The sequence below is a fragment of the Mytilus galloprovincialis genome, chromosome 7 (genome assembly GCF_965363235.1).
Source record: "Mytilus galloprovincialis chromosome 7, xbMytGall1.hap1.1, whole genome shotgun sequence".
Classification (NCBI taxonomy): Eukaryota; Metazoa; Mollusca; class Bivalvia; order Mytilida; family Mytilidae; genus Mytilus; species Mytilus galloprovincialis.
The window spans coordinates 73,427,803-73,499,891 of NC_134844.1; the positions used below are offsets into that span (position 1 = coordinate 73,427,803).

The 72,089-nt window shown below is 32.9% G+C and overlaps 2 protein-coding genes and 1 long non-coding RNA gene across 3 annotated transcripts; 1 reads left to right on the plus strand and 2 right to left on the minus strand.

Moving 5' to 3' along the window:
* The first annotated feature begins 17,473 nt into the window (after window positions 1-17,473).
* On the plus strand, window positions 17,474-20,994 carry LOC143081939 (uncharacterized). The gene is made up of 2 exons (XM_076257576.1): window positions 17,474-17,507; window positions 19,190-20,994. Exon 2 carries the CDS (start codon window positions 19,194-19,196, stop codon window positions 20,826-20,828), a length of 1,635 nt encoding a protein of 544 aa, XP_076113691.1. The 5' UTR covers window positions 17,474-17,507; window positions 19,190-19,193; the 3' UTR covers window positions 20,829-20,994.
* A 23,329-nt stretch (window positions 20,995-44,323) lies between these two features.
* Window positions 44,324-49,074, minus strand: LOC143083631 (uncharacterized). Its single transcript, XM_076259909.1, has 2 exons — window positions 47,538-49,074; window positions 44,324-45,879 (listed from the first exon to the last, which is right to left on the minus strand). Exon 1 carries the CDS (start codon window positions 48,797-48,799, stop codon window positions 47,552-47,554), a length of 1,248 nt encoding a protein of 415 aa, XP_076116024.1. The 5' UTR covers window positions 48,800-49,074; the 3' UTR covers window positions 44,324-45,879; window positions 47,538-47,551.
* Window positions 49,075-51,915: 2,841 nt separating this feature from the next.
* LOC143083632 (uncharacterized) lies at window positions 51,916-56,390 on the minus strand. The gene is made up of 2 exons (XR_012980818.1): window positions 56,002-56,390; window positions 51,916-52,745 (listed from the first exon to the last, which is right to left on the minus strand). It is a non-coding gene; the product is annotated as an uncharacterized LOC143083632 (long non-coding RNA).
* Window positions 56,391-72,089: the final 15,699 nt, after the last annotated feature.

The window sequence follows — 72,089 nt, forward strand, 5'->3', positions numbered from 1 at the left end:
TAGGTGGATTTTTGAAAGGTCAAATTTCTGATCATATGGGCTATCCAATTTACCAGCCAGTGATCATGGTGATAGTCCAAATTTCCTCCTCATCAAGTCCTATTACAGGACCTACCTGTTGTCTATTTATTTGTTCTTGTCTTGAAAGTGCATGAATTAGTTGCCACTGAACATTAAACAACCAACAATCAATTAAACTTAAGGTTAACAGGGGTAATGCCATCTGCGGTGTTAAAATACATGTAACTACGCTAAAGTCTATTTTTCTTTGCAATATAATGTTTTTTCAAATGCTAAAATTTTATCTTTGTATACATGTTTGCTAAAATTTTATCAATTTTCTGCAAAGCTAAAATTTTATCTAAGTTGTGGATGCTAAAATTTTAGCTTTTGGTCTGAAAAAGAACCAGCTAAAATTTTAGCTCTCCTTTACATTACTTACTGATTTAAGCTAAAATTTTATTTTTTGCTTCAGGACTGATGAAGATTGTACAGCAGAATAAAAATGATTGCTCATTTGGGATTATCTCTTGTCCTTGATATATAGTTAAACAAGTGCAGAGATATTTTTGCCTGAGCTTTTGTTCTTTTTCATCAATGTTCAGAAAGAAGAAATATAGAAGAATAAAGAAAAAATTGGTAAGTTTTTGAATATTGATAAAGTTATAAAATTTTGAGGTAAAATTTTAGTTTTTTGCAATTTTCTTTAAAAAATCTACTCTTGAGAAAATGAGACAGTCTCAAAATATAAAATCCTCCCTTAACAGTGGTTTCCAAACATAAATTGAACAGAGAATGAAGTTTAGAAAGGGGTAATGAATTAAGTTTCGTGCGAATGTGATGAATACCTAACGGCTTTTGTATAAATGGTAGCAAATCATTAAAACAGACATCATGCAGGGAAGGTGATGTGTTATGACGATGTCAATGACTGCGTCTACGTCGAGGAGTAGAGTTTAAAATATTTATCACATTCACCGAGCAAGAAGAAGTACTAGATAAAGTACCTATACCATCAATTTTGTCATTGCAACCATATAGTTCCCAATTGTCTAATCCAGTAGTCTTCTTTTTGTCTACGGAAAGGTGTTGCAAGATAAGGATTGTTAGAGATATGGTATATTTTTTTAATAGTGCGAAATGTCATAGAAACGATCGGTCTGATTAAAATGCTGGTAACAAATGTCATTTGCATTGAGTTTAATGTCTGATCTATGATCGCACATACATGTACGTTTGTTTAGCCTTCCGTTCGTTTCACCGACGTATACCAATCCGCAAAGGTTGCTCTCTAACCCGTAGACGACATTTATCGATTTACAATTCAGATCATCGTAACTTCTGGTAAAATATGACTTCTTGTTTAAATTGCTAGTGAATTCAACATTTGTTATTAAAATTTCACAAGTTTTGCAGCCTTTGGTCTCACATTTCGAAATGCGAAAGTGTTGTTCTGAGTCATTAAAATCTAAAATGTCTTAAAGGAGAACTGAACATGGCTGTATATGTGTAATATTGCTGTCACTAATATGATGAAACTAATGAGTTATGTCTGGTGATGAGGGGACACCTGCCGTATCAGACGACACCGTACCAATGGTGATGTCTGGTTTGAACCTTTTTATACTTGGCCACGTCCAAATTTGTATCCTCTTTCATCTTTGTAAGTTCATTCAACTGTAATTTTGCTACTGGGCGGGTGATGTCCTCAGGGAAAACATGTCCACCAGCAGAGACATCGACCCAGTGGTTATTAAAGAGAGACAAAAGGTACATGAGGAACAGTCAAATTCACAAATTGAAAATAAACTGACAATACCATGGCTAAAAATGACAAGACAATCAAACAAAAGTACACATGACACAACATAGAAAACTAACAATTTAGCAACACAAACCCTATCAAAAAGTAGGGGTGATCTCAATGTGATAACAAATCAGGTAAATAGTCTACTTCGGTAGGTCACATTCATGAATGGGAAGGAGATTGTAGTTACGACGTCAGGAACATATCCGATATCATTTCACTAGTAACACGATTTCAGTCTGAAACGGTCATTTTGGTCTGATCACATCTTGATTGACTCGATTTACCGCTAGAGGATGTCTACTACATGCCTGAATCTTTATTTAGACTGAAATATGTGAACTTAAGCCAATCAAATATTTAATCGACCCCTACCCCCAATTTGGATCGCCAGACGCCAATATTGACCATACCTACCCCGGATCTTTTCACCCTACAGACAAAACTGAGCATGCCATTGATCCATACAAGGTGTCATTTTTACCGTAAAGGCCTTGGCTAACGTTAACATGTGTTTTCAACATGAATAGGTGCCTCATTAAGCGGAAATCACGACAAACCATCATAAAAGCCAAGAAAACCAAGATAAAGGTAAATATCAATTATAGTGAAAATCTTCCCCCAGCACCGCCAAGACATGCCATTGAGGTATTTTATAGCTCAAACTAATGCTTAGGGTGTCTACTACATGCCTGAATCTTTATTTATACAGAAATATGTGAACGTAAGCCAAGAAAATATTTAGTCGACCCCTACCCCAAATTTTGATCGCCAGACGCCAATATTGACCATATCTACCCCGGATCTTTTCACCATAGAGACAAAACTGAGCATGCCATTGGTCCATACAAGCTGTCATTTTTACCGTTAAGGTCTTGGCTAACTTTAACATGTGTTTTCCAACTTAAAAAGGTGTGCCTCATTAAGCGGGAAACACGAAAAAAACATCATAAAAGCCTAGAAAATCAACATTAAGGCAAATATCTATTAAAGTGAAAATGTTCCTCAGCTATAAAACGAGTGGGTTGTAACAACTGATCAATGTTTTTTGATTTTATGGTAGCATATTGATAACCCTCAGAGTAAAACATCATTTTTCCGATATATTCCACATGATTATAAAATTAAGAAGATTTTAGGTGCCCTTTTTTTAATAATTTCTCAATCCGTCCGGAATTTTCCGGAGTGTATTTTTTTTGTAAATGTTTGATAATACATTTTGGCAATTTGTATTCAATTATTGAGGAAAAACTAATTGTTTCCTAACAAACAATACATAATAAATCATAAACGCTTGAAGAAATACAGTTATAACAGCTAAATAGACAAAAAAAAATATTTGTGTATGGCCATATGTAAGCAAAATCAAAATCCCAAAATATCAAAATATGAAACTAATTTGTTTTACCTTATAAATCGAGTGGGTTATAACAACTGATTGATGGGTTTTTGATTTTATGGTAGTATATGGATTGCCCCTTATGACAAATATCGTTATTCCGATATATATCATGTTGTTAAAAAAAATTAGAAGCTTTTTATGTGTCCTTTTTTTCTAATTTCTCATTCAGTCCGGAATTTTCCGGAGTGTATTTTTTTGTAAATTTTTGATATTACATTTCTGCGATTTGTATTCATTTATTCAGGGAAAACTAATTGTTTGCTGACAAACAATACATAATATATCACAAACGCTTGAAGAAATACAGTTATAACAGCTAAATAGACAAAAAAATGTATTTGTGTATGGCCATATGTAAGCAAAATCAAAATCCCAAAATGTCAAAATATGACACTAACTTATGAACCTTAAAAATCGAGTGGGTTGGTGAAATAAATCAATGGGTTCTATTTCGGTCATTCATATATATCCAAATGTAAATGTTTGGCCTTGAATGGCCTGTTTATTTTGCGCAGTAAAAAAAATAAAGCATATTTTTAAATGAGGTGTATATCCGGCGAGCGGGAATCCAATTCTGAATAGGGTTCATAAAATATAATCTTCTTTTCCTCAAATACCAAAGAATGAGCAGTTATCGGCGAATGATCAATGGAAAGCAACATATTAAGAGTTTACAAAAAATGTAAGAATGGTTAGTCTAAGTGATAAATTATTGAAATAATGACGATTTTATTTTTTGGGTCCGGACCCGGTCGGAGGGAATCCGGATTCGCTCGGTCAGAGGGAGGATATGGGGGATTGATGTTTAAAGACCATGTAAATATAACATGTACATGCATTTTAAGAGGATAACATAAGAGTTTGATTAAAGATTGAAGTCTGATTGGCACTATATACTAGAACGACAAGCTATGTCGGGTGATAACGGGATCGAAAGACATTTACCTTACCCAGGGTAAATAATTACAAGTCATAGCCAACAAGTATTTGCTCTTGCCCTTAATAATGTGAGGTCTGAAGTGGAGCGTAAAATATCCAGTTACATTACTGTAGTTTGACCCAGCAGGGATTTAGGACCTAATTTACTTCGCTTTCATGAGAAAAAGGCATCGGAAAATAATTTACTTTCCATTCATTTAATTATTCAAAACTCATCAAAATGGCGTTTCTTGACGGCATTTACTACATTACCAAGACTTCTTCCTCTATTGAATCTTAAATCAATCATGCATATGTTTTATATAATAATTGTCAGTAAAAAAATCTTTGAAATAATATATCAAAACCAACATTACTTTTTTCGCGGTTGAAAAACGACTGATTTATGACAGAATTAAAAAGACATGAAAAATATATATTAAGAAATTAAATTCTACATTAATTTAGATATACAACTTTATTATGCTTTTAGGTCTGTTCTTCTTTTCATATAATGTATATGTTCACTCAATTAAAGTTATAACACTTTTCTGGTAAATAAAAGCATTACTTGCTCGGATGTAAAGTACATGCATTTAGGTATACAAAAAAATCAATTACCTGCATATGGGACGGTAAATACATAGCTTATGTAAAATGTTGTTTGCTTTGATGTATTGTACATGAATTTAGATACAAAAACGTTAATTACACAATGTACCTACCTCTTTTTTTTAAACGAATCATTTCCAAAGAACTGTTATACAAATATATATACTATGCATTTGTAAAGAAAATATTCTAAATGTTTTCGACAAAACCCGATAGTGATATGTATTTGAATCCTTTCGATAGGAGAGAAATATCCAAGAAACCGACATTGTTAATTAATATCTAAAAGTTCGACCAAATGTATCTCTAAAAATAACACACGGAGTTAAAATAAATTGCATATTCGTTAAAAATCACCGTAGAATAAAAAATGTATCGAATAACCTGAGTTTAAAAGGATGTAATGAAAAGACGATTTGATGGATCAATATACAGTGTAACCTGTGTAATCCGACACAATAGGAGACCGGGATGTTGGATTAAGCAGGGTGTCGGAATACTCAGGTTTTACTGCTAGGATAGGCATATTTTGGACCATGTACATGTGTCGGTTAAAGCAGGATGCTTATTTGACGGATAAGACAGGTTACACTGTATCGATATAGCTATTGAAAATGTTGTTACAGGTCCATTGCTTTTGCGTGTAAACCCTAACCACGAACAGTATGTAAGTTAATACTAAAAGTACAAGACTGAAGCAGAAAGAGCAATATGTGCAGTGTCATTATCTCCAAATTCATAAACATGTGGTACTGATCCATTGTACAACAGAATCACATGTCTTCTCGGTTCGTGTAAAAGACGTGTTGGGAGTCTGTAATTCCTTAACGAGGCATCCCTATGTTCAGCAAATTTTGTACATTTTGTTTCTCCCTGATTATTTTTCACTTCATGTGTTCAATAGAATTCATGCATCTTGACATAGCTGACATGATATGGTATCTTTCAGCCAAAGCATGATCATCAAAATGTTACGATACAGTCATATCATGTCAGCACCGTAAATTTTATAATTCAGGGTGCCGTCAAGAATATCAAAATTCAACTTTGAGTCATGCGAAAGCATTTGTCTATTGTCACAACACCCTTTCTTAAATAAAGGCAACAGTAGTATACCGCTGTTCGTAAATCATAAATCGATTTAGAAAAAAACAAATCCAGGTAACTAAACTAAACTTAGGGAAGCACAACAAAAAATGAAGTAACCAATATATTATTTTGTTGTCGTTATAAGCCGTGTGTGTCTCTCTCCAAACACAAATTCGACTGTCAACTAGTAAAAACAAGAATCAAATCACGACTGACCAATGTAATTCGCCCCAATGGTGGTTTTTAACCCACTGTATTTGTTTATGAAGATGCGTAAACTACGGTTTCGTAGGTTGTCTGATTTGTGGATGAACAAGATAGTTTTCATATTGTCATAAACCAGTAAAACTGCAATTCAATTGTTTCAAAAACCGTTATAAACAATCAAAATCGATTCATTAAAAACATTATCCCTTTCTGTCAGTTAACTGTTCTTGACAGTTTATCAAAATTCCTTCCACTAATTGTAAAGGTAAATAACAAAAAAGCCCAAATGCATTCTTCATTTTTTTTGGCATTCAATCAATCAATTATTGTGATAAACAAAAAACGAAATTACATGTGCACGAACAAACATCAAATATCCAATTTCCAATTATAATCAACGTTGAAGATAAAATTGAGAATGGAAATGGGGAATGAGTCAAAGAGACAACAACCCGACCATAGAAAAAACAACAGCAGAAGGTCACCAACAGGTCTTCAATGTAGCGAGAAATTCCCGCACCCAGAGGCGTCCCTTAGCTGACCCCTAAACAATTATGTACTAGTTCAGTGATAATAAACGCCATACTAATTTCCAAATTGTACACAAGAAACTAACATTTGAAAAAAATACAAGACTAACAAAGGCCAGAGGCTCCTGACTTGAGACAGGCGCAAAAATGCGGCGGGGTTAAACATGTTTATGAGATCTCAACCCTCCCCCTATACCTCTAGCCAATGTTGAAAAGAAAATGCATAACAATACGCACATTTAAAATTCAATTCAAGAGAAGTCCGAGTCTGATGTCAGAAGATGTAACCAAAGAAAATAAACAAAATGACAATAATACATAAATAACAACAGACTACTAGCAAATAACTGACAAGCCAGCTCCAGACTTCAATTAAACTGATTGAAAGATTATGATTTCATCATATGAATATCAGGCACAATCCTTCCCGTTAGGTGTTTAGTGTCATACCATCATAGCATATATGAGAAGAACATATTTTTAAAAAGGTTTAGTTGGTTTCTGAGGTGAATAGTTTTGGAAAATATATATTGTGTATGTAAATATGTTAATAAAAAATGAAAACATAAAAACTGATTTCACGGGTTTTTTTTCTTTGCTAGTAGACAAGGGATGTTTTATTTTTAAGAGAGAACATTGTTTGTATCTGTCGAATCAGGAGTTTTAAACATGAACGGAAAAGCAGCAGGTACTACTAGGATATTAAGACGTAAGAAAATACAGTTTTCCCATGATCCTTTATTCTACAATATACATACCCGCATATGACAGTGAAAATGAACTAGCTGGATTCGCACTTTATATCATTGTTCATTACGAAGGTAGTTTTCTTAAATGTTTGAAATCGAGTTTTATGTTTAAACACAAATGGCATGCATTAAACATTTTCGGAGCAGGCGCGTACCGGTATATTTCTGTTTGCTAGCTACAAAATATATATAATGAATACTGTTCTTTGAATAGCAAATACCAAATTTGTCAAGTTTTTTTGTCTTTTTTAAAACTGTAATCCCCTTAAATAAAGTCATCATACATACCAAGATTATTATTTTTTTAGATTATACAAAATCAATGAAAATATTGAATATTATCGGAAAATATTTTAAAAAACTTTAATTAGTTGGCCCCATTTTTAATTTACAAACGGGTTCATTAAAAAAAGTTCACATACATGTAAACAAATAATAGAATCAAGTTTGAAAAAATAAGTTGAGTGCTCCTAAACATTTTGTCGGGAAATACGTATTGGCGTCTTAGTGGTTCAACCTAAACTGGAACCTCTAAATTTCAATCTTACTATATTCCTATAATGATGAGTTATGATATTAATTGCTTCAAGAATTGCGAAAAAAGGAAACGTATTCAAAAAGAGAGGGGGGAAATAACGAAGGAATCAAACTTACGTTTCATAAGGATCAAAAGACAAATAATTGTATACAAAACTACACAACATATATGTCATAAACATGGACACACTCTAATCGCATAATTCCTGATATGATGTTTGGTGTATTATTTACCAAATTGAATGTAAAATATATATATGTCATCTAACATTTGTTCGGGATATCTTATCTTTTTTGAATATAATATTATTAAGAGGGAGACAGAACGTATCTACATAAGTCTTGTCGAAACTTAAACCGTGATCAGGCGTGTCATATTTCAACGGTTTTCTCGTCGTTGTTATATCTTTATATTTCTTTAATCTAACAAAATATGGTATTTTGAATATGACAATTATGTGTGAAATTTAATTGTTATTTAAACACTGACGATAAATGAAATCATTTATTTATAGTACAGGAGTAGGTACAAGAAGTTCAAAACCTAAACTGGTCTGGTTTTCGAAATTTTCAGTTTAATGTAGCGTCGATCTTTTTGGTGCTTGTACGGATATTATAAATAATAATAATTTGAACTTAAAATGAAAGAGGTGTGCCTTATTGAAATTGAGGAATTTAACATAGAAAGTAATGGGACCATGAATTAATGGTGTACTTCCATAAATCCACAGAGGAATTGATTATATGAATATCCTGTTGCAATTTTATCGATTCTTAACGAAGATGATACAATATGCTTTGTGATTATGATACCTTGATTTTCAAACTTAATTTAAAACAATGTTGTTGCCGTTGGTTTGTTGTCTCAATAATCCCACATTTCTTTTTTATTGATATGTATCGTTAAACAGACTTTTATACTGTTATTTAAATTTGTCATATTTTTTAAAGATGTATAAGACAAACAAATGTGTGTGTGTTTGTGTTTTCGCCGCATACGAGAGAAATTTAAGATAATCACTTCCTTTATGAAAGCTTTAAACGATTAGTGTTGACAAGCTTGAATTACCACTATGCTACATGTAGTAGAAAATTGTATTAGACGAAAAACAAGTCAAGCATTTCCAAATTTGTATTTTCCATCCAGGATTACACAACAAAACTATTATAGCTTGTACTATATTTTCAACAGCATAAACTTCTCCGTAAGGCTGAAAAGTATAATTAGATGGCATTGGCCCTTTTACATCAACTGATGTGTATATCAACCAACAGATTCAGCAATAACCCATGCTTAAGTCCCAATCTGTGGGCATTTTGAATGGCAACTTTCTATTGCTTCTGTAAAAAAAATATCTTTTACTAAAGCCTGAATTATAGTAAGATTTTTGGAATACATATTGTAAATACATGTAGCTTACTGATTATATACTATAAATTAATTAACAAAACTGATAGTACTATACTTAACATTGATATGGTCATTCAAATATTGCATGCGTATTATAAATAGGTTGTAACAATATGATTTGAATGATTCTATACCTAGACCAACCAGCTTGTTTGAGATTTAACGTGTGGGCTCATCAGGTCAGCCAGCAAAGCGACAATAACCCTATCAAGAATACAGATTGGCAATCATCATACATGTATATATTATCGCTTACTTGTCGTATCTCTAGATACCGTATGCTCTGTTGAAGAGCAGTAAGTAATCAAAGTAAAAACACAAAAATACTAAACTCCGAGGAAAATTCAAAATCAAACGTCAATTTCAATACTTTGGTTTGACCCAGCTAGGATTAACTCAAGACCTATGATTCTCGAAACGAGCATGATCCAAGACATAAAATAAGGATGATTTTGCATTCGCTTTATGATTCGAAGCTTGTAAGTATTTGGTTTCTTGACAGCATAATGCTACATTCAACCTTGAACTCCTCCTTCATTAACCTTGAATCAATCATGCAATATCGGTGTTCACTTAAATATAATCGTAACATCCAGATATATGAAGATGGGGTATGCGTGCCAATGAAACAACTCTCCATTCAAGTCACAAAATTTGTAAAGTAAACCATTATAGGTCAAGATATCTACATGTTAAACTATAGTACTAATGTAGGTTTATTAGTGGTAAATTACACGAATTTTAAGATAGATGTATAAAACTAATCACATTCCTCATGACAGAGAATGTCATTAAAACACGATTTGATTTCAATTTTCCTAAATGTTTTTTTCAATTTGTTTTTTCTACATGTTATTTCGTGTGAAGTAAATAAATTGATATACGAAACGACTTGAAGATTGGTTATTTTCTCTACAGGCTATGAACTTGTGTTTAATATGTTTATACTGTTTGATGTTAGTGGAAAACTGATTCCATGCAGAAAAATTCTTTAAAAAAATTCCAACGTGGCATTTTTAAGACGTATTTTGGTCATGTAAGGATGTTTAAAACAAATTGCAAATAAAAAAACTGATTTCAGTTGTTGTTTGTTTTATATATATATATATGCACAGATCTAACATTGTTGGGTTGGTGTTTTAAAATTAGACGAGTTGTATATACATTATGTACACAGCCATGTATCACCATCATTGGTGGCGATCCGATGGATACATCTGTTGTAGAGTTGTCACTGACTCAGACGTTTTTTTTTATTTTCTGTGACTGTATCTTACATTAATTTGTAGGATCCTTTACTATAGATAATTTAGCTGATCTGTAACAATAACATCTTCATGCCTTATATATCATGTACTGTAGTACGCCGCTAGATTAAAACTGACGAGGAAAGGTAACATACGTACCGAATGTGAAGAAACACTGTGTTCCGAATGTAGAGAAGCCCACAAAGTCCAAAAAATGTCACGAAGTCACCATTCGGTTTAGATATGTAAACTACCGAAGAACATTCATCTATCCAATAATTGTTCAATGCATCAACATTTACCTTTAGACTATTTTTGTGTCGATCATGATATTGTATGTTGTAAGGAATGTTTGCCAAAAAATCACAGAGTATGCAAGAACGTCACATCAATTGATATAGCATCAAAGAGTTTCAAGCAGTCACAGTCATTCCTGGATTATGACGAACAGCTGAGCTTTATTACAGAAGCATTAGAAAAATAGAAAAATAATCGGAAGGAAAATAGTAGTCGAATACAACAAGAAGAAACACAAATTCGGAAACAAATAGCGAAAATAAAAGAAAATATCATCAAACAAATAGAATCTTTAGAAGAGCTGCTTCTTAAACAAATAACCAAACCTCAAAGACAAAAATATAACTGGTATAAAACGCCAGGAGAAAGAAATAGGTGAATTAGTAACATCAACAAACGACCGAAAGAAAGCTTTAGAATTTATTAGAGATCATGGTTCTGAGAAACAAGCATTTATTACAATTCATTCTTCCAAACCAATCTTAGATGACATTGAAAACAAAGTTAAAAAGCTGACAGAATCGTTTGTAGATACCAGCCTTATGTTTGTCGAAAGGGTAATATCAAAAGACTATTTAACGGATATTGGGTTAATAAAATTGAAGGAAACGCCTTTTTCAGTTTCAATGGTCCCTTACAGACAGCTGGAGTCACAGGTTCCAGTTGTTTCGAAGGGGAAGATTGCCTCCGTAACATATCTAAACGACATTGACACGAAAGGAGAAAGATTGACCACAGCATCTGGCATGACGATATCGGACAATAACAAATTGATTTTCTGTGATATAAATTTATACGCGCAAGATTTATTTTTTTGATGAAAACAGTACCTACCTATCATCTATCAGCTCTCCACATCCACCGTGGGATGTAGCAGCAATACCAGGAACAACCATTTCTGTTATGTCTTGTAGATACGCACAACATTTCGAAGCAGGTGAAAGTGAACCAAAGTGAAAAATGTGGTGTTGATGCAACAAAAGATAACATCTATGTCGGATCTAAAGGAAAGATACCAAACTCCGAAACAGTGGTGACGTTGCTTCGCTAAACTATCATCAAGTCAACGTAGCGTAGTAAAGAGGACGTAACTGCTGTTTCGGAGTTTGAAAGATACATGTCCCAGACTTACGTTGAAATTTCGAGAGAACAATAAGTGTAAAAAAGGCAGATTGTTACATTGACTACATAGCCGTATCCTCAAATGGAAACATTTGATATTTAACCATCAATGAGGTCTACTGTATAACGGCAGAGTTAAACCCTGTTTTTTCTTATACCTCCGCTGACCAAGTTCAATCCCGAGATATTCAAATAGATGATGAAGATAACATATACGTCCTTGGACGTGATCCATTAACCATTGACATTTTCACGTCTTCTGGAATCTTAGTAGACATTTTATCGACAGATAATTTATCGGAACCTCTTTCATTCTGTTACAACAAGAAACTATTTAAAGTTTACATTGCAAATAATCGTGGAGAAACAATATCAATTTTCAAGGCAAAAAAGTAACATTTTGAATTAATTTGAACACAAGTTTTGTATGTGTTGCATAAAATGTAATTAACAATAGGTTGTTGATTAAAAGTATGTTTGATGAAACATACACAAATTATTTCATTTCAAGTTTATTTTTAGGCATTGCTGTGTTATAAATTGTGATGTTTTGTGCTTCCTTGTTACACATTTGTTTTTTTTAGTGATTAAGATTGTAATACAATGTTGACTGCTGTACCCCTACTTTTTATATTTTTACGTATGTTTGTTTATTGCACGCATCGTTGGAATTTGATAAGACTGTCTTACAAAAGAAATGTTAAGCTAGTTATAAAACCAGGTTCAATCATCAATTTTCTACATTAGAAGATGCTGTACAGACCAAGTCAAAATATGACAGTTGTTATCAATTTGTTTGATGTGTTTGAGTTTTTGATTTTGCCATTTGATTAGGGACTTTCCTTTCTAAATTTCCTTGGAGTTAATTTTTTTGTGATTTTACCTTTTATATACATGTCTATATATTTATAAACCATTCTAAATTGAAAACTACTTTCAAACCTATGATTGCGTTTGATAAAAACCGCAATTTTTATACGTGTGCATGCAAAACAAATTTCGTTGTAGAAGGCTAAATACAGCACAAACAACATTTTCAAAAAGAACAAAATAGGGAAAAAGTTAATTTAAACAAAACGCATTTGACTAACATGTCGAACAACTGATGTTCTTTTACCCTGCTGACTACCATTGGCGGTTGCCAAATAAAATTGACCACAAGATGTAACAAAATAGATCTTAATTCAATATATTTATATATATTTTTTAGCTGTTTATGTCTACTATTGTTGTCTCATTGACTCATATTTCACATCTTATTTCATAAGTTATTACAAGAAAATTCGGGAGAGACAGTAGAACAGAAATCCTCTTGTCCGTCTATTAGTATTTCCTTTAAGTGCACAGAAAGCAATTTACTGAATAAGTCCAGTACCAAAAAATGAAGTCCATTAATACATCTTCCATCTTCTAAAGAAGTAGGTTAAGTATAAAGACCCCTTTTAGCCCCAAAATATAGCAGTTTTACAAAATTGTTAAAATGTAAACTTTTAGTTACATATTGGAAAGTAGAATGCTTCTGCTACATTAATATGGACTGTTTTCAACAATACAATGCACATATATCTGGTACTAGCATCATTAAGTCATGCTAAATTACTGAAAGTTTTCACAATTTTAGAAGTTTAGTTAAATTTTAGACGGTTTCCGTCTTAAATGAAAGTGGCCGCATTTGTGTTTATTCTTAATATTGAAATGTAAGCTGTGTTTGATGATAATACATAACAAATATAAAGGTTGAGGATGAACACTGATGCGGCCATTTTCATTTTTGACAAAAAAATTCTGAAAAGTGACATTTTTGGGCATATTTGATAGATTTTTCATATTTAAGCTTGAATCGGAGCGATTTTAATCACTAAATTAGTTAAAATATTTCACATAACTAACTGAATCAACTGAAATAGACACTCAAGTGTTTAAAAAGTGTCCACAATCTTTCGTCAGATATTTGAGGCCAATATCAGCCCTACTCCTTTGACATTGTACCGAGATGAATATTATGTAACGATGCTAAAAATTTAGTATATCCAAAAGGTATTCATTAAATTTTCAAATCGATCTGTGACATAATATAAGTGATACTGCATTGTAAAGGTTGGACGATTGTCTGAGACAGCGTTCCAAATTTTATTTTCGATATTAACAAGGAAGTCAATAGAATTACCCTATTACTACACAAAAATGTTGTCTTCTCTTAAATGCCGAGCATGATCCTTGGAAAATTCTCCAAGTAACCACGAAGGGTCTACCAGTATGATAAAAGAAGTTGTCATTGTACAGTCAGGTAAGTTTCCGATCCCTTTTTAAATGTTAATCTATATCGGTAAAATACTTGATTCATATTTAAATCATACATATTCCAAATCAGGTGAGATTCAGTTCATGTTGAGCATAATTTGCCTTCAAATTTTATCTTGCTGCACTTTTTTTTTCTGTAAAGCGTATATCCATTTGTTTGATATTTCGTGTAGAGTTGTACAGGTATTCGAAAAATGAACGCAACAGTAGTATACCGCTGTTTAATAATCATAATTCTATCAAGCAAAAACAAATCTAGATAACAAATTTAAACAGCACGTAACCCATCAGCTTTATAAGGAAAACAACAGAAGCACTAAACTAAAACAAAAACAAGCCCCGACCATACACAGAAATGGTCCGTAGATGATAACTGCCATATTGCCATTGAATCTGATCTTATGGATAGCAAAAACTCCCGCTTTTATGACAATGTTAAGAATACCGCTTCAATGATAACACGTGTCAGGAATATATAATACAAACATACGCAAGATCACTCAGCATAAAGAAACACATAATAAAATATAATCACAACATGAAACCGCATAATAACAACGGACACCTGCGGTAAATTTTCGTCAGCACACAACGACACCTCAAACAAAATATAAACTGCGCGTCACAGAAATGAATCAATGTCACATCACACATAAAAACGCATTTAAACTTTACACAATGGAAACGGTTCGACATCATAAATGAAGATTTTATAAGTTTGTATCACTTATGCAAAAAATGCAAAGGATAGAAATTTTACCTACCATTTTTGAAAAATGTGTATTTTCTGTTAGCAAAAATGGGGAGGGGCTTAAACAAGAATTTACTGATACAAATCATAATGGAAACAATTTTTAGCTCTTATAATTGAGGAAAATATTGCGTCCTCATTTTCGTTTACAACCATAAAATGTTTTGATAAATAAACTCATCATAGATACCAGGACTAAAGAAGTAGGTTCAGTAAGACACCTTTTTGGCCCCAAAATATAGCAGTTTTACAAAATTGTGAAAATGTAATCTTTTAGCTTTTTACTGGAAAGTAGAATGTTTCTGCTACATAAATCTGATCTGTTTTTGAAAATATAATGCACATATAATGGGTTATAGCATCATTAAGTCATGCTAAATTACTGAAATATTTTTAATTTGAGCTTTTTAGTTAAATTTTACACGGACTCCGTCTTAAATAAAAGTGGCCACATTCGTGTTCATTCATAATATTGAAATGCAAGTTGTATTTGATGATAATACATAACATATATAAAGGTTGAGGATGAACACGGATGTGGCCACTTTCATTTTTGACAAAAACCATGTGAAAAGTGACGTGTTTTGGCATATTTGATAGATTTTTCATAAGCTTGAGTCGGAGCGTTTGTAATGACTCAATCATTTAAAATCTTCACATAAACTAATTGAATCAATTGAAATATACCCTTAAGTGTTTAAATAGTGTCCAAAATCTTTAGTTCGATGAACTTGAATTTCGAGTCCAAAATCGGCCCCTTCCGGACCTACTCCTTTAGTATATACGTCAGACGCGCGTTTCGTCTACTAAAGACCCATCAGTGACGCTAGAATCTAAAAAAGTCAAAAAGGCCAAATAAAGTACGAAGTTGAAGAGCATTGAGTACCAAAATTCCTAAAAGTTTTGCCAAATACAGCTAAGGTAATCAATGCCTGAGGTAGAAAAGATGTACATCCATTTATCTATCCATAGGATGTAACGTTATTCACGGCAACCAAATGCTTCCACGATAATGTAATAAAGCGCGCATATCTTAATGGCCTTTTAGCTAAGGTAATGGACACATTCAAACCAACCATTTACTAGAAAAAGTACCCCCAAAAAACCAATCCCAAATTAAAACAAACAGAAAAATGATTGAACGTGCAGGCAATATTCTCATATCCTACATCCCTTGTATCGTCCAACAGTGGGTATAGCTCGTGCACAATAGACAAAGTAGGCTCTACCTTACAAGTGGTCATTACAAGTTTCCATTACATCCCCAAAATCAGTGGGGTCGATAATAAATAGGAGCTTATATTATGTTGTTTATTCAAAACATATTAAAAACGATGTTTGTCTAATTGTATTCATCAAACCTGAAAGAAAAAAAAACATTTATGAAATCTAACTAACAAATGTAAAGTTTTAAGCCATTTGATCAGAACACATAAAATCAAATCAGAAACTATAAAATCAGCGAGCAATAAAAGGGAGTAATTTCCAATCTAATCAAAACATAGATCTCTGATTTCGTTATGCTCATATTACAGGCGCGCGAGTTCGAATATATACATGTTTATATACTAGTAGTTACAAACCGACTAATCTGCGTCTGATACAAATCATGGACATTTTATCCCAGGCAGGATCAGATTCACTAAAACATACAAAAGCAGAGGCGGAACCAGCCATTTAAAAAAAGGTTTGGGGGTTCTAAACTCAGTATAAGGGGTGGGGTCTACCTATATGTCCCGATTCAAATCGTCCAAAAAAGGGGAATCTCTGAAATCCCTCTTCCATGGATTCGCCACTGAAAAGTCATCTTTATTAAGTATATAAATGCACATTGTGTCTATATCTCTAAACATTCGTCAAACAAAGCGGAATAACTCAGATCTATATTGGTAAAAGTTTTTTGCTAGAATTGTTGCCAAATTCTCTTTCTGACTTAAAACAGATCGACAAAAAATAAACAAAAAATGAAATTTAGATACTGAGTACCTCTATGATAATCAAATCTGTATAGCAGGGCAAAATAGGAAGGTTGTAACAGTTATGATGTGATTTGATGTAAAATCATGTTAATTAACACGGAATATAACAGCTGTTTATGATAACAAAGATTGTCAATTGTATTCGTTAAAATTAAAGGAATAATGCATGAGATATAACTAACACTGGTATTGTTCAGCCATTTGATCAGAAACCAACAAGAACAAAATAGGGACCACAAAAACAGTTGGCATTAGGGGGACTAAGTTCTCTGTTTTTTTCATGCTCATATAACGAGTTTTGATTGACTTGAATTGTTAACCGAAAAAACCAATTCCGTGTTTACAATGTCTGTGTTCAATAAAACAGATAAAAATATTGATAGTAATGAAGCTATGTTTACTTTATTAAGTTCATAATTCTTTGTAAGGGACATTTCAAATTATAATACTAGTGTACCTTTAAATTCTACACTATACTAGTACATACATTTGTATATCGATCGCACCTTGACAACACAGGTGTAAAGCTTCCTGGTAGCCATTTTGTTGTAGGTATTACTTCTTCTAGTTAATTCAATATTTTTCACATTGAGCGTCAATTCAAGTCTTACAAAATGACAATGATTCATTCACTTATGAATTGAATGCTTATTTTTGTAAATTTAAATGTAAAAGCGTTTATCGAAGCATATTTTGTATGAATGACGAATGCGCTCCATTCTAAAAATACCCATGAAAGTTCAAATGAAGTAAGTGTAAGTAATTATCGGAAGCCGTACTGTCCTCAACTATGAGGAAATCCAATATCTTATCATCGTCTTTGAAAGGCACTGCAATTAAACGTATAAAACATTTTAAACAATAAAGGCTCTCGGCCTGATTTATAAATAAAAATTACGGAAAACACAAATTAATGATATAAACCTACGACAACCATGCACTGAACTACCGGCTACTAACTTGGTACAGGCATAAACATATTTTGGTGGAATGAAACATTTCTGTTAGCACTCTACCCTCTCCAAAGATGAGACAGTGGTGTAACAGCACACCACAAAAACAAACTATAAAAATTAGTTGCCATTGACTTATCTTAAAAAATATGTTTGAGTCACAAAACCAAATAGAATAAAAACAATAGGCACAGAACAGCAGTTCCTTTTACTAAAGGATTGTACACAGCCAATACCCACTATAAATAAACTACGTTCTCCCGGACTAAACTATCAATCAATACCAGTCCGTGGATGAAGTGTGAAGACGTTTAAAACACATAAGAAACGAAACGCATGACCTTGTGCCACTATTCGGTGTGTGTCAAGGCACCGTGATGAAGGCAGTACTTAAATTTGAAAACTAAAAAAAAAAGCATTTGACTTGCATAAAGAGTTATTTAATTGACACATATCTCATATTTTTTAAAATTTATTTGTGCTCTCATTAACCAATCCCGTTATTGGTGTGAGCGGCTTATTTCCTTTTCCTTGTCGCTCGTTCTGTGAATTGTCGGCGTTTATATAAAAAATAAACCGATTTTGCTTGATTCATTTTGAAACAACAATTTACAAGTTGGCATGGAACAAAGATGTCATTAACTTAAGGTCATCATACAGCCTTCAACAATGAAAAGCACGTATCGTATAGTAATAGATAAACTGTCAAATAAAACAGCCATTTAAATGTGAAAGCTATCAAAAAAGAAAACAATGAACTCTTTTATATTCAAACATCAACGGAAAAAAAATAAATCAATTGAAACATATAATCAATATTTGTCATATAATGAAACTATATTTGTTATCCAAACAATTATATCATATCTATTTCACAGACAAACTGTGGTTGAACAAGTTCGTGTCCTATAAAATACCACCAAGTATTATGAAACTTTAACAAATTTGAACACTCTGTTCTTTTAGACAGCTGAATTCGTCTCAACTCAACCACGGTGATTCAATTGCATCATTAAAGCACATTAAAGGCAATTTGGCCATATCGTCTCAAAATCACTATTAACACATTCAATAGAGCAGGAAATTCCATATGATCAAAGAAAATCTTTGTGTGTAAAATTTTGTATCCACTTCTTCATTGTTCTTTGGAATTCAGTTGAAAAAAGTAACCATATTATGGTCATTTATATGAAGATGACACGCTATTTTTTTTAAAGAAAATCCTTTAAGAATTTGATATTCACAATAGCACATTTTTAAAATTATTTTTATTATAGAAATATGGCAGCCCAATATTGCGAACCCTGCACTGCACGTGGAAAGACTCCATCAGCCTTTCAATGGTGTACCGAATGTGAAGAAGCACTGTGTTCCGAATGTACAGAAGCTCACAAAGTTCAAAAAATGTCTCGAAGTCACCATTTGGTTGAAATAGGTAAAATACCAAACAAAATTGATTTATCCTATAATTGTTCAAAACATCAGCATTTGCCTTTTGATTATTTTTGTGTTGATCATGATGTTATTTGCTGTAAGGAATGTTTGCCAAAAGTTCATCGAGCTTGCAAAAACATATCATCAATCGATATTGCATCAAAACGTTTTAAAAAATCACAGTCATTCCTTGATTTTGAAGAACAATTGCACTTTATTTTAGAAACATTAGACAAAATGAAAAAAAATCGGAGAGAAAATAGTAGTCGATTAGAACTAGAAGAAACTAAAATTCGGAAAGAAATAGCGAAAGCAAAAGAAAATTTCATCAAACGCTTAGAATCTTTAGAAAAGTCGCTTCTGAAACAACTAACCGAATTGAACAACAAAGATATGACTGTTATTAAACATCATGAGAAAGGTATAGGTGAATTGGAAGCATCAACAAAAGCCCAAAAGGAAGCTTTAGAATTTGTAAGAGATCATTGTTCTGAGAAACAAGCATTTGTTTCAATTCATTCATCTAAACCAATCTTAGATGACATTGAAAACAAAGTGAAACAGCTGACAGAATCGTTTGTAGACACCAGCCTAAAGTTTATAGAAAAACAGTCGAAAGAATATTTAACGGATATCGGTTCAATAGAATTGAAGGAAACGTCTTGTTCCATTTCAATGGTTCCATACAAGCAGCGGCAATCTCAAGTTCCAGTCGTTTCGAAGCGCCATATTACTTCCCTCACACATCTCTACAATATCGATATGAAAGAAAAGTTGGATACCGTAACTGGTATCACAGTATCTGACAATAGCACATTAATAATATGCGATGCTGGTACCAACAAAGTTTATTTTTGTGATAAGAATGATGCATACCAATCATCTATCAACTCCCCACATCCACCGTGGGATATAGCAGCTATACCAGGAACAACCACTGCTGTTATGGTTTGTAAATCTACACCTAATATAATCGATATAGATAGACAGCAAATATTAAAGCAGGTAGAAGTGAAACAAGGTGAATGTTATGGTGTTGCTGCTACAAAAGAGAACATATATATCGGATCTAAAGGGAAGATATATGTCCTAGACTTACGTGGAAATTTTGTTAGAAAAATACAATTGAAAAACGTAGATTATTACGTTAATTACATTTCCGTTTGCTCAAATGGAAACATTTATTATTCATTCAACAATGAAGTACACTGCATTACGTCAGATGGAAAAACTGTTTTCACTTATTCTTCTCCTGATCTGCGGGATGCACGAGACATTCAAATTGATAATGCCGGCAACATATATGTCATTGGATGCAATTCACAAAGAATTCATAAACTGACGTGTTCTGGAACTTTATTAGACATCTTATTGAATGATAATTTGTCAAAACCTCTTTGTTTCTGTTTCAGAAAGGATCTTGCTAAATGTTACATTGTAAATGACGGTGGATCAAAAGTCTCCGTATTCAAGACTGAGTAACATTAAGAATGAGTTGTGACAATACGTTTTTTGTTTTTATAAATTGTCAATACGTTGCATAGGTTTTGATTGAAAGTAAAACATTACGCTTAAAGGAAAAAAAACACTATATCTAATTTCAAGTTTTGAAGGTATTGCAGTATTATCATTTGTGATGTTGCAAGTGAATTTAAAACAGACGTCTCAATTCGTTTGATGTGGTTGATTTTTTTCACATTTGGTATTTTTGTTATTCTGCTTTTTATATATAGAGTAGAGTGGTTTTTTTTGCAATTTTTTTTTACATGTATCCCACATATTTGTCCTGACTGTTTGTTTTGTTCACACATCGTTGTCAATTTATTGGAATTTTATGCGACTATCATGCAAGAGAGAGAATAAGCTAGCTATAGAACCCGCTTTAATCCATCATTTTCATAAAAAAAAATGCCTATATCAAGTAACGAACATAACATATAAAAAAGAAGATGTGGTATGATTGACAATGAGACAACTATCCATAAAAGACCAAAATGACACAAACATTAACAACTTTAGGTAACCGTTCGGCCTTCAACAATAAGCAAAGCCCATACCGTATAGTCAGCTATAACAGACCCCGATAAGACAATGTAAGACAATTCAAACGAGAAAACTAACGGCCTTATTTATGTAAAAAAAATGAACGAAAATAAAATTGAGAATGGAAATGGGGAATGTGTCAAGAGACAACAACCCGACCATATAAAAAACAACAGCAGAAGGTCACCAACAGGTCTTCAATGTAGCGAGAAATTTCCGCATCTGGAGGTGTCCTTTAGCTGGCCACTAAACAAATATATACTAGTTCAGTGATAATGAACGCCATAGTAATTTCCAAATTGTACACAAGAAACTAAAATTAAAAAATTACAAGTCTTAAAAGGCCAGAGGCTCCTGACTTGGGACAGGCGCAAAAATGCGGTAGGGTTTAACATGTTTATGAGATCTCAACCCTCCCCCTATACCTCTAGCCAATGTTGAAAAGTATATGCATAACAATACGCACATTTAAAATTCAATTCAAGAGAAGTCCGAGTCTGATGTAAGAAGATGTAACCAAAGGAAATAAACAAAATGACAATAATACATAAATAACAACAGACTACTAGCAGTTAACTGACATGCCAGCTCCAGACTTCCATCAAACTGATTGAACTATCATGATTTCATCATATTAATATCAAGCACAATTCTTCCCGTTAGGGGTTTAGTATCATACCTTCATAACATATATGAGAAGAACATAACCCGTGTCATGTAAAAACAAATATGTTACACATACACAAACGACAACCACTAAATTACAGGCTCCTGACTTGGGACAGGCACATAGTTGATTTCCATTCGTTTGATGTGTTTAAGCTTTTGATATTGTCATTTAATTAGGGACTTTCCGTTTTGTATTTTTCTCGGAGTTAAGTATTTTTGTGATTTTACTTTTATAATTTTTAACCGTCGGAGCCCAAAAGGACTGATGACGTTCATCTCATATGGCTGTTCTTTTGTATGTCCTTTCGTTAAGCTTTCTGCATTTTTTGCAATTTTTTTTTTATCGATTATGAAGAACAGTTGTTTTTTATTTGAAAAAAATGAGGATAATTATAATTGAAAATACTTCAGAGGGAAAATTATAGTCGTATATGACAAGAAAAAACATCAATCTGACAATCAGACAAAGTTGTCACGAGAAGAACGTCAAACGAAGATGTTTTTGCATGCTACAGCAATGAACTATTTAAAGTCCTATGCAAATAATTCTAGCAACTAATATCAGTATTTAAGAAAAAATAGTAACATTTTCAAGACTTGTTAACCTATATGTTTGGAAGGATAACTTGTATAAACTGGTATTACAACAGTAGGTTTTTAAAAATAAAGCTGAATGGAGCAAACAAAAACAGTTTCATTTCAGTTTTGAACATAACTGTGTTATACTTATTGGTCATTTTTCCAAATTTCTTTTTGATAACGTATGTTGTGCGGCTGTTGTCTCATTGACTCATTCTCGACATCCCATTTATTAGTCCTTCCTGACGTAGCCAAGTTAGACTGTAGGCCTGAGAGTTATCAGTTCTTCTAATAGAATATTCATGGGTTTGATTGGAAGTATATTTGTGCAATGTTTATATTCATAATTGTTTAATATTTGGTACATAATTGTTTGATATTTGGTACATAATTGTCTGATATTTGGTACATAATTGTTTGATATTTGGTACATAATTGTTTGATATTTGGTACATAATTGTTTGATATTTGGTACATAATTGTTTGGCAATTAATCTCTTCCTGGTCCTGTTACTTTAAACAAGTAATCAACGTGTAGTTGTCAATTATTTTAGTAATTATTCGGTACAATGACATAATCTTTACCTCCTGTCCAGATAAATCGACTGGGCCTACAGTACTGGTTTTGACAAGTTTATAAAATCTTGTATAATTTCGATCTTTAGACACACTTTTTCTAATTGTTTCTTTTAAATACGGAAAATATTTTCTTAAATACACAATTCTAGATTAATAATCATATTAAATTAAAAGTTGCTTCCGTTTACGTCCAGAGATGCGGACATAGGGTTTTGTGATTTAATTTCGTAAATGTATGATGTAAAATCATAAATGTGGAAGGCACTCGAAGTGGATTCGATTATGAAAATTAAATATTTAGAATATACGAGCTCTTACTTAGAACTCTAAGTTCATCGGATTTATCCAATCTCGTTAGTGTAATTTTTTCAATTATAACGTCTCAATTGATTCAATCACAATTATCAACTGGATATAATGTATATATATATCAAAAGAAATTTCAGGACTCTTGTTCAGATTGGGCAATTGTCGCCAAAATGTTGTCCGTTGCAAACTTGCGTTTAAAATATTTAGGTAGCTGCCTTTTCTTCTGTAAAGCTTTATTCATAAGATTGATACATGGTAGACAATTATAAATATTATGAAAAGTCACAAACTTTGTTTGAGTTTTGTTCAGGCTTATATATTTGTTTGCCCTGTTATGTTTGCATGTTATGCTTTTATCTATTAACGTGACATTTTGTGGGGGATCATTGCCAATGAGAAATTGCTTGAAATTATAGTATTCTGCACTGCTTTCTGTAAAGAAGGAAGCAATTGACAATAGTTTGACTAAATAGCTATAGCAGAGACGTTACTGCTGAAGTTTGGGTGGTTATTTTTTAACCAGTAAGACATGCCAATAAAAGGCACTAGTCTAGTTTAAACATATTTATTTATAGTGGATTGGGAAACAAGTTTTGCAACTGATATTAATCCCTTTCCACTTTACGGGTGCGAGTGCTGCCTTGTAGCGGCATTAGCCTACTCTTTTTCGAAATCTACAAGGGTGTCTTTAACGTGCAAGAGATGTGGCTCTCTCCTAACACGGGCCAGCCATTTATCGTCCCCGTCCGACGGACTATCATCGTTTCCTCAAGACCATACTCGCAAATGGTGTCAAGGGAGAGCCGAAAATTGAGTTCCTGAAATTTTAATCCCAAACGGGAATCGAACCAGGAACCTTTGTGTTAGTAGTCCGATGCACTAACCACTACACCACGGCTCTCTCAAGGCACTAGTCGTATACCGCTGTTACAAAAGGTTACACACTAAAGCCGAGGGAAAACATCCATTATAAGAAGAAAACAACGGAACGACAGCATTACTGAACCGAATCAAATACTTAATTGAAATATTTGTAATTTCAAATGTAATTATGGAAATCTTCAATCGTTACGAATATTAAACATATTCATATATTGTTACGAAACAAATGGAGTACCTGTATAATTAAAATCCCATCTTTTTATCAACAATATAGAGAAAAGAAATATTCATTGACCAAGTAGGTAATATTTTTCGAATTGTTCAAACCGGATGCAGTCGATTCGAACACCTTACATCCCTCAATTTGAGAATCGACTAAGCTCTCCATCAGGATATTTGTTATATCTAGATATTAATTATCCATTAGGGTATTCATATTAAAAAAATATATTAACACCATGCTTTAAATAATAAAGGTTATCTCCAGTTCTGTAATCATTTTCGTAAATATCCTTTGACAATTGCAAAAATCTTTAACTAACGATACCAGGAATATCCTTAACACGTTTACAATTTTAACTGGACAAATACAAGTAAGAAATTAACACCTCAAAGAAACATACTTAGAACCATACAAATACTACATGCTTGAAGGTCATCGTATACCATATCGCATATCAAAATCACATCCTGCAGAAATGCACCTGATGTGATCTTCTCTTTATTAGAGTTTTTGCTGCCATCCAAAATTATTCGCGATTTTTTTGCGATTTTCTGTTGTTTTTTTAAGAAAATCACTCCAGGGTTGGATCACACTCGGCTAGCTGTCTTCCTTTAAAATCCCAAAATGGAACATTGCACATGCACACAATTTAATTACATGAACGTACATATTTATATAGACGAATCACTGAAAGCATATTGTAGATTGAATATTAAAAGCAATGTTTAACTAAAACAAATCCATAAACGGTTGGCATTGATTTACATTAGTGTCTCCTCTTCAACATTCTTAAAAATTGAATATAAGACACTGCTATTTTAGTGTTTGGTACAGGTTTGCTATCACTGTGCAACACAGATCAACATAGCACCTAATATGATAAAACCAGAGACCTCTTTATGTCAGAAAACACAATTAAACATCCAAACATACTATCCACAATGATCTGTGTCCACACTTGTTACCTGTAAAAACAATAAAGAAATTGTGATTATTTGTAATTAAGGCTGCATTTACTGATAACTTTTTATCGAACGAGGACACAGTACTTATGTACTTTTATAACACTGATAATGACACATCTATATCAGTCCTTTATGTAAATTGAATAACCGACATGATCAAAGGTAAGGTTTATTTGTCAGAACAGCTACTTTTAAAAGTCATACAAGCATTTAATGTTCAAAATGTATAGTCAAAATATCGTAATAACAAGGGAATATTTCATTTTTACCTGTTCCCGTCAAGGCCTATTCAGCTTTGTTTCTCCAAGGGAGAATGTTTTTACTCTTTGCTCTCATCGTTACTACATCGTATTGACAATTTGAATAAACTCAAACAACAGCAAATTGTTCAGAAAACGTATTATTGAAAACAGTCAAGATGGTTGTTTTTTAAAAGTATTTTGTGAACGTTGTTCACATAGATTTTTCATTGCCGTCCACAATCTCCGCCTGAGTTTTGAGTTACGTGAATGTTATTCAATAGAATATAAAAATATCTTATTAGTTGATCAATTGATAGAAAAAAAGGTATACATAAATTATAAAATGTTAAGAACTGACACGAAGACGAAAAAAAAAAATTAGGTCATAGTATGATTTCCTATTCAGTGTGTATCGTCCTGAACATACGTGATATATTTGCCACTGGACGTTAATCAAGCAACCAACAATCAATCAACCTATTCAGTGTGACTCAATAAGATTGTCAAAAATGTTTCTTTATTGTAGCGATAAATTATCAAAACTTTAAGTTATATTTATTTCTGGAATACGGGCAACGACGATTTCTTTTAGACCTATCATTGACTGAACTTTAAAAAATAACTACCCAAATCGGATACAAAAAAACTATAAGACGAATTTTATTTTCAAGTAAGTTATCGATTGCATTTTTATCAAGGAAAATAATGACATCACATAGGTAATTATTTCATTCCTTGGAGCATATTCTATTGAATCATGGTATCGTCCGGATTGATTCTGAAAATAATGACCTATGGTTCTGAAAAAAAAATAACTCCATATAGGTATATAAGATATACGAAAGTACGACTAACTCATAAACGGAATGATAAACTTTCGCTAACCTTCCCATTATAGAAATTGTAGTATTTTTTTCTTGATTTTTCTTCATTTTTTATGTATGAGTGACAATTTTTTATTTCAATATTGTATTGTATCAACTGAGTAAAGTAGTCATACGAGGGACTTGATCTTGTTTAGAAAATAGTTATAAACATGCAGATACCGGTTATCTATGTCTACATCTAATCTCAAGGCTATGGACCGTTGCTGAGATTAAACATTTTCCGAACCCTGACTAATCTATTAATAGTATACGAGAAATTTAAAGTAAGTGTCTTTATAACATCAGTGGTGTATGGTACCAATCAGATTAGACGTTCGATGGCTATCAGTTTTAAGTTTATCAGGTTCACACTTACATGTAGATTATTGATGATCTCATTTCGTATTTCTCGTTTAAAAGGAGAATAAATAGGAGCTTATACAAATGTATTATGATGTTATTCAAGATGTATTAAAAAGTATTTGTCTAATTGTATTCATAAAAATTGATAGAATAAACAAGTGAAATCTAATCAACAAATGTAAAGTTTTAAGCCATTTGATCAAAATACATAAAATAAAATCAGAAACTAAACAAACAGTGAGCAATAAAGGGGAGTAATTTCCAATCTAATCAATACATATATCTCTGATTTTTATGTTCCTATAACAAGCGCGCGAGTTCGGGTATAAAAATGTTTATATAGTTTCAAACCTACTAATTCGCATCTGATAATAAACATGTACATTTTATTCCAGGCAGGACCAGATTCACAAAATCGTTGTACAAAAGCAGAGGCGGATCCAGTCATTTTCTAAAGGGATGGGGGTTCTACTCATATGACCTCATTCAAACCCATTGATCGTCAAAAAAAAGGGGATCCAACGCCAGATCTCTCCCTGGATCCGCAACTGAAAAGTGATCTTTATTAAGTATATTAATTCACATTTTCACTATACTTCTAAACATTTGATGATATCCGTCAAACAAAGCGGAATAACTCAGATCCATATTGGTGAAAGTTGTATAAGTTTTATTGCTAGGAGTGTTGTCCAATTCTCTTTGTTACTGATAACAAATCGACAAAAATTAAACCAAAAAGGAAAATTAGATACCTTTATGATTATCAAATTTGTAAAAATGAGCAAAATAATAATAGTTGTGTTTATATTCAAAATCTTATTAATTGACACCTCTGCCTTTTTATGGAAATTTATGAAGACCTTGTATAGATATGTGAGATAAGTCCTAAGTATTACATATACATTTTTTTATCTTGAATAATTCGGTGAAAATGATGATGTTAAACATCAAGGATTGATACTCTAAGAATTTTACAAGATATATCATACCCCAAGGATTTAGCTAAGGTTCCTGATCGCTCTGCCAATAACAAAAAAATGTCAATTGTATTCATTAAACTTGGTGGAATAACACAAGAGATATAACTAACAGTGGTATATTTTTAAGCCATTTAAATCAGAACACACAAACAAAAATAAAGAAAATCAAGGACCAAAAAAGCAGTAAGCAATAAGGGGAATCAATTTCCATTCTAATTAAAACATAAATCTCTGTTTTCGTTATGCTCATATTACGAGCGGGCGAGATTTGATAGATCTGAATTCTCAACGGAATGAAGCAAATCCATGTTTACAGTGTATAGATTCAAAGAAAAGAGGTGTGAGTCTTGCAGTTTTAGATATGAAGTTATACGTTTAATCAGTTCATCATTCGTTGTAAGAGATATTTTTAAAATCTAACAATTGTGTACCTTTAAATACTACAGTTTACTAGTACGTATATCGATCGCACCTTGACTGCACAGGTGTGAATCTTCCTGGTAGCCATTTTGTTGAAGGTATTATTTCTGCTGGTTAATATTCAATATTCTTCAAATCAAACGTCAGTTCAAGTCTTGAAAATGACAATGATGCACACATTTAAGAATGTAACGCTAATTTTTGTAAATTTATTGATTTTAAAAGAGTTGACTGAAGTATATTTTGTATGAATGGCGAAAGCGATTCATTCTCAAAATACCCATGAAAGTTCATATAAAGTAAGTGTAAGCAATTATAGGAAGCCGTACTGTCGTCAACTATGAGGAAATCCAATATATAATCGTCGTCTTTGAAAGGAACCGCAATTACAAGTATTAAACAATTTAAACAATAAAAGCTCTCGGCCGGATTTATAAATAAAAAAAATACAGAAAACACAAATGAATGACATAAACCTACATGTACGACAATCACTGAACTACCGGTACAGGCATAAACATATTTTGGCGGAATGAAACATTTCTGTTAGCGCTCAACCCTCTCTCAAGATGAGACAGTGGTGTAACAGCAAAACACAAGAACAAACTATAAAAAATAGTTGCCATTGACTCATCTTAAAAAAAATGTTTGAAAACAAAACCAAATAGAATATAAACAATAGGCACAGAACAACAGTTCCTTTTACTAAAGGATTGTACAAAGCCAATACCCACTATAAATAAACTACGTTCTCCCGGACTAAACTATCAATCAATACCAGTCTGTGGATGAAGTGTGAAGACGTTTAAAACACCGAAGAAACGAAACGCATGACCTTGTGCCACTATTCGGTGTGTGCCAAGGCACCGTGATGAAGGCAGTACTTAAATTTGAAAACTAAAAAAAACCATTTGACTTGCATTAAGAGTTGTTTAAACGACACATATATCATATTTCTTTTGATTTATTTGTACTCCCATTAACCAATCCCGTTATTGGTGTGAGCAGCTTATTTCCTTTTCCTTGTCGCTCGTTTTGTGAATTGTCGGCGTTTATATAAAAAATAAGCCGATTTTGCTTGATTCATTTTGAAACAACAATTTACAAGTTGGCATGGAAAAAAGATGTCATTAACTTAAGGTCATCATACAATGAAAAGCACGTATCGTATAGTAATAGATAAACTGTCAAATAAAACAGCCATTTAAATGTGAAAGCTATCAAAAGAGAAAACAATGAACTCTTTTATATTCAAACATCAACGGAAAACAAATAACTCAATTGAAACATATAATCAATATTCTTCATATAATGAAACTATATTTGTTATCCAAACAATTATATCATATCTATTTCACAGACAAACTGTGGTTGAACAAGTTCGTGTCCTATAAAATACCGCCAAGTATTATGAAACTTTAACAAATTTGAACACTGTTCTTTTAGACAGCTGAATTCGTCTCAACTCAACCAAGGTGATGCAATTGCATCATTAAAGCACATTAAAGGCAATTTGGCCATATCGTCTCAAAATCACTATTAACACATTCAATAGAGCAGGAAAGTTCCATATGAACAAAGAAAATCTTTGTGTGTAAAATTTTGTATCCACTTCTTCATTGTTCTTTGGAATTCAGTTGAAAAAAGTAACCATATTATATAGATATAGGAAGATGTGGTGTGAGTGCCAATGAGACAACTCTCCATACAAATAACAATTTAAAAAGTAAACCATTATAGGTTAAAGTACGGCCTTCAACACGGAGCCTTAGCTCACACCGAACAACAAGCTATAAAGGGCCCCAAAATTACTAGTGTAAAACCATTCAAACGGGAAAACCAACGGTCTAATCTATATAAACAAAACGAGAAACGAGAAACACGTATATATTACATAAACAAACGACAACTACTGTACATCAGATTCCTGACTTAGGACAGGTGCAAACATTTGCAGCGGGATTAAACGTTTTAATGGATCCAAACCTTCTCCCTTTTTCTGAAACAATAGCATAACATCACAACAAAGAAAAACATACGATAAAATATCAATTGGCAGACTTAACTCAATCAAAAAACGTATGATTAAACAATGAACGAATAAATTTGATCTGCGATATCTGAATACAAATGCACAGTTAATTAAATATTAGAGACAAACATTCATGACCAAAAAGCTAACAAACAAATTCAAAAACAGGACATGACTGAGAAATATTTAACCAATCAATGTTCACTTTAGAAAAAAACCGGTTTTTTATAATCTTGAAGTTTATACAAATGTTGTAAGAATAAGTGAAGATATTACAAATAATCAAAGGTGGTGTACAGACAAGATCCGTATAAATAAAAAATGACAAAAAAGCATTATAAACAGTATCAACAGGTCGAATTAACAAGAAAATACGATTTGAGAGTACTCGCAGTTACTGACAGCTAGTTAAAAGCCAAAACCAATTAATAATAAAAAATCATGCATCAGAGACTAAAATCGACTAAAACACATCACAGGGATTTAGTATTTTAACGTCATTAATAGTCAAAGAAGACATGACTTGTGCAATGCCAAAAATAAATGTATCGACAGGTAGTAGTATAGTGAAGAGCAACTTCTATAGAAATAAAAGTTAACGTGTCTGTGTCTCTATACATCTCGCCTCAAAAGATAATGAAATTTAGTTATGTTTTAATTTGCTAATGACAATATCAATATTAGTGCCAATGTGAACTATATTCAGAGATCTTATTACAATATCGGTACGATAACCCTTACTTATAAGTTTGTTTAAAGGTTCGATGAGTTTACAAGGATCACATAGTGATTTCCTCGCTTTAAGTACAATATTACCATAAAATTTAGGATGTGAAATACCATTTTTAATAAGCTTTCTACAGGTATAGCCAAATTTACTAATCAAATCTTTGTATCTATGAAAGAATTTAGTAAAAGTTTTAAGTAATTTATGGTATCGAAATCCCTGACACAACAATTTACCAGTGATGCATTGATTACGTTCGTTAAAATCTATGACATCAGAACACACACGGGCAAACCGAACGAGTTGCGATATATAAACACCGTATGATGGAGCCAAAGGCACATCGCCGTCTAAAAAAGGAAAATTAACAATAGGAAATGAAAAATCGTCTCTTTTGTCGTAAATTTTAGTGTGAAGTTTCCCGTTTGAAATTGAAATGTCTAAATCTAGAAAAGGACAACTGCTGCTGTTTATGTTAGATTTAGTTAAAGTCAGTTCGTTTGGGTAAATTTCTGAAGTATATTTAGAGAACTCTGGATTATTCAACGAAAAAATATCATCCAGATAACGGTAGGTATTTTTGAATGTATCAACCAAATGTAACAATGATGGGTCTTTACTGAGTTTGGTCATAAACTGAGATTCATAGCAATATAGAAATAAATCTGCTATTAAAGGGGCACAGTTGGTGCCCATAGGAATACCTACTACCTGACGATACACTTTATCGCCGAAACGTACATAAATGTTATCAAGCAGAAAGTTTAAAGCTTCAATCATATCCTCACATTTCCAGTAAGTGTATCTAGCATACTTTCCCTTTTCGTTACAGAAAAATGGTCATTTATATGAAGATGACACGCTATTTTTTTTAAGATAAATCCTTTAAGAATTTGATATTCACAATAGCATTTTTAAAATTATTTTTATTATAGAAATATGGCAGCCCAATATTGCGAACCCTACACTGCACGTGGAAAGACTCCATCAGCCTTTCAATGGTGTACCGAATGTGAAGAAGCACTGTGTTCCGAATGTACAGAAGCTCACAAAGTTTAAAAAATGTCTCGAAGTCACCATTTGGTTGAAATAGGTAAAATACCAAACAAAATTGATCTATCCTATAATTGTTCAAAGCATCAACATTTGCTTTTTGATTATTTTTGTATTGATCATGATGTTATTTGCTGTAAGGAATGTTTGCCAAAAGATCATCGAGCTTGCAAAAACATATCATCAATCGATATTGCATCAAAACGTTTTAAAAAATCACAGTCATTCCTTGATTTTGAAGAACAATTGCACTTTATTTTAGAAACATTAGAAAAAATGAAAAAAATCGGAAAGAAAATAGTAGTCGATTAGAACTAGAAGAAACTAAAATTCGGAAAGAAATAGCGAAAGCAAAAGAAAATTTCATCAAACGCTTGGAATCTTTAGAAAAGTCGCTTCTGAAACAACTAACCGAATTGAACAACAAAGATATGACTGTTATTAAACATCATGAGAAAGATATAGGTGAATTGGTAAAATTTACAAAAGCCCAAAAAGGAAGCCTTAGAATTTGTAAGAGATCATTGTTCTGAGAAACAAGCATTTGTTTCAATTCATTCATCTAAACCAATCTTAGATGACATTGAAAACAAAGTGAAACAGCTGACAGAATCGTTTGTAGACACCAGCCTAAAGTTTATAGAAAAGCGTTCGAAAGAATATTTAACGGATATCGGTTCAATAGAATTGAAGGAAACTCCTAGTTCAGTTTCAACTGTCCCTTACAAGCAGAGGCAGTCACAGGTTCCAATCGTTCTGAAGCAAAGCATCACCTCGCTCACCTATCTCTATGACATCGACATGAAAGGAGAAGAGTTGGATGGAGTAACTGGCATCACGATATCAGATAATAACACATTGATTATATGCGATGTTGATTCCAAAAGAGTTTTGTTTTGTGATAAGAATGATGCATACCTATCATCTATCAACTCCCCATATCAACCTTGGGATATAGCAGCAATACCAGGAACAACCACTGCTGTTCTGTCTAGTAGATTTGATCAGTACATACAATTGATCGACACAGATAGACAGCAAATAATACAGCAGGTAGAAGTGAAACAAGGTGAATGTTATAGTGTTGCTGCTACGAAAGAGAACATTTATGTGGGATCTGTAGGTAAAATATGTGTCCTAGACCTACGTGGAAATTTCGTTAGAACAATACATTTGAAAAACATAGATCACTACGTTAATTACATTTCCGTTTGCTCAAATGGAAACATTTGTTATTCATATAAAAATGAAGTCCAATGCATTACGTCAGTTGGAGAACCTGTTTTCTCTTATACTTCCCCCGATCTTTCTGATGCACGAGCTATTCAAATTGATGATGCCGGCAACATATACGTTCTTGGAAGGGATTCACAAAACATTCATATTCTCACATCTTCTGGAACCAACATTTTATCACCAGATAATTTGTACAAACCTCTTACATTTCATTACAATACGAAACTATCCAAAGTTTACATTGAAAATAATGACGGTGGTAAAATATCAGTATTCAAGACGAAATAGTAGTGATGTGAACGGTTAACCATGGGAAAGACTGAGCATCGAATTCCAAAAACGCTAACCGGTTAATCGGACTTTTGTTCAATTTTTATAGATTTGAAATTAATTTGTATTGAAATCATTGAATAATTTTGTTCTGCTTAAACATTATTGTCGTGGTAATTAATTTGACAGATCAATTGTCCAGTAAATTGATTGCTATTGTTAATAAAAAAATATAATAAAATTATTTAGAACTTAGAATACTTGTCTATGTCAGCCCGGGGAAGATCTTAAGTAAATATAATTAGTATAAATATAAAAAAAAGATGTGGTATGACTGCCAATGAGACAGCTATCCACAAAAGACCAAAATGACACAAACATTAACAATTATAGGTCACCGTACGGCCTTCAACAATGAGCAAAGCCCATACCGCATATAGTCAGCTATAAAAGGTCCCGATAAGACAATGCAAAACAATTCGAGCGAGAAAACTAACGGCCTTATTTATGTAAAAAATGAACGAAAAACAAATATGTAACACATAGACAAACGACAACCACTGAATTACAGGCTCCTGACTTGGGACAGGCACATACATAAATAATGTGGCGGGGTTAAACATGTTATCGGGATCCCAACCCTCCCCCTAACCTGGGACAGTGGTATAACAGTACAACATAAGAACGAACTATAAAAATCAGTTGAAAAAGGCTTAACTCATCAGATAGACAAAAAATAAAAGTGGACGTGGCCGGGTAAAAATATATGTTTTTTAAACAGTAACTTTAAATCAGAAATCCTAATAAGTTTAGCGATTTGCTTCATTATTTTTCTTCTTTTTAATATTGCGTAGGGCTACATCTAAATGCGCAATTCCCATAATGCATACTTTAAACATTGAGCCAACTACATGAATGCAATTGATCGTGAATGTAATTAGTGTATACTTGATGGTACGAGTAACAGGCTAAATCATTTTAAATTGAAACACTGCACAATATTTTCTCAGACATAAAGCGAAAATGAAAGAATCATCAGTTTCAGACATTTTCAATTCGACGAGAGCCAGAAGGTTTTCTTGATTTGAATCTGAATTCTGTCTGATTATACTAAAGGACAAACTTCAATTCATCGTGTTATTAAAAACGTACATTTGTAGGCTACTAAAGTTAAGCCTTCAAAAATCAACTTAAACAACATGTTAACTGGTTAATCGGTTGAACGATCAACAACCTGTTAACCGGTTAATGGGTTGAACGATGAGGCAAAACTGTACGATTTCACAACACTACGAAAAGTAATATTTTGAATGAGTTTTGAACACTATTCTTTAAACTAACCTACAAGACAAATTTTGTAAAAGGTCAATCGTGATTCTTCATGGAAAAATTGAAACTTTGGGTAGGCATAAACAATAAATAATTTCTAATGTTTCATTTATAAAAAGCCAAATGTTTTCTTGTTATCTGTGTCTGTAATCAAAAAAAATATGGTTGACGTATACTCACCATTTCATTGCATTAGTCCGTGCTGTCGAAGTGGACCTTAAAAGGACACTCATTCCATTTGATTTCAACGCTTTCAATACTGTCTATTACTATTGGTTTGATATTTGGCAGTTCTCTGTTATGCTTCTATTCATATCTTTAGAAGGAATCAGGGGAATTAGGCAGTTGAAATATGCGATGGATCATGGTTCAAATGTCAATACCCCCTATAAAAATTCAACCCCACATCCCCCAAAACAAATCCCCTGACAATCATTAATATCTCAGTGTCAGTTTTTCAGACGTATGTATTTGCTTTTTATTTTGCTATATGTTGCCTCTCTTTTATAGACGCTAATAGGAAACATTGTTTAACAATTATTATCAATTTACTTAAATGAGAAACGTCCGATTTGGCGGTTTCAATAAGTATAATTTTCGAAGAATTTGATTGGCAGTGTGCAACATGGTTCAAATCTCGATTACCAGAAAACTTGTCTAATAAGAAAAACCCATAAAATACATAAAATTTATATGTTTAGTATGTTTGAGATGTAGTTCAGATACTAAATACAAATGTATGTATCACAATGCACCATTCTAATTTAGTATGGAAAGTCTTCTGTCGTTACGAATATTAAACACATTCAAGTCTTTCAATAGAACGTACGATATGAGTGCATATGCCATAACTTCCTTTTATTATTTAGATATTATTTTAAATGAATAAAAACAGGCAAAAGGTTCCAAATACACACATGAGAAAAACATATTGACAACGCCTTGGCAACTCCCCCTAAAAATCGCATTGCAAACTAAAGTTTATACAAAACACAACATACTTTAAATAGTAAACTAAAGCAAAAATGACTTCACCAAAAAAAAGGAATTATTAAGGTTTTAAATAACAAAAAAAAACCCGTGTTGCATTCTTTTTCAATTAAAAGCGTATTACTGACGATTCAGAACTTTTACGATGTTTTTATTACCGCGAAAATTGCATCGAGACTAGTGTCGCAAAAATTCGAAGCTTGCCCTATTGAATTAGATGGCATTACTTTGTTTAAAGTAATTACTGAAAATGCAATGATTAAACATGCATTTGAGTTGATCGCTTACAAATTGCAATAATAAACGCATGCATGCAATAATTTTCGAATTAATGGACCATGAATAATAAAATTGATGGTTTAAGACTACTATTAGATATATAACGGCGGTAAGATTTTATTGTTGGGAAAGCCGTGCACAGAGAGAAGCGACGATGTAATTGAACACACATGTCACGCAAGGAGTTCAACTTTAGTGTTGATAGGCTAGAAATACAGTAGATGGAACACTGGGTGCACTCAAACAACGAGGTTTCTGCATAATAGGTGATATTATGTTGATTGGTTGTTCTTTAGTGTTTAAAGGAAGACAACATGCATATTTAGGACAAGAAAGAATAATGTAATTTGTATTTAAAACCAGTTTTTAACTAGACTAACACGCTGAACTAGATTAAGAAAAAATCTAGTTCACAAAACTACAGTCCATAGGAGGACAATTTGGCCTACACGGAACATTATGACTCCGTGCCAACCATTATTCACTTTTACTCAGACAAGCCATGTAGATAGGGGAGAATCAGCATATACCAATTTCAATGTCGATCGGAGTTTGGATCGTCGACTTCCCGCACCTGCGAGATTAGACAATATTCCATTTAATTAAAACTCAAAAGAGAAGTGGATGTCAACATTAGCTATAAATAATCATCATCAGGTACGCTCGATATTCAAAGTTTTAAGAGCAAAATACAGTCAATTAGATATATAGTTTTCCATTGACATAATTCAAGTTGGAGCTATTGACATGGGGTGCAACGTAAGAGAGCATTCGGGTTGATTTCAGGATGATTAGGCTGATTAAGGTCCTAACCTTATCTAAGTGATAAACTTCAAAGGTCTACTTATCATTGAGAAAAACAATAAGTCCTTACAAAGGGACGAAAGATACCAGAGGGACAGTCATGAATCGAAAATAAACTGACAACGCCATGGCTAAAAAATGAAAAAACACAAACAGACAAACAATAGTACACATGGCACAACATAGATAAATAACGAATAAGCTACACGAACCCAATAAAAAACTAAGGGTGATCTCAGGTGCTCCGGATGGGTAAGCAGATCCTGCTCCACATGTAGCATCCGTCGTGTTGCTTATGTGATAACAAATCCGGTAAATAGTCTTATTCGGTAGGTCACGTTTATTAAAGGGAAGGGGATTGTAGTTACGAAGTAAGGAACATATCCGATATCATTTGTGAAACGGTTATTCCATTACGGTCAACCAACACGTGATGGCGTCTGTAAAATTTACAAAGCAGCAACCCTCTATCAAGAAATCATGATAGGAAATGCAAGCACGGGAATATCAATTGGGAAATATATACCCCGTATGCAGGTGCTGCCGAAATGTTTTTACTTAAAAATGGAAAGTTCTCAATTTGAAAGCTGAAATCATATCTTTCGTCGTAAAGTTTTGTTTTAAACCGACCCTCATTGTCAATTTCTAGATGTAAGTCAAGATATGTTGCCGACTTAACTGTATCTGTAGTGTCCTTTATCTCTAGTTCAATTGGATATATGCGTTCAACATAGTCACCAAATTTTGAATCATTTAGTGAAAGAACATCATGTATATACATGATATAGCGGAAAGTAGAGTTAAATGATATTGCTAACTTCTTATCTGTCTTCCTAAGACGTTTCTGTATAAATCCAGCCTCATTATAATAAAGAAACAAGTCGCCAAGTAGAGGGGCACAATTTGTTCCCATTGGAATGCCGACAGTCTGTTGAAAATTACGTCCTCCGAACGTAACAAATACGTTGTCAAGAAAGAAATTAAGCATCTTGATAATGTCAGTTTCAGATATGTTTTGTTTGAAACAGAGTGATCCTTTACAAATCAGGATTTATCCCTCCCTAAGACAAGATACTTATATCAACGTTGGCCATTCTTCTTTATGAAACAAAGCAATACCAACTCTTTTAATGTGTCTTTTAGTTTGGAATGTGGAATACTTGTGTAAAGTGTAGAAAAGTCAAATGTGTTAAGTCTATTACAAGATGAAAGAGAGTAAGATTGTATGTACTCCAAAAGATCTTTGGAATTTTAAAGTATTCACATCAGATTCACGCCACCTCTAGAATAGGCAGTTTCACAATAACTTTGAAAGGCGTCTTTGATCGCTGATAAAATAGATGTTAATAATTTAAAAAGGGGTTTTGGGGAGTACTTGGAAGACCCATCAATATACCGTTGTTTGAAAGGACACTTATGTAGTTTAGGTATCCAATACAGTGATGGAAGATCCAGTTCTTCATCTTTGGTTGAAATTCCAAAGGAATATAGAAACGACCAATTATTATCCTGTATCATAAGTTTAAGGCCAGGATGCCATTTTGAATTATTATGAGTTACTGTTTAACATGTTTCCCACCATTACAGTGACGAAGAGAAATAAGTCTTACTCTACCTACGTCAATGGGAAACAATCAAACATCGTCAAACACTTTTCTTATGACCGCTGAAATCGTCGTTCTAACATAATTTCATACTTTATTATCTAAAATCATAGTAAAGATGTATCAATCGGGTAACATCTAAGTCAATACCTATTGTGGCAATTAAACTGATGCTTATATCATTTGGGAATGACAGTCCACAAGTACAACACCAAATGAAAATAAAACCTTATAAATTTGGTTCAAGCGAAACGCCTTCTATATTCACCTTTATTCAGAAGGTTCAACGCCACAAAATATAAATCTAATGATAAAATCAGAGCTAACAAATCCTGATTTCAGTGATGTTTTATAATTTTATTCAAAAGTTTGTTGATTGTAGATTTGCAAAACTACATAAATAAATGGAATTTTTTGAAACGTGAATACGTCAGCAACTGAAACATAATAACACCCATATAAAGATCCACACAATCACAAAGCATATGATAAAAACAAATGCAACACCATCGAGGATTTTAATTACAACAGTGTTGGCTTAAATAACAGCATTATCTGAACGGTTGAATGGAGCAAATGCACTGTGTCACGGATATTTAAATCACACAGGACATGTTTAACCCCGCCAAATTTTGTGTTGTAAAATATCATTTAATCTATATAAATTATGTGCCAAAGTTTTGTGTTGCAACACACGAAAAACTAACATTCACTTTCTCTCATTTTAATAAGATATTGGAATAGGTCAGCTTATTATTGAGAAGAGCTGTCGTTAAGAAGTTATCGCATCAGACTACAAACACAAAGGTCCCTAGTTCGATCCCCATTCCGGAGTGAAAATTTCAGGGACTTAATTTTCGGTTCTAAATTGTCACCATTTGCGAATATGGTCTTGGTAAACGATGATCGTCCGTCGGAAGAGGACGACGATTTGCTGACCTATGTTACGAGAGAGCAATATCTATTGCACCAAAAAGACACCCTTGTAGATTTCGGAAAAGAGCATGCTTATGCCGCTACATAGCAGCATTTGCACCCGCAAAGTGGAAATAGATTAATATAAGTTGTAATAACTTGTTTCCCAATCCATTATAAATACATACGGTACAACTAATTATCATTTTAGTTCTAGGTCGTAACAGAATGTCTAAAAGATTAGTGAATCGACACATAATACAAGAGTCTATTGCCAGAGTATCAGGACTGTAAAATTTATTCCAGAATGTGTAAATAGAACAAATATGTATCCATCTGTAAACGGAGAAAATGCCTGTTCCAAATCAGGAACAAGACATTTGTTTTTCATTCGTTCGTATTTGAGTTTTTAATTTTGCAATACGAATAGGGACTATGCATTTTGAATTCTCACCGGGTAAGTGTTTTTGTGATTTTACTTTCTAGTATTATATCAGGGCTAATATTTATGTTCAAATATATGTTTTTGTCCTGATAATACGTACTTATTTGCCGCTGGACTTAATCAGCTATCCACCATCACCAAAACACATTATGAATCATGTGAGGTACATTCATGGACATACAATTTTTGGTCTTTTAAAACATGTGTACCTTGAGTGCAATTACCTTTAAAAGCCGACACGACGGAAACAGGCATACGATACAGTTATAGGGGAGATAACGACGTTGTTAACGTAAAATGTTATTTTTGCGACGTCAAACTATGACATATCGGGAAAAGATGCATTTTTCGACTAATTTTTATCATTCAAACTGATTTAATTTGAAAAGTGAGTGCATGGACCCCTATTTTTCAAAACGGCAACTTGCTTCATTTTGCAAGGAAATAATGTGATTCAAATTTTATAAAACTGTTATTAGCGCATTTTTAAAAAATTTTGATAAACATGCAGCAAAAAAAGACGTTTTTCCCTCTATTCATGAACATTTGATAAATATTAGATATTTCTGAATAAAAACTGAATTATTTTTAATGATACTTACATGTATAACGTACAGAAATTACCAATTATCTAACAAAAAACAATTTGTGTTTATCTTTAAAAACAAAAAAGTTATGTCTTTCTTTCAAAAAAGAAAATACGGACAAAAATCTGAAATTTGAGCAAATATACAAAATTTCGACATCATTTTATTCAAAAAGTAGCGCATGAAGGTATATATTTTTTATTACATATCTATACTATTAAACGAGAAGACCTCATTTTGGGTGTCGCTTCTCTTCTTTCCACAATAAATTAATCATCATGCCTCTGTGTCCTATGGGTTCAGTGCATAATCGCATTTGTCATCCATTCATATGATTATTCAGATTGAGTTATTTTGGGTGAAAAACGAGAAAAAAGACATCCGGATATGTTTCCGTCATTGGGCGAAATTTTAAGTCAGATTAGACTTCCGGTTTGCTTTTTTCTGTATACTTTTAATACTACGAATACAGTGTATTTTCTGTCTTATATCCGTCAATGGACGAAATTTATGTCAGATTAGACCTCCGGTTTGCGTTTTTCTTTTTATTTTGAAACAAATACATATACTACGAATAAAGTTATTTTCTGTCTGATATAATTTTTAAGTTTACTATCCACGGCAGTCACAGGGTTTATTTAATAGGGAGGGTCTGAATAATATATCAATGACCGCTGTGGATCAATTATTAAACTGAGAATTGACTGTAAAAAGAAAATACACTGACTTCCAGGACGTCTGGAGCGGGTGTTTTCAAGATCGAAATTTCAGGATTTACCATTTCGGGATCCGGGATTTCTTTTTTCGAATTTCGAGATGTCGAGATATTTAATTTGTATAATAAATTCAGAACCTCGGGATTTCATGTTTTTAAGCCCGGGATATTGGGATCAGGGCCCCTCCGAAGTGGCGGATCTAGAAATGTTCATACACAGGGGCCTGTTGACTGCCTAAGAAGGGGTCCGTTCCGTTCATGCTTCAGTGAATCTATATAAGCAACCACTTATTTTTCAGAAAAGGGGGGGGGGCTCCCTTAATCCGCCTCTGCCCCGATCCCCCCTTTAATGAATGTTCATAATATACAGATAAGCGCTAAAATTATTCATGTGTCACTAAAATTAATAGAGAACAAAAAAAAAAAAATTTGTGGAAAAAGGAGGAGCCGGGCTAGAAAAACAATTATCCTGTCCCAAATTACCTATGAATTTTGATACTTTTTCTGAAATTCTCAAGTCGCTGAATGTTTTACAAAAAAAGAAGATGTGGTATTATGAATGCCAATGAGACAGCTCTCCACAAGAAACCAAAATGACACAAATTAACATTTAGAAGTCACCTAACGGCCTTCAACAATAAGCAAAAACCGATACTGCAAAGTATGATATAAAAGGCCCCGAAATGACAATGTAAAACAATTTAAATGAGAAAATTAACAGCCTTATTTATGTACAAAAAATGAACGAAAAACAAATATCACTGAACCACTGAATTACAGGTTCCTGACTGGAATGTTCATAATACATGTACACTAAATGTATGTTAATAATGACATTAATAGAAAACAAAAAATTGGAATTTTAGAAATAAAGGAGGAGGGTTAATAAAAAACATATTCCTGTCCCCAAGTACCTATTACTTTTGATACGTTTCCTGAAATTCTGAAGTCATTATAAATCTTTTACAAAATTCTGCCTACAACACTTTACATCCTCTCAAATACGCTCTGAATGCCCGCCATTTCGCGGGTGTGTTCTAGTTTTATTTAATCAGGTAACAAATAGCCTACATGCAAATTTTCATCAACTTGTAAATACAGGTTCAAAACTGTATCGTATGCCCTTAAGAAAAGGTGAATAAGATTCAAATTCAATATGTATTAACCCTTACCATGCGGAATTGTTTTCAGAAAATGTCTAATTTTCGTTTATTTGCAAAAATATGCAAATTATATGCAAATGAGATTAGCCCTGTTTCTGTAGCATATTGATTTCTTTAAATCTAATATAGGTGATCACGGGGTGGGGTAGTCGGGTTGAGGAGGCGGTTTTTTTTTGGCGGGAATTTGCCCCAAAGTGGGTCATCAGGTGCAAAAAGCGTTAATCTTGCCGATTTTTCAACCATTCTTTTGACCCAGAAGACCAACACTACTGGACGAAAAAACGTCTGTCCATACCAGTAACAGTCGTTCTAAGACTGATAATGTTTGTTAAAGTTGTAGCAGTTGTTAAATTTCACTGCTGCAGTTTTTTTGTAACTGTCCCAACTTTAAAAGTGTTTGTCTACAACATAAATCGACTGTAACAACGCAAGAAATAACTGTCACCGTTACTAAAGGACTGATACAACTATTTCAAAGTTGTAACAGTTGATTTACAGCTGTCCCAACTCGAAAAACGTTGTAACAGTCATAAATAAACTGATTAAACGCCTGAAGGGTTGTCACAGTCGTAATAAAACTGATGCAACCATTTGAAAGTTGTAACAGTCATTTAATTACTGTACCAACACGGAAAACGTTGAAACAGTCATAAATAAACTGTTTAAACGCAGAAAAAGTTGTAACAGTTAAAATATGATAGCTACAACCATTGTATAGGCATAGCTAATTTATAAGCGTAGCAACTTCCAAACATTGATCTTCATGTACACTTAAAAGTCACGGATACAAAATGTCTAACAGTCAGGGATATAGGTTCAATTATTTGCAAAAAAAAATTTACTGTGTGAAATATAAGGTTGTGACAAAGAGAAACGACTATCACTCCAATGTAATACATTAATTTTAGATAGATATTGATTTAAAAAAAAAAGTATTTTGAAATATTTGCCGCTGAACACATTTTTGTATTCCTCGGTTATTTAGTGAATGTGCTGAATTTATATATTTTTTTAACACTTCCTCGCCCTTATCTCTTCGAACCAATAAAATCGGAACCAGCACTAGATACCTGCAATTTCACTAGATAAAAGATATATCTACTAACAGAAAAATCGAAAAACGTTACCCAATATATTTGTTACCAAATGTATCTTTATAACTGAATTAAAAGTTGACAATTTTTATATCATCTAAATAACAATTTAATTATTTTTCTATTAAATTAGTTAGGTGTAAAATCATTCATGCATACACGGTTGTTTTCAATACCCGTAGTTTTACGAATCACATCACTTCATAATAACGCTGAATATACATGACATACTCTAAACCTAGCGCGGAACTCCTAATACACGCACTTGTCAAACTTATCCCCACATAAAACTGCTTTATATTTTCTTGAGGGCTTATTTCACACACTAATTTTTGGGGGGCTACATTTCTTGTAAAATTATAAATATTGCCGTATAATCATTTTGATTTCTATACATGTAAAAAAAAAATCAGACATTTAACACATCTTTTGCAGCTATGGAAAACAAATCTTAAATCTATCTGAATTTAATTTATTTTATTTTACCGTATTTTATTTTTGAATAGGTCAATATTAACTCGACTTTGTATTGTACATTGTACGGAATGGTCTATTTGAAGTTCAATTGTAATTTAACAATTAAACGAGTCTTGCCTTGGTAAAAGGCGAAGTTTAATTGTAATTTTATGAGTTGTGTAAACACTGAAGGGATTAAATGAGATTGTGCTGCGCATGTGTGAACTTCAGTCTTCAAAGTAAAGTTTTATCAATATGACAAACAACGAAATACATATATACATATGACCCACAATAACTACATATAGGTCTCCCATAACTAGGGAGGGAGGGTGTGGCATTTAATCCCTTCAGTGTTTACACAACTCATAAAATTACAATTAAACTTCGCCTTTTACCAAGGCAAGACTCGTTTAATTGTTAAATTTTATTTCGTTGTAACACTTCCGGGACCAAATGAGACTTTAAAGCCATAATGATAAAACTGAATACCAAGATAAGAAATATATAATGTCTTACCTTATGATTAATTCTTCAACACATTAAAGCTGAAAGAATTTTCATCTTTTTCAATCTTTTTATTATAAAATTTTGCAAATGTTTTTGCATCTGACCATCCTGCTTTTTGTAAGATACGAGAAATAGGCACTGCATTCATCTTTGCTTTAGAAACTGATGCAGATCTAACACTGTGAGCTTTGAAAATTGTTGTGTCAATATTAGCTTTTGCCATTACTACTTTTATCCATCTAGAAATTGTATCTCTTGAAACCGGCTGATGTGGTTTCACATAACTTAAAAGTAACGGTTCATGTTTCCCTCTAAACAATTTGGTACGAAATACATATTCTTTATACACAGTATATACACAAAGTCTCCTATCTGGAGGGTAAGCCTTTATATTTACAGTTGGCTCCTTATAACCAGGTCGGCTTTGTTTAACAAGTTCATTCAAAACAAAAATAAATTCTCCCTTCACTTTATGTACATGATTAACATTCATGAAATGAATTGATTGAGCTCGAGCTGCATTTGTCAAAGCTATTAACATTGTAAGTTTTAATGTTAAATCTTTCAATTTTAAATATTTCACTGGTGATAGGCTACGCAAAAATTGTAGTACTTTACTAACGTCCCATGTAGATTCATATCTAGGTCTGGGTGGACGAAGATTAAAAATTCCTTTCATGTATCTTATCACCATTGCATGACGTCCAACTGGAATACTGTCAATAGTAAGTCCTAAAGACGAAAGAGCTCCTCGAGCTAGATTTAAACTACTATAGCCTAAATTACCTTCCTTAAATAAAGTTGTAAAAAATTCAAGCACTGTTCCTACAGAAATTTGAAAGCAATTAATTTGTTTTTTGTTACAATATTTGAACCATTTCCTGATATACACTTGGTACTGTTTCTTTGTACTTGATTTCCAAGACGACATGAGTATGTGGGTTGTTTCTTTAGAAAATCCTCGTTCTCTGAAGCTACTCCTGACACTAGACATGCAATTAGTTTCATTTTCTTGTGTAAAGGATGAACAGATTGTGGATCGTGAGGAAGATTCAAAATCTTCTTGTTCTTTGGAAGAACGATTGGATTGTCTGTTAACAACTGCATTAGTCTCGGAAACCAAGTTTGTGTCTGCCAAAATGGAGCTATTACTACTCCTCTTGCACCGTCCTCTCTGATTTTGAAAATGCACCGGCTCAATAAACTGAAAGGAGGAAACAAATAGACAAACTGAAAATATGACCAATTTATACTAAATGCATCAATAAATGCAGATAATGGATCTGGCTTCCAAGAGCAGTAATTTTCTAATTGGAAGTTTAATCTAGATGCAAACAAATCAATGTCTGGCCTTTGCCACAAAGTACATAATTGGTCAAAAACAGACCTTTTCAATTTCCATTCTAATTTGTCATCAAATTCTCTAGATTTTTTGTCTGCTAGATTTTCTTTGCCTGCTATATGAGTGCATGTCAACCAGATGTCATTATCTTTACAAAACAACCAAATCTGTCTTGAAATTGTATTGCAATCTATGGACTTTGTGCCGCCCATATTTGATATGTAGGCCACTGCCGTAGTATTGTCTGTAAGAACCTTCACATGCTTATTTATGATCAGATGCAGAAAGGATTTTAATGTATAATATATAGCTAATATTTCTAAATAATTTATGTGATTTTTTGATTCTTCATCTGTCCATCTACCTCCAATTTCATTATCACTTAATATGCCACCCCATCCTAATAATGAGGCATCTGTTTGAATCACAATTTGTGGACTACCATGGCTTATATGTCTTAATTCAGTAGACACATTAGCAACCCACCATTCTAAATCTCCTTTCATCTGATTAGAAATAAGCATGCTTTGTTCAAAATCTCCTTTTGAGTTTTTTAAAGCTATAATTTTTTCCTTTTCAAGGTTACGATAAAACAATTTACCGAATTCAACGGCAGAAAAAGAGGAGACTATAAGTCCAATGACTTTTGCTACATCTCTAATCTTAGCTAAGTTTCTCTGCAGTAACCATTTACATTCTTTTACTAGGTTTTGTTTTTTGTCTGCCGTAAGGGTTATAATCATATTTTCTGAATCAATAATATTACCCAAGAATATAATTTGTTTTGATGGTTGAAAAACAGATTTGTCTTCATGTATGACAAATCCTAATTTTGACATTAATTCAATTGTGTCATTTACATTTTTATTACATTCTTCTATAGTCTCTCCTAATAAAAGACTATCGTCTATGTAACCAACATTCACATGACCTAAAACTCTAAGACTAGAGTAAACAGGTTTTAATAATTTAGTAAATATTCTAGGTGCGGAGGAAATCCCATTAGGTAAGCATGTGTATTGAAAAAGTTTTCCGTTCCAATAAAACCGTAAAAACTTTTGATGTTCCTCTGCAATTGGAACACTATAATAAGCATGTCTCAAATCAATAGAAGCCATAAATGATTTGCTAGTTACAAGTTTAATGGCACTTTCAAAAGTGTCCATTTTAAAATGATGATACTCAATGTATTCATTCAACTTCTTAAGATTCAAAATCATTCTATATTCCCCATTCTTTTTTGGCCTTAAAAATATAGGCGATAAAAACTGGTCTTTCATTGACTGAACTTCTTTGATAACATCAATTGCCAGTAACTTTTGAATTTCATTTGAAACAATATCACTTTCTTTTGAGTTAAAGACAGATTTTACATTAAAAATGTCTTGCTTAGGTTCAACATTATCTATGAACTCTATATGACAATGGCTTACTATATCTAAAATAAATTTGTCAGAGGTAATTTTTTCCCATTCATCGGAAAACTTTTTCAATACACCAGCTTTAAAACAATGACTTACTTCATTTGATGTATCTAATACTTCTGTGGATTTCCTCCTCTCTGGGAGTTTTTTGGAATAGGGCCGGAACCTCGACCTCTTCCTCCTCGGAAGCCACCTCTTCCTCCACGGTAGCCACCTCTGCTAAAAGTACCTCTGTGGCCTCCTCTACCACCTCTGAAGAAGCCTCCGCCTCTACCTCTGCCACTACCAAACTTCAACTTGTTTCCAACTTTGGAACAATCTTCAATGTCCTTTGCAACTTTAGAGACATCATCTCCAAAAAGGTTGTTTGTGTAAGGAACAGAGTGTGAGCAGAGAGGCACATATTCTGCCATCATTTCGGGCTTTAAAAAATCCCTTCTAGTCATATTCAATTGGCGGTTTGCATGGCCCAACAAAGCCAATACATCATTACATTTGTCAATGTATTCTCCACTACCAGAGTTACCATTGGCATTGTTGTTTTCGTCAATAGCCATTTTGTTGACAGTTTTTGTTAGAATTGTTGCTGCTTTTACAATAGTTCTTTCAAGAAATTGTAATTTTTTATCAGCAGATTGTGCTCCTGGTGAAATTACATTCCACATGAGTTGGTTTATTCTTACAATAGATAAACCTTCACAATTTTCAGGTCTTGCATTATTTTCATCTTTAGTTAACTCAGAGTATTGTTCCTCATTCATACCATTCCTGAACAACTCATTGACATTATTTGCCAAGACCTCATCAATTTTGACATCACAAAGTTCTTGAACCTTACATCTCTTAGACATAGATGAAAACCTATTATCATCTTTGTTCTGCTTCTTAGCAGGTGGTTCACTTTCATTGTCTACATTTTCCCCATCATCATGGGGGTTTTCTTCACCTTCATCATAATTATCATCATAATTATTACCCTCGTCATATTCTTCAATGTCTTGTACCCGGTCTTTTAAAGACCTTATATCGTCAGATTGTCTTTTCTGACCTTCTTGGATTGAGACTAACATTGACATGATTGCATCATGATTGTCTACTTTTGCAGAGGTAGAAGGGCCAGGGTTTTGAGTTTCATTACTATTAACCTTCGCTGGTTTCTTACCCTTTACACTTGAAGTGTTTGCTCCGCCACTCGCGGAAGCTTTCGACTTTGTCGACTCATGTTTCCTTTTACCAGCCGCGCTGGAAACGGAATTTATCTTCTCGGACAGAAGCTCATCTTCGTCCGTATTACTGATGTCTTCAAGTGAAGACTTTCTTTTTGAGGCGGACCCCTTTTCGATCATTTTCTCCGCCATGTGTTTTCTTTATAACCGGTTTACGGCAAAGTGCCGAAACCAGGTGAAAGTCGTAAATTTTTACCGAATTACATCCGGTGATTACTAACTTTTATTTATCTTATATCAAATTTTATTAATTATAAAATGAATACCAACTACGTTGGTTTAATATTTAATCTGAAGTTAGGACAATTCAAACTACGTCCGAACTGCCCAAGAGCTATCAGCACACTGAAGTTCACACATGCGCAGCACAATCTCATTTGGTCCCGGAAGTGTTACAACGAAATAAAATTGATACACATGATACAGGTAAATAGCACGTCAGCATTCATGATTGAGGTAAAAATATATTATCACTCGCGAGAAAAATTCATATTTTCACCGGATTTTTCGCAAAGAATTTACCATACATAATTTAGGTAAATACTAGTAGATGGACGTACTGTTCAAGACCGGACAAAATAACTAGCGCAAGTGAAAGTTCAAATGTTCAAAACATGAAAACTCGCATTGTTTAAGACGGGGAAGTCAAATCTTAATTCTTTTATTGTTTTCACATCACTTTTTAGAACTTGATGTATTCTTTAGACTCCGGTCTTATTAAATTCTAAAGACTGACATCGGATTCTCTTGTGTGGTTTCAGTTGATCAGATGTACTAACGTTTATCCAAAATATTTTCCCATTTCAATTGTTCAAATTCAAATTATTTAATCCCATAAATCATGTAAATGCTTGTACAATAATGACATATTATTTAATCAGTAAAGAAAACTAACAATGTTTCTAGATAGATAGATAGATTATGTACAGACAATATTTTGGGTCCCTTTATATTTTTTTGTTCGGTGTGAGCCGAGGCTCCATGTTGAAGGCCAAGGAGCGGATCCAGCCATTTTAAAAAGGAGTTGTTACTAACCCAGGACAAAGGGGGGTTCCAATTACATGTACCCATTCAAATGCCTTGATCGTCCAAAAAAGGGGGTTCAAACCCTCGGAACCCCCCCCCCCTTGGATCCGCGCCTGAGGCTATACATTGACCTATAATGGTTTAGTGCGTTATACATGTATGACTTTGTAATGCTTATTGTGTTTATGGAAAACAATGGGAAAATGTTGCTTAACATCTTGGGATATATATTAAGAAGGCATTTATTCAAAAGCAGATAGAATTGATTTGTAGAAAAACATGAATATTAAAGGGCAGATGATCAACTATTATAGTACAAGTCTTTGATTAACCACAATATTATATTTGTCATCACTGACGTATCAATGTTGCTTTTGTATACATGGTATAAAAATCCAACTTGGGTTTCTCATCTGAACTTGTTTACACGGTGTTACATTATCTAATATAGCTAGGCCTGTTATAGGTTTTTCATTATCACACTTATGGGGAACTGATTTTGCTCATTGTTGAAGGATGTACAGTTACTAACAATTACATCACTTCACTTGAAGTTCCTCCATCGTTCAATTTTCATCCATGGAGATCCCTGTCTTGGTTTACGGTTGATGGTTGTCTTATTGAAATTCATACCACATCTCCTTATTCTGGTTATCATACAGTATACATGTTATACCAATGTCCCAGGTTAGTGGGAGGGTTGGGAACTCGCTAACATGTTTAACCCCGCCACATTATTTATGTATGTGCCTGTCCCAAGTCAGTAGCCTGTAATTCAGTAGTTGTCGTTTGTTTATGTGTTACATATTTGTTTTTCGTTCATTTTTTTAAATAAATAAGGTCGTTAGTTTTCTCGTTTGAATTGTTTTACATTGTCTTATCAGGGCCTTTTATAGCTGACTATGTGGTATGGGCTTTCCTCATTGTTGAAGGCCGTACGGTTACCTTAAATTGTTAATGCTTGTGTCATTTTGGTCTTTTGTGGATAGTTGTCTCATTGGCAATCATACCACATCTTCTTTTTTATATGTTATACAAGACTAAAATACCTAGTATTATCAAATTAATTATAACAATTGTTAATAGTTGTCAGACTTTTGTTATCAAAAAGCAGCTACTGTACATGTGTATAATCAAGATGTAGACATGATCACTGGTGTCATATGTAAACAAGAGTGACTGTGCAAATGCTGAAATGTCATCTCTGCTTTGCCTACATGTATGAAGGTTTTACTACATGTACAAGTATCACACAAACTTTCAATTTTCATTAACCTTTGAAAATGAAGTTGCAGTCAAATTAACCATGCCAGACAGATGATGTACACCCTACAAACTGACTTATAAACCCATGATACCCAAAATTTAGTGATTTATACTGTGAAAGAGATTTAACATTCTTAACATCCAAACCATGAAAACTAACTTATGAATATCCAATAATATGCCAAAAATAGTGATCCTATACATGTCTTGCATGTACATGTAGTTTATACTGTAGCATCTGAGAAACATTTGGAAATAGATCAAACCACAAAAACTAAGCATTGTTCAATGAACCATGACATTTTCATTGGGGTCAAAGTCTGATGTAATTCTTGCAATTAGACATATTCACCTTACACTCATTTCATAAACCAAATATAATTGACCTACTTTTCCTACTGCTTGTAGTATTTTTAAACATGTGTGAGAAACAAACTTGACAAATTACATGTAACTGAAGTAACCTTAATCACTGATCCATGATCAGGCCAACCCTGCCTGACAGACACTGAGACATGTACACCTTTCAAAATACCATAATAATTAATCCAGTAACTCAATTAATATACATACGTTATACATTTAAGACTTCAAGTGTATTTCACTGTGACTGTTCAAACAGTAATATTTTTTTGTAAACAGTTACATGTACATGTAGTGTACCATGAAAACTAGGTGAAGTGCAATGAACAAATCAATAACAGAAACTTCATAACATTTTAAAGGAAGTATCCAGGCATTTCAGCTTCAAAAATGTATCTGGTGAAGCTGAAATACAAAACGGTACGCTGTAGCCACTGCCAGATTGTAATACATATTTCTTGGCTTGCATGCATGTACTTCATGTACTTCAACTTTTGTTGCAGGAGGGATAATAAAATTATACTTTAATGTACGTGCATGTTTTATTTGTTTTAAAAACCATGAACACTTGGCCACTAACATGACTAATCATGCTAATTAAGATTTTTATTTAATTCTAATTCAGACTTTAATAATTTAAGTACAGCAAGCAGTCATTTGACTCTAAACAATTGACACGGACTGCACGAGACCCTCATAGTTGGTTAAGATCTTTTTACACACCCTGGACATGCTGGCGGTAGTTAACAATTGCAATGCCAACATAAACTTCAGATGTGATATACATGTACTGTTTTGTTAATTTCACTGAAACTAGAAATTCACATTATCCATATTGTTATTATATTAAAATGACTGATTATCCCCTTATTAAAAGTATTCATGAATTCAGATATGATGCACTATTATTAGTAGTATTCACTGAAACTATGCATTTTCATTATTCCAAATTGCTATTTCAAATGAATAGTTATCCTGGGTATTCATGGAATTCAGAAATAATGTACATGTATGATTGCACTATTAATATTCACTGCAACTACGACATGTACGAAATTTTGTTATTCCAAATTCACAATTGATCATGTTAATCCAAGGTAATTAGTCCTCCAGTAATGTGGTCCTCCTTTAATACAATTTGTAATTTTCCTATTTGTACAAGGCACAATTTTCTTCTTGTCCAATTTAATCAGAACATCACATTATCATCATGGAATAATGCTGCACGCCATATTAATAATTTCCAAAAACAATAGATAACTAGCATTAAATAATGAATTAATCCATTGTTTCACAATTTGCAGCTATACAGCGACTCAGTGACATCTATATTTTCTATGCATCAAAGTGCACATGTACTAGCAGGTGTCATATTCTATTAAAGTGGGAATCATGGTCAAACCAATACATATTCAGTATGATTCTACAAAATAAAATATACATTTACACTCAAGTGCAGTAAATGTTTAACTAATAATAAATATATAATACTACATGTAAATACATTGTGCAATAATAAGAAAGTTAATTACAATAACTGTATTTACCTAGATAAAACTAGCACTTCTCATTTGATTGACCAAAAAATTCTAGCACTAATACAATTCTATTTTCAAGTCCCTATTAACAAGAAAAATAAATCTTTTAAGGGGGTCTAAATTCTATATAGTGTTGTCTTTTTTCCTGCATTAATGATTTGTTAAGTGTGATTGTGTACTTTCATTGAAGGGTTACTGTCTCATTGAGGCTCACACCATACTTTTTTTCATCAATTCTTTAAAGTCAGACATCATGGACATAGTTATTCCTCTCTAAAACACAACAGGTTATTTCTTTTGTTTATTTTAATTATGTTTATGATTTAATATGAAATATATTGATACTACAAACATGACAAACAAAAGTTTAAGGAACGAAAAAATAAAATAAATAAATGCCCTGTTACTATATACATGTAGATGATATTGACTTTACCTTTGTTCAGTGCATACAATGAATAAACCTTTGTGATGTAAAAATATTGTTCCAAGACTTAACCATCCCAGTTAATGTTTTAAATCCTTGAGTTTAATAATTTTTACATCTTTTGTGTTACCCTGAATACTTGTTACTTATTCATTTGTTATAACAGCTTGCATTAAATAATGCTTTGCAGCTCACTTTTTTATTTAATTTAGTTATTTACCCAATTTTATTTTAATAAATCAATATTCAGATTACTTTTAAAATTTGCATTTTAATATCCAAAATAATATATATCCTGCTGTTTCATATTTTTCTTAAATTATAATTTGTTTTGAAAAAGTTATCAAAATTTTGAAGAGGACAATTTTAATCATGATAATTTGTGAACATTATTATAAAATTGTATCATTATACCAATGACAGATTAAATATCATCCCCCAGGGCAATAAACTATTGTGTCTTAATTGGTATATTAGCTAGATCATGTATATAAGAATTTCTGATTATTACCTATCGCATATCCAGTGTTAACATCCTGATTATTACCTATTTTAATGTCACATTTGCATGGTCATATTCAGTAAATACAAATATTTTAATTGTTAATTTTGAATTTGAATTAAAAAAAAATGTTTTAGACTAAATTAGTACTAAATTAGTAGATACAACACATACAATGCAGTTAACACAGTAAATTTTATGAGAACTTACTGGATAATACTATATCTATAAAAAATATTTTGAGCTTCATAAAATACTTTAAAAAAGTTTATACCATGTTATCATAAAAAAATATGCATACAGATAGATTTTTTTGTTATGTTTTCCTGACATATTGAATGTTTACATAAAATAATTATCATGATTATGTAAAAAATGCAAAAAATCTGCAGTCGTATGTGAATGCACATGATCAAAGGAGATGTGGGATATATCAATGATGCATCAACCCAAAAGTTTAATAGGCAACAATAAAGTAACCAAAACACAATTTAATGTGTGTCGAAAAATATATATGACTTATGATTAGAAGGTCCTTAATCATTGCGGAATAAATATAATGACCATTGAATGTTACTACTTGTAAGTTAGATAACATGTATGGCACAAATGAATTTTGAAAAACAATGCTAACAGGGCACAATTTATATAAAAATTTCACATGAAAATATATAGTTTGGGTTCAAAGTATTAACAAATTATAGTGATTTAATATAAATTCTATGTTAAATCTAAAAAGAATAAAATTATGATGCTAGCTTTGCTCTTTTAATATGTGTTTTTTAAACAATGTAGTACATGATAAAACAATTACTAATTGAATTAGCACAATTTGTTTAATCAACTGTGTTTAAATGGCAACTGTTTATGACTCTGTGCCTTGTTTCAGGAACATTAATTTAATAATATTGTTTTATTTTGATGATTAATGCTATTTTAAACCATTTTTTAAAATATTTATTCACTTTCAATGCCTGGCATATGCATGCTATTATCAAATATATTAATGTTTTGTTGTCCATGATTTGAGAATTATTTAAAATCTAAATGAAAATGGACACTTGCTAAATATTAAAGTCACTATTTAATCTTAAAGTTAATAATTTTTTTAACATTTTATGATCAAATCATATGTGTTTGTACTATGCATGTTTTTTTTTTATCGAAATCGTGACGTCACAATGCATTCTAAATAGAACAAAAACTATCAGTTGATGAAGCAAAACTAGGGAAATACTAGTAATCCAGCATAAGCATGATAAGAAACACATTTATATGGATACGTACATGTAAAGATCGGTTGGTTGTTGGTTATAAAATGTCCAGTGACAAGTATTTCATGCAAATTTATGACCCGAGTTAGCAATACATTAACATACAATATGTACACTACATGATGTATAGGTCAGCATGGTCAGTGGCAGATCCATTATAAAATGTCCAGTGACAAGTATTTCATGCAAATTTATGACCCGAGTTAGCAATACATTAACATACAATATGTACACTACATGATGTATAGGTCAGCATGGTCAGTGGCAGATCCAGAACTTTTCATAAGGTACAGGGCCCCTGACTGCCCTTAGGGGCACGGATCCAGTCATGCTTGAGTGATTCCCTATATAATCGACCAAATTATTCCCACAAAAAAGGGGAAGATATAGAGTAACCCTTTATGTATTCCACTCAGGGTGATGTATGCAAAATAATTAAGGGAATACATGACATACACATGATAATAGGGGGAGGGGGGACGGTGTCCTTCATGACTTTCAATGATTTATTATGAAGCACAACTTTAACATTGAAGCTTAAAGGTGGCTCAAAGCTTATATTTTTCCTGGAACATGCAACTATGCACGAGTGTGGTAATATAGAACGTCGATTCATAGCTATATATAGCCTATCGGAGTATCTCAATATAGATCCCGTAGGATCAGTGGCGGATCCAGCCATTCTAAAAAGGGGGGGGTCCAACCCAGAACGAAACAGGGGGAGGGGGGGGGGTCCAACTATATGTCGCCATTTAAATGCATTGATCGGCCAAAACAAAGGAGGTTCGAACCCTTGGAACCCCCCCTCCTTTTGGATCCGCCAATGAGAACACATTGTAAGGTCTGTAAGCCGACAAATGTGCACATTTTCCCTTCAAAATTATGAATCCATGATTATTCGATAGACATGCTTTAAAATATTGATAATTTCTACTCACCGATTGTATTTTCCAGCTCAGATTATTGAACATGTGGTCTAACATCTGTAGTTACCTGTGTAAAAATATAGTTTGCCGACCTGAGGTCCCGGTTTTTTTGTTTTTTTGCCGACAAAAAATTAAAGTGGATAAATCGTTTACGGTGAAGAATTGTTTTCCGTTTTTAATGAAACTTGACAGATTTTACTAATTATTTTTTTAATCATCGGAAATGTCCCTCTTGGTGTAATTCGAATTAAAACGGGTTTATTATGCTGTACAATATTGGTAACTTAGTCATAATCTTTAAATTTATTTCAGGTACAGCCTTGTACATTTTTCTATTGCGCAGAATTTATCAAATATGAATTTGAATGAATCCATTATCATCTTCTCATTCTTCTGCAATAATATTAAAACTCTATTTTTAACGAAAGCTTCTGGTTTTTAAAACCAGCTATGAACGAAAATGTTATAAAAAACATATTATAAAATAAAAAGTAAGGATATCAAAAGGATTATTTAAAGTCAAACGCACATGACTGTCAAAAATGAACGGACAATGCTACGGCAATAAATGGAAAACGACAAAAGACAAACAACGATCGCAAAATAAGTGAATAAACAGCAAAACAAGTTTACAATCGCACGATAGACGATAATAGTATAAGTAATGGACTATTTCACAACAAAATCAAATCTTGAGAGTCGGGTGAGACGTGATTTTTTTTTTACACTGATGGACTACCGTTACGCTAAAATATTTGTATTAAAACATTTACCGACTGTATCAACCTATGAAGTGTTTGTTTTAAACATTTAACGACTGTGTCAACCTTTTATAAGTTGTAATAAACATTTAATGACTGTGCCAACCTTTAGAAAGTTGTAACAACCATTTAACGACTGTCTCAACTCTAAAAACGTTGTGACAAACATTTTTTGACTGCATCAACGTCTGAAAAGTTGACACAAACAAATTTTAACTGTCCCAACTATTAAAAGGTTGGGACGGACATTATGCAACTGCCACAACTATTAGAAAGACTGTAATAAATAGATTTTGACTGTGACAACACCGTAAACCACTGCAACAGTTCTGAAATGACTGATGGTAGCATTTTTTGACTTTCACAACCCGTAGAAAAGTTGGGACAGACATAAATGAACTGTTGCAACGAAATGTGACAGATTTGACAGTCATTACTTGTCTTTTACAGACTAAGACAGTCGTACAACGACTGTTACTGGTATGGGCAGTTGTTTTTTCGTCCAGTAGTGCAAGGGTTGCTGGTTGAGGTATCCAGCTGTAGCCTGCGTGTAGAGTGGACCCTAGTGAACAAATTGATCCCAACAGTTGTTAGGTCGGAGTGAATCTGATTTTGGTTCAGCAGTCTACAGAAGGTAATTTGGACCCAAAATACTGAATTTCCCTATTTTTACCGATTTTTGACTTCGAATGGACCTCAAACCGGGAGAAGTTGTTTCATATGCGTATTTCAATAATAATAATGATCAGTAGTTCTATGGCCGTGGTTTTGCACTATCTTTGCCAGTTTTTTGCCTCTGAACTTCTTGTGTAAGATACAGATGTGAAGCCTACCCCTCCAGAAAACGGAGTTTTAGCCATTTTCGATTTTCCAAGTCCGTATTTATGCTCAAAATGCTACGTATACATGAGAAACGTGAATATGGATAGCCTCAGGTTGACGGAACATGCGTAGCTTTTAAAATAAGTATCATAAAGTGGACTTCTTAAAGTATGGAACGCCATTGGAGCCAAATAACGGTTATTAGGGTCCGCCCGTCAAATGACGGTCACCGCATGGTAAGGGTTAAGATGAATTCATGGTATACCGCCATCTTGGATTGTACAATCACAGTACAAAATGGGTCTAGTGTTTTGCCCAAATCAGCAAATTGGGAAACACATTTGCAATTTAATGGTTAGACGACTGTTTATTTATATAAAGAAAACTTGTTAATTTATTGTATTATTCAAAATATTTTAACAAATACTAATCTTTTTGGTTTTTAAAATCATTTTTTTTCAAATGAGCTGTTCCAGGGGAGATAACTCTTTTAGTACAAAATTTATACTGGGCTAATAGGGAAATTTGTTATTTTTACTTGTGACAAAAAAAAACAAGTTCGGTGACACCATGTTTTCTTTTTATTTTCTTAAAACATATTATGAAACCTATCTTCTGACAATTTATTTCAAGATTCTATCTCATGGAATTTTTTTTATGCACTCTTATGTGTTTTTTCATGAACAAACTTTCCAAATTTAGGCAATTTTCAACGACTCATAGCTTGAAAAATAGCACGGTGACCCATACTTTTTATTATATTTTTGAAAAAAAGCATAGTAAAATCTTCATTTTGGCAAATTATAATAAAATTCTGTCTCAAATAACATTTAACTATGATCTACATTAATGATGCGACATGATCATTGAGTATGAACAAAACCACCCCAAGTCTGTCAAATAAACTATGTTTAAAACATAAACGATACACCTTTTAGCAGAAGATGCGTATTTCGACAATCAATGTCTCATCAGTGATGGATAAGGCCATGCTATTTGAAAATCCGAAATGGACGAAGTGTGTTTCTAAAACAGGCAAGGAGGCAGAGCTTTGCATGAATGAAATACATTCATAATTTAAGAATTTTCCCCTAATTTGAAGAAACGTTTTTGAACCATTAAAGAAATATTCATCTGAAACATTTATAATGTTTAAAAAGTTATTTTATTGTAGCAGATATTTGAATAAGTCTGCATATATTAATTTTTTTTGCAGTCCGGATTCTGATATCGTGGTAATTTTGAGCTAAGTATGCAGTTCATAAAAGTGAAAAGAGTTCGTCGAGATATTTGTTGTGGTTTTCTGTGTTATGTTATCACCAAAGACAATTTTCCATCGTTTTCTTTTTATTCTCTTTATGTTCTGTATTATTTTCATTTTTGATATTAAATCATGTTCTATAAGATTTACTTGTACTGAATGTATATATATATTTTATCTTTAAAAAACGTGATACATGTTCATCAACACACACTTCACCAAAGCACTACGAACACATAGGTGTTTCAGAAGTATCAACAACTGATCAAGTTGACGTTTTCTCCAGTAACCTTTATTCAGCAACTGAAGGTTGTTAGATTTTTTATCTTTCAATATATTATAACAAGCTTGTCTTTTTGACAGGATTAAATGTGTGCTCGATAAGGAGATGTTTGAGCTCTCCCAAAATATGTTAACACCGCCACTTTTTCCATGTGCTTGAACACATCGAGAAGGTTGTAAATTAGTGTTTGAGGTTGAGTACCATATATTTCTGATTAAAGCATGACGTATTTTTCTCTATTGAAGTGTTTGCTGTTCTGTTAAATTACTGTAAAGTCTCGGTCACACCTTACCGGATAGTACGAACGGACGCCTAACGGATGAAAATAAAAGTTGTTCGTTTGCAAAATTGTTTACTGTTGGGAGTCCGTTGGTGTAAAACGGACGCGTAACGAATGTATAACGGACACACACCGGATATGCAAGGTACGAGTAACAGAGACGTACCGGACAGAACGCATATCGAAAGTACATCCAACGGACAAGTATTGCATTAAACGGACACCTAATGGAAGCGTACCGGATAAAGCAGATGAACAAGATATACGGAGAAAACTAAAGGCGACAATATTTTACATGTAAATCGCACCAACGGACTCCCAACGGATGAAAATTTTGTCAACGTTTTTTTTTATCCGTTAGGCGTCCGTTCGAGCCATCCGGTAAGGTGTGACCGAGGCTTAACGGCCACATAACAGATACAAAACGGAAACGAAACTAATGAGTACCGTACAAAATGGACGTCCTACGGATAAATTGTCCGTTGAACGTCCGTTCAAAGTTTTGAACATGCTCACAATTTTCCACCGGAAAGAACGGACGTCGACGGATACAACTTACGCTTAACAGACGTGCACCGGATATAGACAGACGTCTGACGGATAAGAACGGACGTTTAACAGACATGAGCGGATTGAAAAAAGTTATCCGTTAGGCGTCCGTTTGAGCTATCCGTTAAGGTGTGACCAAAGCTTAAGGAAGGGACGTTTTCATTGTTTATTTTTGTTTATGGCAATATTTGATTCACCTTTGGTCATTACAAGAGACATATAGCACAATATCTTTTAATTCAGTAATGAATACTTTTTTTCGCCTCATTTTCATACACAAATTTAGTTAAAACCATGATGTCAATGGCATCATTCTTGCAGGTACATTAAATACTTGTGAACTTAAATACTGATAATGTAATTTCTTTATCAGCTATTCACGTCAATTTACCAACTAACACAGTTCACAAGTAGGTTTTATTTTCAGAACAAATACCTTAGCATTTAAAATTAAAACAATGAAAACGGTTTGATGTTGTAGCGAAATTTGCCTGCCCTTTTTCGAAATCTTCAAGGTTGTTGAGATATTACATTATTAACACGGGTCAGCTATTTATCGTCCCGTTCCAACAGACTTCCATTGTTTCTCAAGACCATACACGCAAATAGCGTCGAGGGAGAACCAAAAATGCAGACCCTGAAATTTTCTCCCCGGAACGGGGATCGAGCAAGGAACCTTTGTGTTTGTAGTCAACTGCGCTTACCAACACACCCCGCCTGTGATAACGTTATCTGTATATATTAACTTAAATTGTATAGTTCAGTATTTAGTAGGTGAACTACCTCATTACCCCTCTATTAGACTTCAAACTTTAGACTTTAAAAGAGGACTTCAAAATAGATATAAATCAAACGATTGTTTATTCAGGGTTTACGCTCTGTTTCCTTGAAGTACTTCCGACATCATGGTGTGTAGAAAAGATTCCCTACAGAAACTGGTTTGCACAATATTTTCATAATTTTGTAGATCTATAGATATGATAGCAAAATATTGTGAACCATGCAGTGCACGCAGCATGACCCAAACAGCCTCTCAATGGTGAACCGAATGTGAAGAAACACTGTGTTCCGAATGTACAGAAGCCCACAAAGTCCAAAAAATGTCACGAAGTCACCATTTTGTTGAGATATGTAAACTACCGAAGAACATTCATCTATCCAATAATTGTTCAATGCATCAACAGTTGCCTTTAGACTATTTTTGTGTCGATCATGATATTATTTGTTGTAAAGAATGTTTGCCTAAAGATTATCGAGCATGCAAGAACGTCACATCAATTGATATTGCATCAAAGAGTTCTAAGCAGTCACAGTCATTCCTGGATTATGACGAACAGTTGAGCTTTATTTCAGAAGCATTAGAAAAATTGAAAAAAAATCGGACGGAAAATAGTAGTCGAATAGAACAAGAAGAAACAAAAATTTGGAAACTAGTAGCGAAAACAAAAGAAAATATCATCAAACAAATAGAATCTTTAGAAGAGCTGCTTATTAAACAAATAACCGAACTCAAAGAAAAAAATATAACTGGTATAAAACGCCAGGAGAAAGAAATAGGTGAATTAGTAACATCAACAAACGACCAAAAGAAAACTTTAGAATTTATTAGAAATCATGGTTCTGAGAAACAAGCATTTATTACAATTCATTCTTCCAAAACAATCTTAAATGACATTGAAAACAAAGTGAAACAGTTGACAGATTCGTTTGTAAATACCAGTCTTATGTTTGTAGAAAGTGTATCAAAAGACTATTTAACTGATATTGGGTTAATAGAACTGAAGGAAACGCCTTGTTCATTTTCAATGGTCCCTCACAAACAGCTGCAGTCACAGGTTCAAGTTGTTTCGAAAAGGAAGATTACCTCCGTAACCTATCTAAACGACATCGACACGAAAGGAGAAAGATTGACAACAGCATCTGGCATGACGATATCGGACAATAACAGATTGATTTTCTGTGATATAAATACGAGCAAGATTTATGTTTTTGTTTACAACAGAACCTACCTATCCTCTATCAGCTCTCCACATCCACCGTGGGATATAGCAGCAATACCAGGAACAACCATTGCTGTTATGTCTTGTAGATGTTTAGCGTACTTACAGTTCATCGATATAGATATGCACAAAATTTCGAAGCAGGTGAAAGTGAACCAAAGTGAAAGTTGTGGTGTTGATACAACAAAAGATAACATCTTTGTCGGATCTAAAGGTAAGATACCAAACTCCGAAACAGCAGTTACGTCCTCTTTACTACACTACGTTGACTTTAATGATAGTTTAGCGAAGCAACGTCACCACTGTTTCGGAGTTTGGTAAGATACATGTCCTAGACTTACGTGGAAATTTCGAGAGAACAATAAGTGTTAAAAAAAGCAGATCTTTACATTGACTACATAACCGTTTGCTCAAATGGAAACATTTGTTATTCAACCATCAATAAAGTCTACCGTATAACGGCAGGGGGAAACCCTGTTTTTTCGTATACCTCTCCTGACCTAGTTCAATCCCTAGATATTCAAATAGATGATGAAGACACCCTATACGTCCTTGGACGTGATCCACGAACCATTGATATTTTCACGTCTTCTGGAATCTTAGTAGACATTTTATCGACCGATACTTTATCGGAACCTCTTTCATTCTGTTACAACAAGAAACTATCTAAAGTTTACATTGCAAATAATCGCGGAGAAACAATATCAGTTTTCAAGGCAAAAAAGAAACATTTTAAATTAATTTGAACACAAGTTTTTGTATGTGTTGCATAAAATGTAAATAAAATTAGGTTGTTGATTGAAAGTATGTTTGATGAAACATACACAAATTATGTCATTTCAAGTTTTTTTTAGGTATTGCTGTATTATAATTTGTCTGAGATGTTTTATGCTTCCTTGTTACACATTTGTTTTTTTAAGTGATTAAGTTTATAATACAATGTTGACTGCTGTCCCCCCCCCCATTTTTTTTTAACATTTTTCCGTATGTTTGTTTATTTTACGTATCGATGGAATTTGATGAGATTGCGTTACAAGTGAGAAGTTAAGCTAGTTATAAAACCCGGTTCAATCAGCCGTTTTCTACAGTTGTTAACCGTTTGTTTGATGTGTTTGAGTTTTTGATTTTACCATTTGATAAGAGACTTTTCGTCTTGAATTTCCTAGGAGTTAAGTATTTCGTGATTTTACCTTTTATATATATCTTTTAGCTATTTGTGTCTACTATTGTTGTCTCATTGACTCATATTCCACATCTTATTTATTAGTCATTACAAGAAAAGTCGAAAGAGACAGCAGAAGAGAAATCCTCTGTAAGGATGCTAAAAATTTAGTATATCTGTAAGGTATTCATGAAATTTTCAAATCGATCTGTGACATTATAAGTGATACTGGATTGAAAAGGTTGGACGATTTTCTGAGACAGCGTTCCAAATCTTATTTTCAATATTAAAGGCAATAGTAGTATACCGCTGTTCAAAACTCATAAATCCATGGACAAAAAACAAAATCGGGGTAACAAACTAAAACCGAGGGAAACACATTTAATATAAGAGGAGATCAACGACATAAACAGAAACGGACAAAGCATCAGACAAATTCCCACGAGAATAACAAATATAACATCTAAACCAAATACATGAATTTTTGATAAACAAGTTCCGTGCCACGTCTTATCTTAATATCTCAAAAATGAGAGAAAACAAACCAGGAAGTCAATAGAATTACCTCATTACTACACAAAAATATTTTCCTCTCTTAAATGCCGAGCATGATCCTTGGAGAATTCTCCAAGTAACCACGAAGGGTCTACCAGTATGATAAAAGAAGTTGTCATTGTACAGTCAGGTAAGTTTCCGTACCCTTTTTAAATGTTAATCTATATCGGTATAATACTTGATTCATATTCAAATCATACAAATTCCAAAGCAGGTGAGATTCAGTTCATGTTGAGCATAATTTGTCTTCAAATCTTATCCTGCTGCACTTTTTTCCCCTGTAAAGCATATATCCATTTGTTTGATATTTCATGTACAGTATACATACAGGTATATGAAAAATTAAAGCAACAGAAGAACACGACAGTTTAATAATAATAATTCGAATAAGCAAAAACAAACCTGAATAACAAACTAAAACATCAAGAAACATATCAGCTATATGAGGAAAACAACGGAACAATAGAAACATCTTACTACAATTAAAGCAAGCACCAACATACATAGAAACGAACCGTATATATAACGAATGCCTCATTCCTAAATTTTACAGGACATTCTAGACAAAATAGTGTGTTGAACCTGGTTTTATAGCTAGCCAAATCTCCTACTTGTACGGCAATGTAAAGAATACCGCTACAGAGATAAAACTACGTGACATTGATACAGTACAAACAAACACAAGAACATGCAACAAACAGAAATACATAAATGAGTAATAAAATAGTACATCACAACATGTAAACCGCAGAATGACAGCGGAAACCTTTCATGAATTGACGACACCACAATACGACAATACAAGTATAAACTGTGTGTCGCATAAATGGATCTACTTCTTTATACTATCACAGGTAAATGTCTAAAAATGAAAAAGATGGCATATCAGATAAGCAGTAAGGATAACCGGTTGAATATGAAAAATTTTGAGGGATTTGTTGCACATTGCCATCAAGCATCACGGTAGACCGAAATAAGTGTAACTAAAATAACGTCTATCGAAAATATCAAAACCGTCAAATTATTTCCTTGAGCATCACCATTGTTAGTTTAAGAACAAAATACATGTATTAAAAACGAAGATAACACATTCTCGGCAGTAGCAAATTAACAATCTATACAATAGGTAGAGCCAACAAGAAGGTTAGTCTTCCGAGCATAATTGTAAGTATAGAATGGACTGCCAAGACAAAAAGAGGTATGATAATAGGATAAGACAACGTGTCATACAATAAGCCATATACAGGCCCATTAGATTCTTTTTGAAAGGGTACATATTTGCCGTTAATGAACCAATCTATAACAAGTTCAATATTATTTAAAATAACGTTTGACATGTCACATTTACTGATAACATTGTAACTGACGAGTAACCCGTACATGTGTACTTTGATACTGATAATCTACAAGGTCTTTATCAGTTCTATGTGTAAAATTAAATAACTGACACGCGTACGGATCACAGGTAAGTTATATTTTTTTATAATAATGATTTCTTCAAAGTCAAAAACGGCATTTAAACTTCACACAATGAAAACGGTTCGGTAACTTAATCATCATAAAGATTGTTTACTTTTGAATAAATTATTCAAAAATGTTCTAAGAAAAGATTTCAACCTATTCTTTTGAAATATTTCTTTTAGGAAAAAGGGGGAGGAGTTTAAAGAAGACTTTTTAACACTGATATATATTATTATAAAAACAGTTTTTAGCTCGATAACAACGACTTATAACTGAGGAAAAATCTTTATCCTCTTTCTTGTGTATAGGTTGCACTTTGTAAATACAACTGTTTCTAAAAACACGCCTCTTTTAGGGAGATCTTGGATATTCATAGACAATTAATTTTGTTTACATACTGGTTCCCAGTTATGCTCTCTGTGTTTCATCTCACAGTGAATTAATTTGGGAATGTTACTAGTAAATAAACATGTGCATATTGCTTACATTGAAAACTATGGTAACCTTTCATTCAAGGTAGGGGTAGTTAAGAAAATTAGTGTTAGTTTAAACTCTGAGAAGTTCAGGGTATATAAACGTTGAAAATATCCCGCACTGTCCTATATTTTGACCTTTGAAAAAAGTTGCTTATGAACTTACAATTCTAGAATAAGATTTTTTTTTCAAAACTTCATAGTAAAAGTGGTACAAATTTTAGCCGTAAAAGGAGTTCCTACGTGAAATTGCATTATTTATAGTAATGCAAACTACAACAATAAAATATATTCACGAACAACCATCTATCTATACATGGGATTTAACGTCCTTCACGACAACCAACTGCTCCCACAACTATTTAATAAAGCTCGCAAATGTACATGGCATTTATGCTGAAGTAATAGACACATTCAACCTTCCATTAGTAGAAAAGTACCCCTCCCCCCCCCCTTCCCCAGAAAAAAGCCATGAATGAAATTATTACAGATCAGCTGAGTTATCTATTGAAAAGGATCATACAAAGTAATGCAAGATGCAGTTGTAAAAATAGTTATACTATAAGTACGTCTGAACCAGTGACAACTCTACTACAGGTTTTATCCATCGGATCACCAGCAGTGATGGTGATAAAAGGCTGACAATACATTTCATATATATAATTCGTCTAAACATCAGCCCAACAATGTAAGATCTGTAAAAATATATTTTGTCAGCAGTTATAACTCAATGATGACTTGTTTTGCATGAAGTTTCTATTTCAATGTCTAGTAGTATGTTTTAAAGTAGATCTTGATGCTGATGTTTATGTCACTCCTAGATTTATCTTCCCTTTAGAGTTATCCTTTAACACAAGGTTTTGTCATATTCGGTTGAGCCAGAAGGTATCATAGCAGAAGTAGGTTAACATATATTAATTCAAGTCATATTTGGTATATAAGTTACAAGTCTTAGATCTATGAAAAATATATCACCTGGGACACTTAAATAAGAGAACTACCATTACAAGGTTTTGAAAAAAACTACCAAAATGCTATACCGGAATAATTTAAACCAAAGTTACAAATATATAATTGGACAGAATCACATGGAAACCCAGAAGATTACAACTGCAACAACTTAGTTTTAAAAATTCATTAGGACCACCTTAAAAAGAATCAGCTATAACAGGGCACACTTATCGTTCTGGTATACCATAAGGGAATATAATAAATGTATCACAATGTGTTGGACTATCCCTTGTATCGTCCAACAGTGGGTATAGCTCGTTCACAATAGACATAGTAGGTTTTGGTCACATGACCTATCTTCCAATACAAGTGGTAATTGCAGCTTTACATTACTTCCCCTTTGAAAGTCATTGGCGTCGAGAATAAATAGGAGCTTATATCATGTTGTTTATTAAAGACAAATAAAAACATTATTGTATTCATCAAACTTTAAAAAAAACCACGTGAAATCTAACAACAAATGTAAAGTTTTAAGCCTTTTGATCAAAGAACATAAAACAAATTAGAAACTATAAACACATTGAGCAATAAAAGGGAGTAATTCACAATCTATTCAAAACATTGGTTTCTGATTTTGTTATGTTCATCTTTATCAAGTATATTAAATCACATGTAGTCTTTACTTCTAAACATTTGATGATACTTTTTATCTATTCGTCGAAGAAAGCGGAATAAATCAGATCTATATTGGTAAAATTTAAATGATTTTTATTGCTAGGTTTGTTGTCCAATTATCTTAGTTACTTGTGACAAATCGACAAAAATTAATCTAAACATATCATACCTTTCAAATCTGTATAAAAGAGCAAAATTGTAAGGTTGTAATATTTATGATGTGTTTTGATGTTAAATCATATTAATTAACACCTTTCCCTTTTATGGACACTTATTAATCTCAGAATTAATACCTTGTATATGTATGTAAGATGTGTCCTAAGTATTAAATATATATTTTTTAATTTTGAATCTATAATTCGGTGACAATGATGATGTTGAACAGCAATGATTGATACTCTTATATTTTTACAAGATATATCATATCCCGGGTTTTTTTCTGAGGTTGCTGATCGCTATGTCAAATTTGATAGAAACGGAATATAACAGCTGTTTATGATAACAAAAATTGTCAATTGTATTCATTAAACTTAATGGAATAATGCGTGAGATATAACTAACAGTGGTATTATTACGCCATTTGATCAGAAACCAAATCAACAAATCAGGGACCATAAAAAGTTAGCATAAGGGGGAGTAAGATCTCTGTTTTGTTATGCTCGCGTATGATTGATCTGAATTATTAACCGAATAAAGCGATTCCGTGTTAACAGTGTCTGTGTACAATAAAACAGATTGGAATCTTGCTAGATATGAAGCTTTGTTAACTTTATCAAGTTCATAATTCTTTGTAAGAGACATTTTCAAATTATAATACTTGTGTACCTTTAAATACTACATTATACTAGTAAATACATTTGTATGTCGATCGCAACACAGGTATAAAGCTTCCTGGTAGCCATTTTTTTTAAAGGTATTATTTCTGCTAGTTAATTCAATATTCTTCAAAATGAACGTCAATTCAAGTCTTACAAAATGACAATGATGCATTCACTTATGAATTGAATGCTTATTTTTGTAAATTTATTGATTGTAAAAGCGTTTATCGAAGCATATTTTGTATGAATGACGAATGCGCTTCATTCTAAAAATACACATGAAAGTTCAAATGAAGTGAGTGTAAGTAATTATAGGAAACCGTTCTGTCGTCAACTATGAGGAAATCCAATATCTTATCGTCGTCTTTGAAAGGCACCGCAATTAAAAGTCTTAAACAATTTAAACAATAAAAGCTCTCGGTCTGAGTTATAAATACAAACTACGAAATACACAAATGAATGACATAAACCTACGACAACCATGTATTGAACTACCGGCTCCTAACTTGGTACAGGCAAAAAAATATTTTGGCGGAATGAAACATTTCTGTTAGCGCTCAAGCCTCTCTCAAAATGAGACAGAGGTGTAACAGCACAACACAAGAACAAACTATAAAAATTAGTTGCCATTGACTCATCTTAATAAATATGTTTGAGGCACAAACCAAATAGAATATAAACAATAGGCACAGAACAACAGTTCCTTTTACTAAAGGATTGTACAAAGCCAATACCCACTATAAATAAACTACGTTCTCCCGGACTAAACCATCAATCAATACCAGTCCGTGGATGAAGTGTGAAGACGTTTAAAACACCTAAGAAACGAAACGCATGACCTTGTGCCACTATTCAGTGTGTGCCAAGGCACCGTGATGAAGGCAGTACTTAAATTTGAAAACTAAAAAAAACCATTTGACTTGCATTAAGAGTTGTTTAAATGACACATATATCATATTTTTTTTAATTTATTTATACTCCCAGTAACCAATCCTGTTATTGGTGTGAGCGGCTTATTTCCTTTTCCTTGTCGCTCGTTTTGTGAATTGTCGGCGTTTATATAAAAAATAAACCGATTTTGCTTGATTCATTTTGAAACAACAATTTACAAGTTGGCATGGAACAAAGATGTCATTAACTTAAGGTCATCATACAGCCTTCAACAATGAAAAGCACGTATCGTATAGTAATAGATAAACTGTCAAATAAAACAGCCATTTAAATGTGAAAGCTATCAAAAGAGAAAACAATGAACTCTTTTATATTCAAACATCAACGGAAAACAAATAAATCAATTGAAACATATAATCAATATTTGTCATATAATGAAACTATATTTGTTATCCAAACAATTATATCATATCTATTTCACAGACAAACTGTGTTTGAACAAGTTCGTGTCCTATAAAATACCGCCAAGTATTATGAAACTTTAACAAATTTGAACACTCTGTTCTTTTAGACAGCGGAATTCATCTCCACTCAACCACGGTGATTCAATTGCATCATTAAAGCACATTAAAGGCAATTTGGCCATATCGTCTCAAAATCACTATTAACACATTCAACAGAGCAGGAAAGTTCCATATGAACAAAGTAAATCTTTGTGTGTAAAATTTTGTATCCACTTCTTCATTGTTCTTTGGAATTCAGTTGAAAAAAGTAACCATATTATGGTCATTTATATGAAGATGACACGCTATTTTTTTTTAAGATAAATCCTTTAAGAATTTGATATTCACAATAGCACATTTTTAAAATTATTTTTATTATAGAAATATGGCAGCCCAATATTGCGAACCCTGTACTGCACGTGGAAAGACTCCATCAGCCTTTCAATGGTGTACCGAATGTGAAGAAGCACTGTGTTCCGAATGTACAGAAGCTCACAAAGTTCAAAAAATGTCTCGAAGTCACCATTTGGTTGAAATAGGTAAAATACCAAACAAAATTGATCTATCCTATAATTGTTCAAAGCATCAACATTTGCTTTTTGATTATTTTTGTGTTGATCATGATGTTATTTGCTGTAAGGAATGTTTGCCAAAAGATCATCGAGCTTGCAAAAACATATCATCAATCGATATTGCATCAAAACGTTTTAAAAAATCACAGTCATTCCTTGATTTTGAAGAACAATTGCACTTTATTTTAGAAACATTAGAAAAGATGAAAAAAAATCGGAAAGAAAATAGTAGTCGATTAGAACTAGAAGAAACTAAAATTCGGAAAGAAATAGCGAAAGCAAAAGAAAATTTCATCAAACGCTTGGAATCTTTAGAAAAGTCGCTTCTGAAACAACTAACCGAATTGAACAACAAAGATATGACTGTTATTAAACATCATGAGAAAGATATAGATGAATTGGTAAAATTAACAAAAGCCCAAAAGGAAGCCTTAGAACTTGTAAGAGATCATTGTTCTGAGAAACAAGCATTTGTTTCAATTCATTCATCTAAACCAATGTTAGATGACATTGAAAACAAAGTGAAACAGCTGACAGAATCGTTTGTAGACACCAGCCTAAAGTTTATAGAAAAGCATCCGAAAGAATATTTAACGGATATCGGTTCAATAGAATTGAAGGAAACTCCTAGTTCAGTTTCAACTGTCCCTTACAAGCAGAGGCAATCTCAAGTTCCAGTCGTTTCGAAGCGCCATATTTCTTCTTTAACACATCTCTACGATATCGATATGAAAGAACACTTGAGTGTAGTAACTGGTATCACAGTATCGGACAATAACACATTGATTTTCTGTGATGCTGTTACAGACAAAGTATATTTTTGTGATAAGAATGATGCATACCTATCATCTATAAGCTCTCCACATCAACCATGGGATATAACAGCTATACCAGGAACAACAACTGCTGTTATGTCTTGTGTATGGACACCGTACATACAGTTGATCGATATAGATAGACAGCAAATATTACAACAGGTAGAAGTGAAACAAGGTGAATGTTGGGGTGTCGCTGCTACAAAAGAGAACATATATATCGGATCTAAAGGGAAGATATATGTCCTAGACTTACGTGGAAATTTTGTTAGAACAATACAATTGAAAAACGTAGATTATTACGTTAATTACATTTCCGTTTGCTCAAATGGAAACATCTGTTATTCCTCCATTAATAAAGTACAATGCATAACGTCAGATGGAGAACCTGTTTTCTCTTATTCTTCTCCCGATCTTCCTGATGCACAAGCTATTCAAATTGATGATGCCGACAATTTATACGTTCTTGGACGGGATTCACAAAACTTTCATATTCTCACATCTTCTGGAACCAGAGTCGACATTTTATCACCAGATAATTTGTACAAACCTCTTACATTTCATTACAATAAGAAACTATCCAAAGTTTACATTGCAAATAATGCCGGTAAAATATCAGTATTCAAGACGAAATAGTAGTGATGTGAACGGTTAACCATGGGAAAGACTGAGCATCTAATTCCAAAAACGCTAACCGGTTAATCGGACTTTTGTTCAATTTTTATAGATTTGAAATTAATTTGTATTGACATCATTGAATTATTATGTTCTGCTTAAACATTATTGTCGTGGTAATTAATTTGACAGATCAATTGTCGAATAAATTGATTGCTATTGTTAATAAAAAAATATAATAAAATTATTTAGAACTTAGAATACTTTTCTATATCAGCCCGGGGAAGATCTTAAGTAAATATATTTAGTGTACATATAAAAAAAGATGTGGTATGACTGCCAATGAGACAGCTATGCACAAAAGACCAAAATGACACAAACAATAACAATTATAGGTCACCGTACGGCCTTCAACAATAAGCAAAGTCCATACCGCATATAGTCAGCTATAAAAGATCCCGTTAAGACAATGCAAAACAATTCAAGCGAGAAAACTAACGGCCTTATTTATGTAAAAAATGAACGAAAAACAAATATGTAACACATAGACAAACGACAACCACTGAATTACAGGCTCCTGACTTGGGACAGACACATACATAAATAATGTGGCGGGGTTAAACATGTTAGCGGGATCCCAACCCTCCCCCTAA

Excerpts from the sequence above, each read along its gene's own strand:
- LOC143083631 (XM_076259909.1), bottom strand. The coding sequence starts at position 48,799 with ATGGCGGAGAAAATGATCGAAAAGGGGTCCGCCTCAAAAAGAAAGTCT.
- LOC143081939 (XM_076257576.1), top strand. The coding sequence starts at position 19,194 with ATGGCAGCCCAATATTGCGAACCCTGCACTGCACGTGGAAAGACTCCA.